This window comes from Choloepus didactylus, chromosome 9 (assembly GCF_015220235.1).
Source record: "Choloepus didactylus isolate mChoDid1 chromosome 9, mChoDid1.pri, whole genome shotgun sequence".
NCBI classification, from domain to species: Eukaryota; Metazoa; Chordata; class Mammalia; order Pilosa; family Megalonychidae; genus Choloepus; species Choloepus didactylus.
In genome coordinates this window covers 96364935-96437023 of record NC_051315.1, presented here as the reverse complement: position 1 = coordinate 96437023, position 72089 = coordinate 96364935, and the positions used below count along the sequence as shown (strand labels likewise).

General features: G+C 38.7%; 1 protein-coding gene across 1 annotated transcript; it reads right to left on the bottom strand.

Annotated features, from left to right (window-relative positions):
• Positions 1-32134: 32134 nt before the first annotated feature.
• Positions 32135-62707, bottom strand: CD28 (CD28 molecule). The gene is given in 7 exon segments (XM_037848666.1): positions 32135-35828; positions 41905-42029; positions 43654-43879; positions 43881-43910; positions 43912-44013; positions 61814-61836; positions 62551-62707. Coding segments are annotated over 7 exon segments (792 nt in total). The 3' UTR covers positions 32135-35699.
• Between the last annotated feature and the right edge of the window lie 9382 nt (positions 62708-72089).

Below are 72089 nucleotides of genomic sequence, written 5' to 3'. Positions count from 1 at the left end.
TCTCTCTCTCTCTCACTCTCTCTCTCTCTCTCTCTGTCTCATATAAATGAAATATGTAGATAAGAGGTCTTAGGTGGGTATGACTCCTCTATGTAGAGTCTATGTGGATCCTTCTATCTCTTTGCTCTCCTTCCCTTGACATCAGTGCTTGTCTGCCTTTTCCAAGACAGCGTGATTATGTCCACCTTCTAGCCAGCAGGGAAGAGGAAATGGAGAATGGCACGTCCTTTCTCTCTGAGAACATTTTCACAACTTTACAAATTACTTCCGCTCACAACCTATTGGCCATAACTTAGTCACGTGACTAAACCTCACTGCTTTTATTCTAGGCAGTTTTGCACCCAGTTAAAAATTCTGTTGCTATGGAAGAAATGGAGAATAAATTTTGGTACAGCAGTAGTCTCTTCACAGTTGGTGAGTAAAATCAACTTCCTATGGAAAACATTATTTTTACTTTAACAATTTTCCTCAACAAGTATTCTACAAATATAATATTTTATAACAAACATTCAAATCCTCAAGATTATAGGCCAATAGTCTTTGAAACTATTAAAACAAATCTTACAATATTTTAGGAAAATTCTCTGCTTTTTTATTAAAAGGTAATAGAAACTCAACATAATGCTAAGAAACAGAATAAGGATTAATTTAACCAAAATTTTATGGTAACTGGTATGCAAATATTTTCTAACCTACTTTCTTATCTTTCAAAACAAGATGTTAAAAAGTCAACTCAGTGTTTTGAATTCCCAAAGCATATGAATCAACAGTTTCTCATTATTTCAAGTTTTTAGTAGCAGGAAACTTTCTGATTTCAGCTTAATTTTATTCAAGGCTGGATTAATGAATTTGGGGTTTATGATTTTTGTAGACCTACATGCATCCATCTTTCTGCATACTGGAGTCACCCTCATGTTTTATAAGAACATCTAGAAGCTTTCTCTGCCACAACACATGATTTAGATATGGATCCTCATGGGTTCTTGGGTCCCTACCTCCCTGCTTTAATGGCAAGTGGCCAGCATAACATACCTTCACTTATTCAAATGTATATAATAAAATTCACTGCCATTCAAGAAATAATACTTATGAAGGGTTTTTTCACTGCACTGGTGACTCTAAAAATTTATCCTTAAATTAAATTGAACCATCAGAAACCTGTACACTGTGTTTTGCCCCTGAGTAGACTTACTTTTACTGATGTGAGCTTTGGCATTGTGCCATAGCCAGATATTAAAGTATACTGTAAATAATAACCCTATGGAACTTGTTATTATTCTTACAGTAAAGATGTTAAGGTTGCTGTCAAGGCACTATTCACTGACTTACCCTATGATTCATAAAAAATTTATTATCATTTCCTAACAAAGGTGGAATCCAGGGTGGGTTAGCGTCAGCTGCCCTTACACCTGAGAAGCATAATTAATTTTAGGATTACTTAGAAAGCAGCTGAGCTAGCCAGCCCAGCTCATCTTTTAATATATGCAGAACAGCTGGAGATCATAATATTTGCCCCTAAGATAAAACCCAAAACATGGCTCCCTAAACAAACTTTTGAAATCACCTCTGTGTAAAGCGCTCCAAGTGTGCTTTGGAGACAGAAGGGAGAAGCAGATCAGGACCTGAATTAAACACACACACACACCAGTGAAGGAGAAGTGATAGAAAATCAGCTCAGCCCAGGAGTGAATGCATCAAAGAAATCTATTACTACCATAAACCCTTCTTGCTTTGGCAACCATGGCGGGGGTTGGGGGAGGTGGGTGCAGCCTGCAGTCGAAGGGTAAAGCTGCTTTTTACAATAATTGTGGGCCTGAAGAAGTTTCCCCCAAGCCTTGTTGGCAGCATGGGGGCAGAAGTAGAGGCTAGATTGATTTTCACTTTTTAGCAACTGCTAAAGTACAGGCCGAAAGTCAAACATTATGTGGGAAAGGTGATAAGGCAAGGAGGGCACATGATATTTTTAAAAGAGATTTGCAATTCTATTTCTGATTATAGCAGGCTAGGTTTTTAAACTAATCATCCCACTGAAAATAACTAAAAATATGTACTTATCATTTTTATGGACTTTTTAAATGGGCTTTTATTTTGGCACTAGGGACACAAAATGAATAAACTATAGCCCTCACATTCAAAGGGTTCATAAGGAACATACAAAGAGGAACATAACAGCATACATAAGTAGAGATGTGACACAGAAAAATCAAGGTGGAGTGAGTTTCACCTGTAAGGGCTTCTGGACCAAATCAAATTTTGAGCTGTTCTTGAGGATGTGAATTGCCAAAGTGAAGAGGAGAAGGCATTCCACTAGGAAAGCGTGAGCAGCAAAGACACAGAGGGAGCACAGCAAGGGAATTGGCTTGGCTCGGCTCGAGCAGAAGGACCCTAATGAAGAATGTAAAAATCTGGGTTCCTTATTGCAGGGAAATATAGCTTGCAGTTCCTTATGATCCCCACAATACCTTGCATAGGATATTTTATGAGTGGGTAATAAACAAATACTTGTTGATTGGGTGATTCAACCTGACTCCAATACAACATGCAACAAAGTGCAGCATTTGTCCTGCACTTACTCTACTAAGAAATGAAGCTAAAGAAATAACAAGGGGGGTGGAGAGGTGAATCATCATGTTGGGGGAAGAACTGTAGACTGTCAATTCTTAGAAACTAGGGAAGTGAAAAATCTGAATAAACTCTTCCTGGTATTCCTGTTTATTTTGTTCTGTCAAGTAAAGGCCAGTAGATACACAGAGAAATTCCCCAAGATTCTGAATCAGAAAAATACAGATGACTGCAATGAAGACAAACTTCTCTGTTTTTTCAGTTCTCCGGCCTGCTTAAGCAATTTGCATGTCTCTCCTTTCCACAAGCTTCTTTTTTAAGTGGCAGAGGGGAGCAATTGGACCACACACGTGGTTTTAACTGGGCTCCTGAAGAAGCTTCTCTTTTCCTTTATTAAATCTAGAGATTATCTCTTGAACAATTAATTCATAAAATAACCAGCAATATGAGTATCACTAATACTTAAACATGAAATCTTTAGATGTTTGTCATCTGCCTCTATCGCTATGGAAGTCATAAAGAAATGACAAACTTGCTTTGATTTTGAAAGCCCATCTTGATCCTTGGTTTCCTGAAAAATTCACATTTATCAAGAGTATCAGTTTGAAAACTCAGATTACAGTGTTCAAGACCGATTTAAATACACAGCATGATGTGTTTCATGGTCCAAAGAAAGTCTTTATCTAGGTCTTCCTTTTGGCATAAATGCAGAACCTCTCTGTTGTAACAATAAAATGGAAACATCCCAGAAAAATCAGCTTCCAAGTTTACCCAAATTGCTAGTTTAGCTATAAGAGTCAACTATTTTCTCTCAAATTTACTCCAGTGTGCAATGAATTGTCATGGGGTTTTCCATATTAGGGAAAATTTCAAAGTTGCAGATTGAAAACCTCCATTGAAACAAATGCATTATTTCACTTTAAATAAGAGCATCTGTAAATACTTTACAAAATAATTTTCTTTGTTCAGCAGAAGAAGGCCAGATGATGCAATATCTAGCTTCCAGCTGTGCTTTCCTCCACTGGTAATTCAGCCTCTCTTAGTGCCATTTTAAGACTCAACCACTTACTGTGCAATTTTGATGATGTGCTCAAACTCAGCTCTTCATCTCATCACTTATGAGGAAGAAGGAGAAGAAATTGTTTGAGAAAGCATGTGTGTCCACAAAGCAGCAGAAAGCTAGCTATCTTTCTCTTGGGTCTTATTTTTTAAACACAAACAGTACAAAAGGAAGAGGGAAATCAACTGGTGACCTTCAGAGATGCAGGATAAAGGAAATCCTTCCACAGGATGGAGCTACACATTCTATAGAAAGTACATAAACAGCCCTTATGAGCTGGATGTTATTGTGATTTCTCTAAGTTTGGCATTTCCCAAGCTTCTTAAACTGTTAATCATTTTATTCTGCCAAAATAAATGAGCTAATAAGCTGGCTGCCTGCTTTTAGGAGGTTAAAAGACAAGCAGAGAAAGGTCTGCTAAATAAAGCACAACCAAAATATTTTAGTTGATTTAAACATATCTTAAGCAATTGAAATTGATAATGTTATCAGTGTCAAATGTGAAACAATGAATAATCAAAATAATAGTGTTGGGCTGAAACAGCCATTTAATGAAGGAAAAATGGTCCAGTTAACTGTTTCATGTTGTGAAGACAAAAAAAATGCCTGACAAGATTTTTAACTTTTTAACTGGTACCAGAGTAGTACTGAGGAGAAATTGACATTGTCCAGTGTTTGGTCTGCATCCAGAGGACTGGGCTTTTCCTTGCTTTCTATAACCTTGCCTCAAGATTAATGCCCTGTGCTCTTGTATGATGAGAGGAAAAAGTAAGATTCACAGCTTGGAGATCTCTTACGTGGACCTTCAAAATTTCATGTTATACCACCATTGATGAGACATGTCTCTGAATAAGACTCTCAAAAGTAGTCAGGGAGGGCATTTTCTGGAGTACATAACAGCTTCGAACCAGCACAGAGGGGTAGAAAAAAAGAGCCAATGTACCCAGAGTACAGTGAACAAACAAGAGACTGGCAGGAAATGAGTTTCCAGTGAGCAAGTTGTCCCCTTTCACCAATATTGGAGCTTCTAAGCATGAAGGCATCCACAGAGAAGAAGGGAAGAAGTTATCACAGCCCAGCCTGCCAGCCAGAGATGGATGTTGCAGCCAGCTCACCTCACATCCAGATTTTGAGCAATAATGATCTCCAGAATCAGAAACAGTAAAGCAGTACATCTCGGAAAGGATTTAAAACATAATAAACATAATACTCAACGCTGATCAGGACCTAGTGTTAATAGGTATGAAAGCTGATACATCATTTCTGGAAGGCAGTTTGGCAGAAATCATCGAGAACCTTAGAAATTCACTTCCTTTAACTCAGTAATACTCTCTCTAAGAATCCATTCCCAGGAAATATCAGATAAACTGACAAAGACCTGATGTTTACTGCAGCACCATTAATGATACAGAAAAATAGAAAACATCCTATATTACTAATGATAGGGAGATGGTTAAATAAATAATGTTTCATCCCAATGATGGACTATTAAGGAGCCAATAAAATCATAGTTTGGAAGAATCTTCAATGGCATAGGAAAATGCTCTTATGATAATGTTAAGTGAAAAACAAAAGCCAGATTAAAGAAAAAAATCTATAAAAATAGAAAAAAAAAAAAAAAAAGTAGGAAGGTTCCCTCTCCCACCTGTGCCCTCTGACCTTTACCCATCATTAATGGAGATGTGCATCAACACAAAGTCCAAAGAGTTAACCACTATTGGACCCAAATAGCCAGGTGGGGTTTTGTTCCTTTTGTTTCTTTTTTCAAAACCTGGACACAACCTGTGATAGCAATGAGAAAAGCCGAAGTTGTTCTCTGATCTTGCCCCCAACTTCCCTGCCCATCACCCATGTACCCCCTCCAGGCCTACAGGTTAGTTCATGATGACCAGTAGCATGTTTAGAAGACTTTTCAGGTATAGAAAGAACTTCAAAGCCTGAATTCTTTTCATGGGGAAAGAATCCAACTGTGATCTTCTAACTGTTTCATAACTGTGAGCAATAGAAAAAAATGAAACCATGTAAGGATAGCACTTAACATTCTTGGGCTTCTGGACATACCACTAAGCTAACATAATTCTGGAACTACAATGATACAATAGCCATTTTGCTCTAGCGATTTATGGCAGATAATTTAAACAGATATCTAATCTAATGTGTTGTGAAGAGAAATACTGCCTGTGGCTTCTTGGGGTTTTAAAGGAATCAGTATACACAAAGCATCTAGCATAGTTTTTGTTCACATTAGACCCTGAGAACTTCATCTGCCAGGTGAGCTCCCACTCCAGATCTGCTGGGAAATGCCTCCAGTTAATTTCCCACCCACTATAAAAAGACCTTGATCCAGACTGCCCACTTATATTACCCCACCTGTGTTTCTCAAAATCAGATCAACAGACTATCTCCATCTCAAACACTCAGGGGAGGGGGTAAAAAATGAAGATTCATGGGCCTTACCCCAAACCTCTAGGAAAAGGGCCTAAGAAACCACATTTTGATCAAGCTCCCAAGGTGATTCACTAAAGCTTGAGAATCCTTGATATAGAGCACCACAGTTCTTTTCTGCCATTAACTTAGGCCCTGGAAAAATAAATTTTGCACCATGTCAATTCAATCTGTTGCAAAAAAAAAAAAAAAAAGCGACTTCATTGCCCTTCTTAAGGTTATGCCCTCTGTCTTTATGGATGGCTGATTCAAGATCTAAATAAGAGTTTATTTCAGTATCCTTTAGACTACTGAAGTTGAGGATTCTGTTTACTCCATCAATCTTTATGTTTTATAGAAAGAGCCATGCCATTCATTTGTGATTTCGTTTAGTTGCAGAAAATGAAAAATTGTCAGAAAGCAAAAAATAAAAAATATATAACTGAGTTTCTCTTGAAGCTTTAGTAACTGGAAATCTTACTGCAGTTTTCATGCCCAAGTGTAACAATCTGTTGAACTCCATGGTCTAAAAATATTTACTTCTTCTCCTCTTTTAGGTAAACTATGTTTTGTTTTGCATTTAAATGATGTAATGTTTTGTCTGTGTTGACCTCTGAACCATTTTAGACAGGGTATACATTTTTTACAAAATAAAGGGTGTATGTCTTCCTGCAATGTTTAATTCTTGGCATGCGGCAATTCCTGAATGGCCACTTGAATCAAGATTAAGAACTTGTTATTATAGGATGCAGGACTTGTAGTACTGTATTTTGTCTGACTGAGTCTCTTAATTGGATTGGATACTTGGGTCCAGTTGTATTTGTTTTATACATCTACTTTTACGAATGCAAGCCAGAGACAGGGAATTATGATGCACTGCCAGTGTCTTCAGAATTCATTCCCCTTTTGTAAGCTATGAATTTATGAAGCAGCACAGTGTCTCCATGGCTACCTGACAAAATTACTAAGGCTGCCAGAACCTGCTTCTATGTGACTTAAGTGTATACTAAGCAAATTGCTTACAGCCAACATAAGATAGAGGATTTGCATCTCCAGGCCCTGGAGGAGGGAGCAGTTGAGCACACATGTAAAACCCAGCAATATTCCTGATGGTGGCTGTATCAAGATTTCTCTCATAGTGGCCAAACCCTCATACAAAGGAAATAATACCATGGGTTATTTTTCAACCCCCACCCCCCACCCTTGCAACTTCATCACTTTTGGCAACTATGAACTTAGGGCAAATCTCGGATTGGATTTTGCTTAACTGTTCATCCATGTATGATTCCTCTGGCTTCCTCAGCCCCTCCAACACAAAGGCACTGGTTATTCAACAGGGTCTCTGAATATTCTCAGAAGTTTCTTTCCACAGTTGTATCTCGAAACAGCTTCTATCTCTGTCCAGTTCAGACACAATGAAGAAATGCTCTTTGAAATATACCTGCTGAACCATTAGCCACACTACCTGATATTACATTTTCTGTGGGCAATACAGCATAGAGTTTACGTGCATGCACAGGCTTTGGATTCAGAAAGAGCCCAGATTCAAATCCTGGCTTTGCCCTTTACCATCTGTGTGTCACTGGGCAAGCTATTTAACCTCTCTGAGACTTGGTTTCCTTATCTGCAAAGGGGGGATATTAACAGTACTACTTCAAGAAGAGTTGTTAGGATTAAATTATTTAAGAATTTAGCACACAATAAGCATTTAATAAATTATTATTTATTAGCACTTGCAACATGATCTGTTCTGGGTTGAAGAGCTCTATGGGTAGCAAGCTCTTTCATATACTAAACAGATTAAAATGGCCTCACAATAGCATCACTCTTTGTTCCTAGTTCTGCCCTAAGGAGCTATTCAGAATAAATATATTACTTCTTCCACACAGCAGCACTTCAAATATTTGAGAAAGCTATCGTATGCCTCCTTTCACATATTTGAGGACAGGATCATTTTTCCAGTCCTTATCTCTAGTTCTTTCAGCTGTTCCCCACACAACTTTGAATCCATTACCATCTATGGCAGTACTAAGTGCTCACCAATCCCATTTCCTCTTCTTGGACACACAAGAGTACCTCATTTCCCAGCCTCCCTAGCAGTTAGTTGGAGCGGTGTACCTCTGTCCTAGCCAATGGATGCGTGCCACTTGGATGCCCGGCCATATGTCCCATGAAATCCTCCTTGTTCTTTGTCAGTCTTTTTCACTCTGCTTAATGCAGAGGATCTAGTGGAGGACTCGAAGGAAACCCTAGGAGACGTGGAAGCCGTAAGATACAAGAAACTTGAATCTTTGAGTCACCACATAGAAGGCTACCTTCAAATACCTGTTCATATTTTGGCATGAGCAAAAAATAAAACTTTATTGTATTTTGTTCCCTATTTGTTTACTGCTGGTACATAAAAATACAGCTGATTTTTTTATATACCTTGTATCCAGAGACCTTGCTAAAATCATCTATTAATATAGTTTGTAGATTCTTTTGGTCTTTTTACATATTCAGTCATGTCATCTGTGAATAATGACATTTTATTTCGTCCTTTCCAATCCTTATGCCTTTCTCTATTGCATTTTATCTTTCAGCTTTAAGCCTCCAATTCCAGCTGGTTGAGGTAAATTTCAAATTACAATTTTATAACCCAGATTATTATCTGCTTCCCCAGCAATTTATCAGATTTGTGGATGATAAACATGCATTCTTTGTGCTCTTCAAATAGGACTCTTTATAGGGATATGGGCAGAATTAAAGGAAATAAACAGGGAGTAGTGAAGCACCCAGAGAAGATGAGGAGCTGTTTGCACACAGAATCAGTCAGGGTCCCAGCAAGAAATAGTTGGCATTCCTAAACTGGATAATTGAGGAAGAGACCAGTTACAAAGGTGTGGGCAGTGTTCAGGATAAACAAGAAGGGATAGTGCAGTATCTTGGGGCTAGTAAGAGCAGGGGAGGTAAATATACCCTGAGCCCAGAGAAGTAAGAAGAAAAAACTGTTGCTAGAATCCTCAGAAAAGGCTGTGTGGGATCGCCCTGACAGCAGCTGTGTGTGGCCTTTGATAGAAACCCATAGCCCACAGCCAGCCCAGTATGGAGGGGATGGACAGCAGTAAATACCCTAGTCTCACTTTCCCCCATCCTCTGAAATCTTGCTAATGCCTCTCATTGCCTGAACCCAACTAGAAGCCAGAAGAAAAGGGGGCTCTTTAGTCCATACAGGACAGTTTCCTGGGCACAGAGCAAGACGGAGGATGGGGGAGATGGATCCAGAAAGGCAAAGAATAGCCAGCACAGCATCTTACGCTCAAAGGGACGAGGAGGAAATGGTGTTACCAGCGGCCTCTGTGAACCAGAACTGGGTATCTGTAGAAGCGAAGGAATGAGGCACCAAAGCAGGGAAGGCACAGGGAAGAAACACCCCAATCTCTCTCTCACTCAGCTCTCAACCACCCACTTGCGCCTTCCATTGCCCAAACCCAACCAGATGCCAACTATTGAAGTCAGCCTCCCAAGACATACAACAGGGCAAAGAGGGCAGAGAATGGAGACTCACCACACATTTACCATGGGAAATTCTTTTAACCATGTTTAATCTTCATATCTCAATTTAAAGGTAATTTTCCATTCTAGAAAACAGGAAAACAAAATAAGAATTTAGTAATTCTGTCTTCTTAGGATCATCTGATGTAACACCCAACTAAAGACTGGGCTCTCCCTTCCTTTTTCTTCTATTAGAAAGCTCTTCAAAAGTTCCTTTTGTTTTCCTTAGAATTCCTCACAAGTCATTGCAGTCTACAATTTAGACTCCAGTACACTTCACAAATATTTGTGAGCCATCATTAGAGCCAAACACTGTGCTAGGCTCTTGGGAAATGGCCATGGATAAACACCCAGCGAACAGTATACAGATCACCTCTACTTAAGACATCCACAGACCACTCTTCCTCCTAAGAGCAATCTCTTTCTAAACTGAGGAGAGCCTCACCCTCCCCACTCTGCTCCTACCAAAGAAAGCCCCCCTCCCTTTTGCTCAAGGACTCTAAATTCTCTTAATGGCTTAAATTCTCAGAAATAAAGATTCTTTCACCAAAATTTTTTTCTGAGACAATGAAATTTAGAGCATTTTCTTACTTGAATAGAGAAGGAAGGAGGGAAGAAAAAGAAAAATCAGAGAAAGAAAAAACATAAGAAATGAGGAACCCATGCCCATCAAGATGGCAGAATGAGGTACCTTAGGGCTCTGTCCCCCCATGGAAGCTTTGAACAACCAGCAAGAACTGGCAGAAACATCTTTCTCAATGCTCCAGCAAACAGCTAAAGGACCAAAGTAAGAGGGCGAGTGCTGAATCTAAAAAAAGGTTAAATAAAAGTGATAGGGTTTCATGGCATCCTGGCTGGCCCTTCCTCCACCCTTCACTGGCTCACTCAAAGCCAAGACAAGAGGCATGTACAGAAAGTATCAGGGCAGCCCCTGTGCTTTGGACTGTTTGGACTAGAGCTGTTCTCTAAACTCATTGCATGGATAAGCTCTGAAGGAATGCATTTGACCTGCACAGGAAGGTGTTTTCTTCTTCTTCTTCTTTTTTTTTGGGGGGGGGGAGTGGTTAGCTGCTGGTATTCAAGGAAAGTCCTGTCAAAACACTAATTGGATACAACCGTAAGGAATGATGCCTCAGAGTCTAAATTCCAGCAATAACATATTAAAATATCAAAAGGTCTATGTTTCAACAAAAGATTACAAAGCATACAAAGAACATCAAAGCCTTAGAAACCTTCAAGAGGAGGACTAGTCCTGGGACATATTAGACAAAGACTTTTCAAAAATGATCCTAAATGTGTTCAGAGAGCTAAAGAAAAACATGGACAAAGAACTAAAGGAAATCTGGAAAATGATAGGTGAACACAAGGAGAATATCAATAGACAGACGGAAATTATAAAAAGGAAATAAACAGAGCTAAAGACCATGGTAATAGAAATTTAAAATTCCCTAGAGGGATTCAACAGCAGATTGGAGTTGGCAGAAGAAAAAAATCAGTGAACCTGAAGAAAAGACAGCTGAGATCATCCAATCTGAGGAGCAGAAAGAAGAATGAAGAAAAGTGAACAGAGCCTGTCCCCAGAAACATGCGGGACACTATCAAGCATACCATATACATTGTGGAAGTCCCAATAGGAGAAGAAAGAGAGAATGGAAGAGAAATTTCCTAAATACTAATTGGATCCTATGTAGATTTGGTCTATAATTCATATAATCCATGTAGCCCAAGAACTGAAGCTGAGAATTTAATTTAAAGTGGTCCCAGCATACCACATGCCAAAAGCAAATGCAGCTTTTCTCTGGAGAAATATGCCTTAAGCCAAGACTCCAAAGAATTCCCACAGACCAATTTCCATGGAACATGAGCTCACGTCAAAAATTAAATGAAAGTCTAAAAGACAGAGTATTAACGAAACTCTTAGGATTCTAGTTCCAACCAGTCTTCTGTCTTGATCCTCTGATCACTTTCACATCAATTGATATTTGACCCATACCCCATTCTTGTATCAATCCTGATAGCAACAGAACAACTGCAAAGCATTTCCAATTACTCTGCTGTACCAGTTTGTATATGTTATGTCCCCCAGAAAAAGCCATGTTCTTTGATGCAATCTTGTGGCCACAGACCTATTAGTGTTGATTAAGTTGGAAAGTTTGGATTAGGTTGTTTCCATGGAGATGTGCCCCACCCAACTGTGGGTGATAACTCTGGTTGGATAATTTCCATGGAGGTGTGGCCCCACCCATTCAGCATGGGCAATGATTAGTTTACTAGAGCACTATATAAGCTCAGACAGAAGGAGCGAGCTTGCTATAGCCAAGAAGGACACTTTGAAGAATGCACAGGAGCTGAGAGAGGAGCTGAAGCTTACAGAGACATTTTGGAGATGGCCTTTGAAAGCAGACTTTTGCTCCAGAGAAGCTAAGAGAGGACAAATGCCCCAAGAGCAATTAAGAGGGACATTTTTGAGGAGCTGCAGCCTAGAGAGGAATGCCCTGAGAGAAAGCCATTTTGAAACCAGAACTCTAGAGCAGATGCCAGCCACATGCCTTTCCAGCTAACAGAGGTTTTCTGGACACCAATGGCCATCCTTTAGTGAAGGTACCAGATTGTTGATGCATTACCTTGGACACTTTATGGCCTTAAGACTGTAACTGTGTAACCAAATAAACCCCCTTTTATAAAAGCCAATCCATTTCTGGTATTTTGCATAATGGCAGCATTGGCAAACTAGAACATCTGCCTTCTGGAAGTTCCATTTTAAGCCACACTTTCTAAATCAACTATAGCTCTATTGGTATAGTTTGTTATGTCCCATACATTACTACATAGATTCATGCAAATGCTGAAAACTGGGGAAATGAAAAGTTCCTACAGGGATATATGATCTCTAATGTCATCTGCAAATTGTCTCCTACAAAAGATCTAGATAAAATGGTTTCTATATCTATAAAGAATATATTTTTAGAGACCTCCTTACTTGAAGCAGGAAAAAAAAAATATGTTTCTGGGCATACTGTGACCTGAATTTCTCCCTTACATTATTCATAAGTCTTCCTTTTCATGATTGTCTTTTTATTCACACTATGAAAAGCCCTCTCACCCCTGAATGCAATAGCTTGACCTAGAAATTATATTTTTTGATTCATCAAGGTCTTATAGTCTAACTATATTGTACTTCATGCGGCTGCCCAGACACACACACACACACACACACACACACACACACACACTCAAAGGCACATATATGTAGACTGGAGATTAAACCTTTATTCTTGAGAACTGTGTTAAGAAATTTTAAATTTCACATGCCAGAACCACTATGGATTCTTATTTAAAACTTTTGGCTGTGATTATCAGAAATCCTTCTGAGATCTAACAAATTGCATTAACTTTGGTTTATCCAAGGTCCAATTAGCAAACACAAGGATAAAATATCCTGCACTTCAATAGTGGTGCTTTTTGTGTCCTTTCTTACCTTTGATGGAAGCGTTTAGATAAGAATTTTTAAAAGGAATCATTAAATCATGATAAATAGGGAGTCATTATGGAATCCATACTAATAAATGAAATGAACTCTTTTTTCCAATGTCCACTGGAGATGTTGAAGACAGGTTCCATACCCTGATCGTCCAGAGTAGCCCAAGTTGCCCTCCTATCCTTAACAACTTTAATCTGCTTTAGGATAAATTACTGGAGCTGGATACAGGCCTAAGGAGAGCAGGAAAACCCTTCACAGCACCACATCTTCTCTAGCAAGGAGTGCTGGATGTCCAGAGCAAGACGAGGAACATAGGAACTTCACTGTTACTTGTACAATTGCACACTTCTTTTTCCTTCTCCCTTTTCCAACCCCCTCTCTTTCTCTCACTACTTACCCTCCTCCACTCCCACCCTTCTCACTACACTCAATCAAGTACCTAGATTCACACAAAAACACCTTCAGTTGTGGAGACACGGAAGGTTTCCTGTCTCAACAGATTATACAGTGGGCCCATTTCCCAAACTCTGGAAGCCTGAAGGTGGGCACCAGGCTGGCAAAAGGCCAAAAGCTTTGCATGTCTGAAGGCAGGCTGCAATTTAGATAAGGGCTCTTGCTGGGCTCCTTCCGTGCTCCTGTCTCCTGCTCCTGCTGTCTCCCATCTAGCCCCAAAGAAATTGTCCCTTGAGACTAAAGATATGTGAATACACCTTATGTCTTTAGAAAAAATGTACCCTCCCTGAAATACCTGGAAACAGTCACGTAGGAAACTACCTTGTATGCTATAAAAACCTGTAGAAATGAGTAGAATAAAACTTGCTTTTGCATGAACACAGAGGATGGAGTGGGCTCCCTTCTTTCACATTCAGTCACACAATCAATGTGGGCTCATCATGTAGATGGAGAAGACTAAGGTTCAACTCCTTTCTCTTCAATATGTGTTACCATAACAAGCACTGAAACGCTCTCTAATTCAATTTCCTCATCTGTGAAATGGGAATAATAATGTCTATCTCAGAGTGTTGCCATGAAGGTCAACAGAGAAAGTATATGGGATGGCCTTTCATAAACTGAAAAGTGCTATACAATTTAAAGTTCTTATTATCATTTAATTCCTAGTTTCAAGTTGCAGTCTGAGACAAGTATTAGCACAGGATTTGCAACATTTTCATGTGAACTTTTGGAACATTTTGCAAAATTAAACGATTTAAATGACCATTAAGTCTAGACATAACATGCATAATGATTGACACAAATTCTTTACTATAGTAGGTTATATTCAGTATGAAATAGACTGTGACACTGAAATTTATTAGAGAGGGTTTTCATAAAAAGCCCTTAGAGAAGATGTAGAAACTAAGATGGCAGCTAGGTGAGACAGGGCAAAAAAATCACCTCCATGAAAAATACTAGATAAAAGCCAGAAAGTTACCCAAAACACCAGTTTCAGCAATGCACCAGGCGGACAAGGTCTGCTAAATCCACAGGGACCATGCATTTGGTCAAACCGGGAGTCTGCGTTCTGAAACGAGTGAGTGAGCCAGCTGAAAGTCTGGTGGCCGTGCTGCGGTGTGAGTAAACTGTGGATTGGTGTTTGGAGACAGACTAGTTCTTTTTTAAAAAAAAAAAAAAGACCCGGGAGTGGCTGTGGATACAGAGATGAGAACCGTGCAGTGAAGCGTGGCAGGAACGGTCTGTGCCAATGCCTCAATATCTGGCGTGAAAGATAGCCCTTCCCACACCCGCTGCTAATGCTCTCGGAGCCAGGAGGGCACAGGGAAGCCAAAAGGAGAAAGAAACTGCACCCCTTGCAGCCATCTTCCTGATGGGCTGGGGACGCTCCTGCCTGGGGCTGGGGCCGCAGCCCAGAGCAGCGCCAAAGGTCCCAGTGTGACAGGGAGTGTTTCCTGCAGCACTGCGCACACGCCACAATATTGGCTGTGGACAGTGGCCTTTAGTGCACCCACAGCTAACTGTCCCAGAGCTGGGAAGGCGGAGCTGTGCAAAAAGGGGGAAATTAACACGCCCCATTCAGCCACCTTTACAGCAGGCTGGGAATACCCCTGCACAGGCCGGTGGCCCAGGGCTTCCCTGGAGGGCCAGCGCGCACTTGTGACGTGGCACAGCCTTCCCTCAGCAGAGGTCCTGGAAGAGCACAGCTGAGAAGGGGGACCCACTCAGAAATCCCAGGGACCCTATGCCAATACCAAGGACTTGTGGGTCAGCAGCAGAGACAATCTGTGGCAAGACTGAAATGAAGGCTTAGACTCTTGCAACAGCCTTAAATCTCCAGGAACTCCTGGGAGGTTTGATTATTAAAGCTGCCCTGCCTCTCTAACCACTCAGACACATACTCAACATTCAGGGCAGACAGCATCAACAACACACCCAAACTTAGTGCACCAATTGAACCCCACAAGAATCAGACCCCCACACACCACAAAGACAAAGTTGGGGAGAACTGACTTGAGGGGAATAGGTGACTCGCAGATGCCATCTGCTGGTTAGTGAGAGAAAGTGTACGCCACCAAGCTGTAGATTTGACAAATTAGAGATTGGTATTTTTCATATCCTGAAAGAACCCTATCAAGTAAAGCAAATGCCAAGAGACCAAAAACAACAGAAAATTTTAAAGCATATGATAAAACCAGATGATATGGAGAACCCAAACCCAAACACCCAAATCAAAAGATCAGAAGAGACACAGTACTTGGAGCAATTAATCAAAGAACTAAAGGCAAACAATAAGAGCGTGGCACAGGATATAAAGGACATAAAGAAGACCCTAGAAGAGCATAAAGAAGAAATTTGCAAGAGTAAATAAAAAAGATGATCTTATGGAAATAAAACAAACTGTTGGCCAAATTAAAAAGATTCTGGATACTCATAGTACAAGACTAGAGGAAGCTGAACAACAACTCAGTGTCCTTGAGGACCACAGAATGGAAAATGAAAGAACAAAAGAAGGAATGGGGAAAAAAATCGAAAAAATCAAAATGGATCTCAGGGATACGATAGATAAAATAAAACATCCAAATATAAGACTCATTGGTGTCCCAGAAGGAGAAGAGAAGGGTAAAGGTCTAGAAAGAGTATTCAAAGAAATTGTTTGGGAAAACTTCCCAAACCTTCTACACAATATAAATATGCAAAGCATAAATGCCCAGCAAACTCCAAATAGAATAAATCCAAATAAACCCACACCAAGACATATTCTGATCAGACTCTCAAGTACTGAAGAGAAGAAGCAAGTTGTGAAAGCAGCAAGAGAAAAAGCAATTCACCACATACAAAGGAAACAACATAAGACTAAGTAGTGACTACTCAGCAGCCACCATGGAGGTGAGAAGGCATATTTAAAATTCTGAGATAGAAAAATTTCCAACCAAGAATACTTTATCCAGCAAAACTCTCCTTCAAATTTGAGGGAGAGCTTAAATTTTTCACAGACAAACAAATGCTGAGAGATTTTTCTAATAAAAGACCTGCCCTACTTCCAATACTAAAGGGAGCCCTACTGACAGAGAAACAAAGAAAGGAGAGAGAGAGATAGAGAAATTTAACAGACATATATAGAACATTACATCCCAAATCACCAGGATACACATTCTTCTCTAGTGATCACAGATCTTTATTCAGAATAGACCATAAGCTGGGACATAAAACAAGCCTCAATAAATTTAAAAATACTGAATTTATTCAAAGCACATTCTCTGACCACAATGGAATACAGATAGAAGTCAAAAACCATCAGAGACTCAGAAAATTCACTAACACCTGGAGGTTAAAAATGAGGGGGAGGTGAAAACATTCCCAGATAATCAAAAGCTGGGGGACTTTATCACCAGTAGATCAATCCTGTAAGAAATGCTAAAGGGAATTGTGCAGACTGAAAGGAAGGGGCACCAAACAATTGACTGAAACCACATGAAGAAATAAAGATTTCCAGTAAAGATCACATGGTAAATATAAATACCAATACTACTGTATTTTTGATTTGTAACTCCACTATTTGCTTCCTACAGGATCTAAAATACATAAACTGTAATGATAGATCAGTGGTTTTGGACTCAGTGTAAAATATGTAATTTTTGACAAGAACTACATAAAGTTGGGGGAATGGAGGAGTATAGGAACATAGTTTATGTGTCCTATAGAAGTTAAGTTGGTATCAAAGAAAAACAAGATTGTTATAGATTTAAGATGTTAAATTTAAGCCCCATGGAAAACACAAAGAAAGTATCAGGGAATATGACCATAGTGATGAAAAGTAGAGTATAGGTTACGAGAAGTGGGGGAAGGGGCAATGGGGAGTTAAGAAATGAGCGTAGGGTTTCTGTTTGGGGTGAAGGGAAATTTCTAGTAATGGATGGTGGGAAGGTGATGGCATTGCAACATTCTAAATGTGATTAATCCCACTAATGGAATGCTAGGGAGGGGTTGGAATGGGAAGATTTAGGCTGTATATATGTTTCCACAATTGAAAAAAAAAAAGACAGTCTAAATAGATAATGACAATTAAATGCCAAGGATGACCCTGGATGGGATCTGAGGATGGAGGAGAGGAGGCTCAAAGGGACACAGTTGGGACATAAGAAGAAAAAAAAAAGGAAATATAGAATGTAAGTTTTGTATCAATGTTGAATTTCTTGAACTTCTTAGCTGTGCTTAATGGGATTGCATAAAAGAATGTTCTTATTCATGGGAAATGTATATGTGAATTATACTGTTTGTTCAAGGATGTGTGCAGCTTGCTCTCATATGTTCAGAAGACAAAGCAATAGATGATGGATGATAGGGAGGGAAAGAAAGAAATGGTGGTGTGACAGGATGTTAAAGTTGGTGGATCGGGGAGTCGGGGGAGGGGGGTTGGGGTATGCTGGAGTTCTGTGTATAGGATTTGTATTGTTTTTGCAACTGTTCTTGTAAGTTTGAATTTATTTCAAAATAAAATTAAAAAAAAAATAAAAGCCCTTAGGGAGGGGCAGCGGAGAAAGCAGACTGGGCAGAGGGAAAAACTGAACTGCAATGCAGTTGCAACAGAGGACTCAGCCAATCCTACTGGAAGCTCTGAATCAGGGAAGGCTGACCCCTCAGAATTGTCCCAATGGAGACAAGTGGGCTGGGCTTTTGCACCCATAAATTAACCAGCCTTTGGATAAAGGCTGTTTCCAAGGAAAGGACATAACCTTGTGAGGCAGCTACCTCTGACAAAGGACAAACCCTAGAGAAAGACTCAGCTATGAACACTCAGGAGCCAACATTTCAGCTGCTAAAGAAACAAGTACCCTAGTCCATCAATTCACAATGGCAACCACATGGACATTGGTGGAATTGCAAACAGTTCTGTTTTGAAAAATTCTAACATGAAATATTTAAATCTTCAAAAATTAAATAAAACAATTTTAGTTCATTTTAATAATTTTTTCAAATTACCAAAAGAAAACCTATGAAAACAACACTGATATGGTTGGAAAGAAAATGTATACAAGCAGTATTTTGGCCAAAAATGCAGAAGCCACATATGACTCATTGTTTCTACTTGGCAGTAGGAGATATGACTTTAAACATGCTGATAGTGACGACATTCTTTGCAAAAATTCAAAGATTATATATGATATCTTATACATCTACCAAAAGATAGAAATCTTAATGAAACATATCAAATTTGACATCACACCTACTTTTGAACATGATGAGGATGCCAAGTAAATGCTATTAAAAAATTAATTGGATTTAATTTAGACAAGATATGGAATATGTTAGAAAAGCCAAGTGAAATGTCAGAAGAGCTTCAAATAAAGAACAAATTGAAGTCTTTATTGGAAAATGAAATTAATTCTGCATTTGTTCTAGCCACAGTGATTAGTATGAACTGTTACTTGCTATTTATTACATAGAGAATCAGATCCAAATGTTGATGTTTTACTTTTAAAAAGAATTTAAACTATTTTTTATTGTTATTTTAAAGTAAATCGTTTTTCTAAATGAAAAGAAACTACATGTGAAAAATGCAACAAACGTGGCATTTCAATAAAATAAAAGAAATTTAGAAAACCATTTGCATGGATATGAAGTTCACCTATCTTTACTGCTATCTAATAATCCTAAAACTGATTTCTCTATAGACAATTTTTCTGGTCATTTGAGATCAAGGCATAAGCTCAAATGTGATTAAGAGCTACAATAAATAAAGATAAATTGTCTAATTTAACATTACAGTCAATAATACGCAAATTATGTGAAAAATCTTGAATATAACATGATTTGTACTGAAATAGAGGCAAGAGAAATAAATTTTATGGCATAAGTATATGATAATATTTTTGAATTTTTTGTTGAAGTATAATGTAATACAGAAAAGTACACAAATAGTGGAGCGTTCAATGAATTTTCACAAAGTGAACACACCCATTGACCAACACCCAGTTCAAGAAATAAGACATCATATCTATTGTAATTGTATTGGTCATTCGATCATCTCCAGCTCACTAACAGAATATCCCGATGTGTGCAATAATAACTAAATTCACCTGTCATTGCTACTTTGTTAACATTTGATCTAACTTTAGATATATACATTCTCATGGCACTTTCACAGACATGCACATGGACAGAGAGGTGAAAAATTCCCAGGTGAGATGAAACAAAGTTGGTTCGGTATTTGCTACTTCAGTGTTTGCATAAACTTCATAAAACATGAATGCAAATAACAAGAATTGACTGTATTTTTCTGTTTTGTCATTATAAAGGTATAGTTATCAGGATAGGGAAATAGAACATGTTTTATTAAGCTTTGTTAGCCTGATTTATAACATTTAGATATTCAATGGGAACCTGTCAGTACTTTATCCTAAGTTCCACAAAGATTAGGGCTGAGCCTGCCCAGGACTTCAACTTCAAAATGTCCTCTGCTAGTATGACTCCCGGGGATGAATGTGGACCCGGCATCATGGGACTGAGAGTATCTTCTTGACCAAAAGGGGGATGCAAAATGAGACGAAATAGTTTCAGTGGCTGAGAGATTCCAAATGGAGTCAAGAGGTCACTCTGGTGGACATTCTTATGCACTATATAGATAACACCTCTTAGGCTTTAATGTATTGGAATAGCTAGAAGTAAATACCTGAAACTACCAAACTCCAACCCAGCAGTCTGGACTCCTGAAGACAATTATATAATAATGTAGATTACAAGGGGTGACAGTGTGATTGTGAAGACCTTGTGGATCACACCCTCTTTATCTAGTGTATGGATGAGTGGAGGAATGGGGATAAAAACTAAAGGACAAATGGGGTGGGATGGGGGGATGATTTGGGTGTTCTTTTTTCACTTTTATTTTTTATTCTTGTTCTGTTTCTTTCTGATGTAAGGAAAATGTTCAGAGATAGATTGTGGTGATGAACGCATAACTATGTTGTCATGCTGTGGACGGTGGATTGTATATCATGGATGATTGTATGGTGTGTGAATGTATTTCAATAAAACTGAATTTAATAAAAAATAAATAAAAAAATTTTTTTAAAAAATGTCCTCTGCTCACCACCTGGCTAATTCCTCCACACCCTACAAGTGTGGCCATCTGCTTCCCACCCATGCCCTTATCTAAACCTGGCTGGTGCTGCTCTTCTGTCTTATAATCCTTTATTCTTTTTTCATAGCATCTATCACAATCTGTAATTACATATGTATTTGTGATTATGTATTAATATCTATCATCCCCCCCCAACAACTGAATACTCCACGAGGTCAGGAAGCTTGTCTGTTTTCTCACCATTTGTATCAAGCATGTAACTCACAGAAGGCATTTAATAAATATCCGTTGCATGAATGAATGAATGAATGAATGAACAATAGAGTGATAGCTTACTCACAAACTTTTCTCCCTACACTGATCTCACTCCTGAGTGCCACAACTGTATCCAGCAGCCTCGTAGGGCAACTGTTTCAGATTGCTAAAGCTGCCAGAATGCAATATACCAGAAATAGGTTGGCTTTTACAAAGGGGGTTTATTAGCTTGCAATTTTACATTTCTAAGGCTATGAAAATGTCACAATTAAGGCATCAAGAGGAAGATACCTTCTCTGAAGAAAGGCTACTGACAGTCGGGGTTCCTCCGTCAGATAATAAGGCACATGGCTGGCGTCTGCTCATCCTTCACCCCCAGGTCTTGTTGCTTTCAGCTTCTGGTTCCAACGGCCTCCTCTCTGAGCTTCTGTGGGTCCTCTCTTAGCACCTCAGGGTCTTTCTCTCCAAGCTCTCTGGGTGTTTCTCTCTCTGTATTTCTCTCTCTTTTATCCTCTTTAAGGACTGCAGTAAAGGATTGAGACCCATCCTTGGCTGAATTGGCTGACTCACATTTCAATTGAAACAACCGAATCGAAAGGTCCTACCTGCAATAGGTCTGTGCCCACAGGGATGGATTAAAAGATCATGGCCTTTTCTAGGTACATAACAGCTTGAAACCAGCACAGATTCCCATAAGCATGTCAAACTCAACATATCCAATGTGAAACTCCTGCTAAAATCATTTTTCCTTCCTGCATCCCTTTCTCAGGGAGTGCAAGTACCACATTTCATAGCACCAGTCACAACCCTCTCCTCCCTCTAAATTCTACTCAGCCTCCAATCCTCACCTTTCTACCCACTAAGTACCTTCCAGTAACCCCTCCTCTTCATCCCACATTCTTGCTTGACTTACTAGAGCTGCTATCAAACCACCTGTGCTAGTTTGGATGTATTGTGTCCCCCAAAACTCCATGTTCTTTGATGCAATCTTGTGGGGGCAAATGTATTAGTGTTGATTAAGTTGGAACCTTTGGATTAGGTTGTTTCCATGGAGATGTGCCCCACCCAACTGTAGGTGACAACTCTGATTAATTTCCATGGAGGTGTGGCCCCACCCATTCAGGGTGGGTCTGAATTAAATCACTGGAGCCATATAAATGAGCTGACAAACAGAAGGAGCACGGCAACTGAGAGTGACATTTTGAAGAACAGCTGCAGCCTAGAGAGGAATGTCCTGGGAGAAAGGCATTTTGAAACCAGAACTTTGGAGCAGATGCCAGCCACGTGCCTTCCCAGCTAACAGAGGTTTTCTGGACGCCATTGACCATCCTCCAGTGAAGGTACCTGATTGTTGATGACTTACCTTGGACACTTTATGGCCTTAAGACCGTAACTTTATAACCAAATAAACCCTCTTTATAAAAGCCAATCCATTTCTGGTGTTTTGCAAAACAGCAGAATTACCAAACCACAATAGCACCCTTCACATGGTAGCAAAATAATCTTTCCAAGATGTAAGTCTAATCAGGTCACTCTATTGCTTAAAATCCTTTCACAAAATTGGGAGAGTGGTTGTTAGTGGAAGTGAGCTAAATTCTTTATCTTTCACAGTTAGTTTGGGTTCAGCAGTCCCCCCAAAAAGACATGTTCAAGTCCTAAGCCCCAGTCCTGTGAATGTGAATGTATATGGAAATATGATCTTTGAAGATGTAATTAGTTAGAATGAGCCCAAACTGGATTAGGGTAGGTCCTAATCCCATATGACTGGTGTCTTTAAAAGAGGGAGAGAATTAGACACAGACAGAACACAGAAGAACATCATGCGACAACTGAGGCAGAGAATGCCATGGATTGCTGGCTGTGACCAGAAGCCAGGAGGGAAGCATGGAGCAGATTCTTCTCTACAGATATCAGAAGACTCATGGCCTTGCCAACATTTTGATTTCAGAACTTCCAGCCTCCAGAACAGTGAGACAATACACTTCTGTTGTTTTAAGCCACCCAGTTTGTGGTACTTTGTTATGTCCGCCCTAGGAAGCTAAGACAATAGTGGAGAGTCCATAAATGCTGCTAAGTTTGATAAATCAAGAAATAGAGATATAAATATAGTACTTAGAATTATGGAAATAAAATAGAATCTGTAAAGAATGCCTCTGAGGAATAGAACTGTAGGAGAGAGAACAAGGAGGAGGAAGATGTTTAGTTTTCATTTTACAGTTTTATGTAATGTAAGGTTATTAATTATAAACAGCAATTTAAAATACAGATTTAAAATATACATATATATTTTTATTAACTTGCCAGCACCCTTGGGATAAAGTCCAAATTCCTTGGCATAAACAATTTATCTTAATATGGTATCAGCATGTACTATTAGTGTTATCTCCTACACTCTCCCAGAATTAGCCCTGCCCTCCCATCACCCTGAATTCACATCTTGAGCTCCTTAAAGGCACCATACATATGTTTTTGCACAAGTTGATTTCTCTACCTGAAATGTCATCCCCCTTCATCATCTCACTGACTCTCCCTTGTCCTTTAAGATTCAGCTGGTGTTACCTACTCCACAAATATTTTCCTGAACCTCTTCCGCCACAGCTCCCACAAATTAGGTACTGCTCCATCTTTGAACTCCAATAACTCCCTATGCGTGGCTCTATAATAAACCAGGAAACCGTGGAAAAGTACTGTATCTTCCATTAGCCAGGGAGATCCCTGAGGACAGGGGCTACATCTCACTCCTGGGCCATTGCAGCACCTGGAGTAGAATGGGGACTTAATAAATGCTGGTGAATCAGGCATAGGCTAACATCTAATCATATTTAAAATGAACTAGTCACAAGCAAAAGGCTAGTTTACTTAAAGAAGTTCTATATTAAAAAGCAAACAATACAACTGAACAAATGTGTAAAGAATATGGGTAGTTTACAGGAAAGAGTTCCCAGAAAAAGAAATAAAAATGGCTTTTAACTATGTGAAAACATGATAAACCCAAGTCATAAAAAAATGAAGTACAAATTAACTCAAATGATGAGATGCTGTTTTAAACTATCAGATTGGCAAAGATCAACAGTTACTGAGAATAAATAGGATAACGGGTTCTCTTGTACATGACTGATGGGAGTATATATTAGTATAATTTCTGGCAATATTTCTGAAAATTAAAATGCAAGTACTTCTCCAAGCAATTTCACTTCATATGAGTTTGAAAATATATATGTATATATACATTAATGCTGATTCCAGTATAGAACCATATTTGAGATTTCAGTACACAATAATCTTTCACCTCTGAAGTCCTATAGGACTTGAATTGCATATCACTTCATTGGAGCTTAGTATATGCCATCTTAATGGCCAGTTATTTCCCCAACAAGAGAGCCCATTTTTGAGGCCGAGAATATGTCTTAAACTTTTTCCTGTCCTTCTCAGTGCCCATCACTATGCTGAACACACAATGTGTGCTCCTTTTCACAGGAGACAAGGCTTCCACTGTGGGATCCCAAAGCCACTCTAGAAGTTAATGTATCATCCCAGGACCCCCGAGGCCCTCCTTAGTGGTACCTGAGGAGCCACTGCCACAGGTAAAGAGAGACTGAAATGATGAGGGTCCAGGCCCACCACACCCACTTTGACCTTCTGCTAAGATTCTGTTAAAAGAAAAAGTGGAGAGGCTTCTGCCATTTTAAAAAAATGTTTAGGTCACTGATCTAAATTAACAATGTAATTTTTTTTCATTCATATAGTTAAAAATAATATATTAAAATTTTAATATATTAAAAAATATTTTTTTGGATTACAACTAATAGGACCCACCTCTTCTATAGGACCCTGGAGTTTAAGGTGTATCAAGGAACATAGGCAAATAAAGAAATCACTTGACTAGAGGAATCTTGATTTTGTGTGTGTGTGGTGTCCTATACTGCAAGGAAGTAAGCCAATCTCCCCACTTTTTTTTTGCATATGTATTTTAAGTCAAAATAGGACTATAAATTCTCTAGGCTCCTTCCAGGAGGTGCTCCTTCTTATCAATTCCTATAACAAAGGAAGAGAAGGAGAGAGCCTTAATGATCTCTTGTGTGGGCCTTATATCTTCTGCTATTCTATGATTTGTAACACTCACAATAGGCAATATGCTTAAAGCAGCAAGTTGCACAAATTTCATGCATCAGTGAATATGGGTATGTCCCAAACATGAGAATAACATTTAATTATTCAGAATTATCAGAGACTGATAATTAAGCATGCCAATAGGACAAGATACTATTGAGGCAAGTTCTTTGTATACCCAAATAATATAAGCTATGATTATATCAATAAACACAAAGAAGGAGTTATCAGTCAGAACACTTAAAACTTCACACAGTAGAAAATCCAACTCAAAATAACTTAAATAACCAAGCTATTTGTGTCTCACATGAGAAGAAGTTGAAGGAAGGACCATTTCAGGGTTCTTTCCCTCTTCCTGCTCTGCCTACCATAGCAAGTTCTCCTCTGGCAAGCTCCCTTCACAGTCCCAAGATGGCTGCTCTAGAGGCCATTGGCAGACACAACATTGCAACAGAAACGAGACTGTTTATTTCCAAAGATCTCATTTAAGAGCAAGGAGAAACTTTCCCAGAGCCCCCTCACAACTCAACCTCACAGCTATTGGTCAGAATTTTGTCACTTGCCCACGCCTAAACCAATCAATCAAAGATAAGAAGAAGAGGACCACCATAACTGGCTTAAAACAGTCATTATCCCATTGTAGCTGAGGATGGGACCTGCCTCCCCTGAAGCAATGGAGGGTAGAACCTGAACACAGAGTTCTGCTGCCAAAGAAGAGTAAACAGTTTTTGCTTCTGAATGTCAGAATAATGTCTTAAAAATGCATATAAATAGAACAAGTTTCAACAATTTAAGAAATGGTAAATGTTTATCAATAGTTCTCAGTTTTCCATTTCTTTTCATAATATCTAGTTCATCCAATCTATAAAAGGACAAACAGCTTGCAGATATTTACCAGATGAAAAGATATCAGGTCCTAATCCCTGGACTCTATAAATCTTACTCTATGTGGAAAAATGGTCTCTACTGGTGTGATTAAGTAAAAGATCTTCTCCCGGATTATCTGGAGGTACTCTACATGCTATCACAGGTATCCCCATAAGAGAGAGGCAGGGGTAGATATGACACACACACTCACACACACACACACACACACACACACACACAGAAGGTGATGGGAAGACAGAACAAAGATTGGAGTGATCCACCCACAAGCCAAGGACTGCTGGCAGCCACCAGAAGCCAGAAGAGGCAAGGAATGGATTCTTCCCTAAAGTCTCTGAGGGAACATAGCCCCTTAGACACCTTGATTTGGGCTCAGGGAAACTAATTTCAGATTCTGGCCCCCAGAACTATAAGAAAATAAATTTTTGCTGTTTTATACTACCAAGCCTGCAGCCACAAGAAACTAATACAGTATTCATTCACCCATGTATTTATTCAGTTAAGATGTTTGGAGCACCTATCATATTTGAGATATAGCTCACTATGAAAAATTAAATAATGTGTAAGTTTATATCATCTAGAAGTTTATTATCTGGAAAATGTCAAACTTTTAAAAGTACGTAATATCTTCTCATGCTATAATGTAAAGGTGCCTTTCAAATTAAATATCCACGCAAAGAAAACTCCACAAATCACACAAAATTTTCAAGGTATCTAACCCAAGCTTACAAATAAAATTCATTATTTTCTTAAGAGAAAGTGAGTGAAACAATTTTGTTAAATTTGTAAACTTAAGGGTTATAGGAAATTACAATTATTCAAACAATCCTGAATGACAAATCTCAAACATAATGTATTTATTGGTAAAAATTAGAAATGTGATGATGAGGAACCCAAAATGATAGCATTTATTTTGGGGAGATAATTCTGGAAGACTTATATGTGAAAGAAGGGGAGCACACTCCATCCTCAGTGTTCATGCAAAAGAAAGTTTTATTCTACTCATTTCTACAGGTCTTCATAGCATACAAGGTAGTTTCCTACGTGACTGTTTTCAGGTATCTCAGGTACATTTTTTCTAAAGCCATGAGGTGTATTTACTTATCTTTAGTCTCAAGGGACAATTTCTTTGGGGGCTAGATGGGAAACAGCAAGGGCCAGAGACAGGAGCACAGAAGGAGCACAGAAGGAGCTCAGAGACTATTCCCTCATCTAAATTGCAGTCTGCTTTCAGACATGCAAAGCTTTTGGCCTTTTCCTAGCCCAGAGCCCGCCTTCAGGCTTCCAGATTTTAGGAAATGGGCCCTACGTATAATCTATCGAGCCAGGGGACCTTCCGTGTCTCCACAGTTATATAGTATGAAAACTAGTATGGGAGTCAGACTTGAGGTTATTCAGTCTAGTCCCTTCATTTACTCTTAACCAAGAAATAAGAGTAGATTCTGCCATTAACTGAAAGTTTCCAGGGACATCCAAGGTCTAACCCCAAGATTCTCCAGGTCACAAAAACTTACTTGTTTTTCCTCGGAGATAAGAACCAGGAAGTTTCTTCTCACATTATTCCTAAAAGACAACCCCCCAAGATGTATGTCAGCAAGAACCAATCTACTGAATACAAATGTGCAGAGAAGAGAAAGAAAGACTCTAGAAGAGACCCAGGAGAGCCATTTTTGTGTTATTAAGAGCTATTCCTTTTTCATTTGGTTTTTTGTTTTGTTTTGTTTTGATTTCTCATTTTTATTTTGTTTTATCTGTTCACCTTAGATAATGGCTGTTTGGAGAATGGAGGTATAACTTGCACTATAAACAGCTCAGTAACCAAGAGGCAGAAAGGCAAGTATTCCGGCAGAGCCTCAACGGCACACATGTGGACATTACAGAAGGGTGCCCTCCCCAGGTGGACATGGCTTTTGCAGGTGCACAGCTTGATAAAGGGAGACTGACTGGATTCCAGCCCATCGACCACCTTGGCTAAGGGCCTTGCAGAGGGCACACAATGAATAAATGTGCACAGTGGTCCTGCATGCTGGAGAAGAAAAATCTTCGGGTTCCTGAGACTGTTCACTTGGACTCAGAATGCCATAAGAAAAGCAGGATAAATCCATTCTGTCAAAGCTTTTTCCATTACTGATATCCTAGAGTCTTGGCATAATAATCTCAATCATCTGATCTTTTAGAGGCAATTTCCTGATCTTGGCTGGACTGACCACGCTAAATGCTACATTTAGCTTTATTTTTAAATTGCCCAGATGATGTGAATGGGTGTGTGTTTCAGGGTACCCCCATAGGCTGGGCTGCTTCCAGGAAACTATTTGTACCTTAGCTGTAGCCAGCAATGTAGAGGGAAGTGGAGAATGGGGGTGGGCGTGGTAAGGATTTGGTGGGTGCCCGTCTGACAGAGTGAAACTGACTTCACCAGTCACCTGTGAAATGCTGAGCCTTAGATTAAATTCAACGGGGCAAAGGTATCTCTCTTGGTCACCCATGAAATGGCAGCCAAGTACAGATTAAAAGAGAGGGATGGATAGAAAGTTGGAGACCAATTCTGAGACAATCGCTTCTGATCTCTGCCCCATCCACCTCAGGTTGGATACTGGGTGTGCTGGGTTTGGAAGAATTAGCAAGGGAAATGGTACGGTTCATGATACAGGACACAGGCCATTTACGGTCTCCTGCCTACTGTGACTAGAAATTTACTTTGTATCCTTGTTGATTACAAAGATTTGATGCCTGATAAAGAGGAGAAACAGCAAGGAGGTCTTCAGAGAAGATTAACCACAATTCCCAATGTTTGAGGGCTTGTAACAATAATATACAAGCTCTATTATCCTGAAACAGCTTCTCATCCCCTTTGATTACAATTTCCCATTTCATCTACCTAAAGCCTTCCTTCAGATAAAGTTTCTTTTTCCTTCTTCTTCATTGTCCATGTCCTTTTTTCAAAACAGATACTTGACACTTGCCTTTTCCAAGAAGCCGTTACACACATCCAATCTAATTCCTTCTGGCCCTAAAGATGTACATAGTGGCTAGAACCCAAAGACAAGCATTTAATCCTAAAATTGTGGCTTAGGTCTAAGACAAGGGTCAGCAAACCACAGCCTGCAGAACAAATCCAACCCATCACCTGTTTTTGTATAGTCCATGAGCTAAAAATGGATTTTGCATTTTTAAATGGTTGAAAAAAGAATATTAATATTGCATGACAAGTGAAAAAGATATTTAACTCAAACATCAGTATCCGTAAATAGAGGTTCACTAGAACACAGATACGCTCATTTGCTTACATGTTGTCTATGGCTGCTTTTGCAGAGTCGCGTAGCTGCAACAGAGATTGCATGGCCTGCAAGGCCTAAAAATCTACTAACTGGCCCTTTCTAGGGAACATTTTGGCATGTCAGAGATGTTAATAAGAACATCGCAATGAAATAAATTTCAGACAAACCAACATGGAAATGACTATCAAATGGCCCCATTAAGGTCTGGTTCCCACAGTGAAGACTAAGTGATTACCCTGAGGAGCAAGGTAAAATGAGCAGGGGGTAAAAAAAGAAAGGATATACAAAGCATGCACTCTACAGTTGGTGAGTATGGAAATATTAAGGTCTGGGTTGCTCACTGCCACATCCCCAATGCCTCTCCTGCTTCCTAGAGCTGGGTGGGTGCTCAGTATCTAGTTACTGAATGAATGAAGAGGAAAGAAGAAGGAAAAGATATAAGACAAGGGAAACAAAAGATGCACAGAAGCAGGAATGAAAGAGAGCTCTAACAACAACTTCAAGTTTATCTACCATGTAGTAGTATGTCCCTGGTTCCCAAAAGTTAGCAAAAAACCCACACTTTGGAATGCTAAGCATATGCCTGGGAGACTGCAGGAATGACTAAAAAACGAAGTAGCTGTGATGGTGCACACGCAGCCCACCTTTTCCACCCCCTTCCTTAGTCACAAGATGCTTATATATACAGAGACTAAATTCAGGCTTGGGGATTAGAGAAGGGAAGGAAATCAAATATAAAGCTCATGAAATAAACAGCACCACTTGTCACTGTTGATCTTTGATTAACTGGCTTTTCTTTCCGAAACAGGGCCTCTTTTTCTTTGTCTCTCTCTCTCTGTTTCTCTCTCTCTTTGCTTGCAGGTGACACCCACACATATCCTTCAGTGTTGGCAGAGATGCTCACTCAGATAGCAACTGGAGTTCATGCTGCACATTTTCATCTTCGTGTGTCATCATCACCATGTGAAAACCACAACTATAGGAAAACAAAGCTGTTTGCTGCTCTTCTGTCTCAACTGACATTTCCACCCAGTTCTTGCAATTTGTGCTTTGGAGCCAAAAGAGTGAGTGTTTAAATCTGTCCATTGACGTGTAACTAGAATCCCAATGAAGTGTAAGTAGAATCCAATTCATCCCTGAAATAAGTTCACCCCTCTGTGACACTTTGTCCCCTGCAATTTCTTGGCACCCCCAACTATTTCACATTGAACAGGTGAGTAGGCCAGGGAAATGAGAATGGGCACATTTTGGCCCTTAGAGTTGCACGAAAAATGAGGTCAGCTCTTGGAAAAGCTGATATATTTTTGGGTCATCCAAATTTCATCCCAGGTGTTTTTCAAGTGGGAGACCCAGTGTCCAGACCCTGACGTGACAATAGACCCATTGAGAAAGTATGTCACATTCTGCTCTGGACGGTGGCCCGGGTTTCTAAGTGTTGGGAGCCTGGGATACTTCAAAGAGAAAGTACATATTTCTTCTGGGAAACCAAATCAGAGAAAGTTGAGAAGTTCATCCACTCAAATGCTTTCCTGAAGGACAAAATTACTTCGAGCCCCACTGCTAAAAAGTTAAGATTTAGGCAGTGCCTAGATTTAGGAGACACAAGCAGATATTAGGAAAAGCAAAGTTTCCAAACAGGATTCTGCTATGGCTCCCAGGGCATCCCATTTGCTGCTGCCGAGTGTGGCAGTCTAGCCTCCATTATGGATCCAGAAGTTTCTGATTGTTCTGCCCCATCCATTATTTCTATTCCAGATGAGATGAGAGGAAAGAAAAGGTACTGTTTTAAAAGGAATCATAGTCTATTTTATCAGACTTGAGAAAAGAAATGACGACAGGACTGGAGAGGTTCAATTACACTATTTGCATAATTACGCAGCTAGAACATTCTAGAACATCTGTTAGGTAAAGTCCTGAAGTTTGAAGCTTATTTCATTTTGACTTTACTTTCAGAGCACTAGAATCTTTTCACAGAACTAAATTACACTCTTTTGTCAGCCCAGAAAAGAATGCTTATTGAGCAGATTCATTTAACAGCTGATTTTTACCAACTTTGTCCATTTCCATTAGATCTGACTTGTTCTTGGGGCAGGAAAAGCCATGTAAGGCCATCTTTTTTTCAAGTTTTACCTTTGTTAAACTTAATGAGCTCCATTTCAAAAAAAAACAAAATCAGTTTGGAGATGAAGTCATTGCACACTATTTGAATTCAAGCTACCCACAAAGTACAATTAACAGAGAAGAAAACAGGAGGTGCTAAGTGAATTATCAGACCTGCCGGTGGGTCTATGGTTCAAAGGTCTTCCCCTCCCCACAGACTGATAGCAGTGTATGTGTTTCTGTGTGTGTGCATATGTACAACGGTCAATGGAAGCCTGGTTTGAGTTTTCAAGTTGCTCTACATGCCATAAGCTTTGTTAGCTGGTTTATTGTTGATGTTGCTGTTATTTTTAAAGAATTGGAAGCTATGTGTTCAGTTATGGATAAGCATAACAGGTAAAAAAGCAGAAATTGTGTCCCGCATCCCCATCTTTGAGCTGTTTTTGAATCAGAACCAAGGCATTTATAAAATTTGTTGGAGTAAAAGTACCCCCATAGAAAAGAGCAGCAGTTCAGTAATGGGAAGGGATTATAACTACAGAAGCAACATTTTCAGAAGTCTTAGGCTAAAGACATGTTTAAAACTTAGTCAATATTTCATTAAAAGTGAATTTGGGGTCTTTAATGGGAACTCAACTTACTCCTGACTGTGGCTTATTTAGCATGACTTTTTAAGATGATCCTTCTAACAGTACTGGTTTCCCTGACTGCATGCAAATTTCTGAAATGTAAGTAAGCATATATATTCATCCCCAAATTTGACTGCATATGTTTTACCACCTGTTTCTCTAATAAAATGAATGTTGGAGCATATTAATAGGAAAGTGGAAAACAGAACTGGCTTTCTCCTTCTCAGAGTGTGACAAGAACATTTAAACTAACCATTAATTCATAAGGCCATGTGAAATTCATTCAGTCAATAAATATTTATTGCATGCAAGGCATTGGTCTAGGCACTGGAGATACAGCAATAAACAAAACAGAAAAAATTCCTTCCCTCATGAAGCTCACAATCTAGCTGGGAGATAAACAATAAGCAAATAAAGAAGTAAAATGTCTAGTTAACAGATGGTGAAAATGCTATGAAGAAAAACAATCAAGGAAAGCAGATAGGGAGTGAGCAGCTTTAACTAGGGTAGAAGCAACATTTCAGCAGGGAACTGAAGGAGTTTTAGCCATGCAGACATCTGGGGAAGACCATTCCAGACATAGTAAATAATACCTGTTAAGACCTGAGGTGGGAACATGCCTGTCCTGTTTGAGGAGGAACATGTCAGAGAAGCCATGAAATAGATATCCTGAGCCTTGAATGCCCTTGTAGATGCTAAGGACCCATCCTGCCCAAGGTCTTTAGAGAGGCCCTGCTACTGTCCTTGACCTGGGTTGATAATAGGACTATGGCAGGGATGACCCTATTTCTAGATCCTTCATCAGCACCATCTCCAAACTCCAACATGTAGTTTAGCACTCGGGGATCAGTCCCCAGGCCTGCTGTGGTTCCCATCTGGCATGTGAAATCCTGGGATATGGGATTAGACATCTATTTGCCCATCAACAAACCCATGAAAACAGCCACAGAGCTGGTGGCTCAGTTAGTTAACCCAAGAGACTGATAGAGTCAAGGCTGAAGTGTGATCCCTCTCATACAGCATTCATGCTACACAGAAAGCATTGATGAGCCCAACATCTTAAAGAGGTAAACCATTGGTCTGAGGAGAAATTGTAACTGGAGCCAAACAAATTGTCATCTGAAGAATGCCTTGCTTGAGATGAAACTAATGTTTGAAAGTCTGGATTTTTATAAAAAGACCAACCTGGAAAAAAGTTTCCTTCAGATTCACTGCCAAAATGAAGCATACCTACTATGAAAAACAATATTAAAATGCAAACTTTAAAACACATCCATGGCATTCAATAATTTTATCATTGACTACACAAAACATAATGTACACATGGTCTCTTTAAATTGGCATATTCAGCCCAAAGCATATGGTCTCATAATAAAAAATTATGGAGATAGCATTAGTTATAAGACTCTTACAATAATAGCAGCAAATGACATTGTTTTCTTCATAATTACCATGTCTGAAACTGTAAATGCATTGCTCCAACCACAGTTTTTAGACCATTTCTTGGTTCATACTAATAATGAAAACAGACTTCCTTACATAACATTTCTACTTTGGTTCTGTTCAGAGTGAGTAAGAAAAATCTCAAGTGTGATTCATCTTTAGTAAACCTCCTTTTCCAGTCATAAAACAAAATCATGTAGTACCAAAGATCAAATCTTTCCATTTATTTTATTTTTTTGCCACTGCCCTTTTTAAAATTCTCTGTCTCTGTCATACTCAAATAGTCTGATAACTTGGGTTGAAGAACTCTGTGTGCCAAGAAGCTGGCAATGTAGTACATGTGCAGGTGTAAATTCAAAAGTCCTTCATTGTCCAAGTGTTGCTATGCTTGACCATCTTTTGATTAATTAAATTGATGGAATGGAAGCCCATTTAAAAATCAACCAGAGTACAATATTTTTTGTCTGGAATCATAAGATTCCTACCTCTTCTCTCCTCACCACATTAAAAAAACAATTAAAGAAGTTCTTTTATATACATAAAAGTGAAACAAAAAAAATGCCCTACATTTTATTACATGCTAAAATATTCCAAGAAACAGGAACATGGTGGAAGTTTAAGAGGCCCTCACATTTTACAGCACCTCTTTCATGGGTAGTGAGTTAAATTCTGGTTACAAAATTCTCTCTTTCTTAGGTCATTGTCCAGTTCATTTTTAAGACAAAATTTATCCATATGGAAATTATAATAATAGCTAATGTTTCTATGCCAGGCACAGTGCTAAGTGCCAAGAAGAAGCAGAGAAAAAGACAGCTTTTGGTCATGCCTTTGTAGAGTTTATAGTGTAGGAACAACCATTTATGATTCTTAACTCCATTTTATAGTTGACGATCCATGTCAGTGAAATGTCTAAGGCCATTCAATTAGTACAGGGCATAAGTGGGACTCGAACCAGGTCTCTGCCTCAAACCCTAGGCTCTTCTACACCTAAATAAATCAAATCACTGAACAACTTGTGAGGGCAGCAGTAGAGTCCATTCTTAAAAGTCCATGGACATACTTCAGTTGCCTCCAAACTGAAGGCGGAAAAATATCCATGGCCATTCCAAGATCAGGCCTTGCAGGTTCTTTTGAGAACTTCGATGCTGTCTCGTTAGAAGCGACACATATCCAAGATACTTTTCCATGTCCACAGACCTCCAGGGTAAGCAGGAAGCTGAGTCCACAGAGTTCTGGTGCTGAACCGCATAAAGTTCCTCTAAAGGAGCTCTTACCAGGGCTCCTTCCATCTGTTGCCTTCCCCAGAGCTTCCACCCAATGCCAGTCACTCCCTTAGGACATGGAAAGAATCTCATTCTCTCTTCTTCAGAAGAAGCTTGTTGGGGACTCATCCCATATGCTCATGAATGCTAACATCCCTTTCTCACAGCATCATCAATGCCCCTGTAGATGCTTTTTTCAGCATCCTACTTCAAATCTCCATGCAGACAACTGTCCAAACCCGAAATATATAGAAAAGAAAATCCTGTATATGATTTGACTGGAATAAACTGCTAAACAAATAACCCTTCATATTGTTCAAATGATTTCAATATAAAATGATCTTATTTCCCGACACACGTTCTTCCTTGATTTGGGAAGACTACCTTATTCTTTTGAAATCCTACTGTGAACATTAAACTGAATACCCATCACAAGGAGGCAGGAAAGCAAGTAAGTTTGCCTAGCATTGCTTAGCAGTGATCCCATTGGTCAAAATGACTAAATATGGTCAGAATTCATCAAAGACAGTGTGCACATCTTTCTAAACTAAAAGTAACACAACATTCAATCGGTATGGCTTAATTGCTCATTTCATCAGAGAGAGACAGTGTTTTAATGGTTAAAAAAAAAACTAAGTCTCACAGTCTCCTTACCCTTCCTCACTCTAACCTATTCCCACCCTGCATACCCACCTAACCAAAAGGAATGATTTTCTAGCCTTTTTTCCCTAAAAATTCCTTGGCTATCCCACTTTGCTGGATTGAGATGTGCGGGTGAGTGAGAAAGGAACCAGGCTTAACCAGCAGCTTTAGAAGCAGATTTCAAGGCTAACAGAAACCACTCGCTATTTGTTCTCTACCTTAACATCTCAGTCAAGTCAATAAATTAAAAACATACTCAGTTTGAACTTGGGTCATGGCACTGTAAGGTTTAACCTGCCACAGTAATTTTCTTTAACTCCATTTCAGAATACCAAAATGATCTTGATATTTGGTCCAGTCGCTCAAGAAACTTGGCAACGGTGGCCTCCCAGGGCCCCGCGGTGGCCGGCTGAAGGCGGGGGTGGTCCTTTCCTATCCAGAGCGGTGGTGTTGGGCACCCGGGGGGCGCCAGCCGGCTCGCCTCTGGATAGGCGTCCGTGTCAGGAGCGGTAGGCGGCGAAGTCCCGGGCCGGCGCGTACGGCTGGTAGTGCTTGCGCGTGGGCCCGGGCCTCCGGGGGGTCATGTTCATGTAGTCGCTCTGAAGGATCCTGCTCCTTCTATTCTTCTTCTGCCAAAAAAAAAAAAAGAGAAGGGTCAATGTCGGGGGACGCCGGGGCGAGGAGGGAGATGGAGTGGGAGGAGTCGTATGACGACGTAAAGTAGCAGTTCAAAACCTACTTTGGGGCAACTATGCAGAGCATCAACTGTCAAATGAAGCTGAACACGATCATTCATGAACACCTTGGACTTGGATAATCACTAATTAAGCAAAATGGATTTGGACTCTTCTAACTTAGCTTAAAAAATATGAATCGAAGAAAACATCTTAGAGAAATAGATCCATGTAACTCTCAATTCAGTAATGGGACCAGAAGCATATCTAACTAACATATCCAGTGTTGACATGTAAATACACTTGAAGACCTTTGGTCCCTTGACTAGGGCAAGCATCCCCATGACAATCTTACATTAGTCATTTGCTTAACAAATCGTTTTTTCACAATTAACCAAAGAGAAGCTTCAACTCATCCAGGGTCTGGAATAATCATAAATCCATAACACTGGAGTCCAAATTAATGGGGATTTATGATTCTGAGCAACTGGTTACATTCCTATTTCCTTATATGCATGTACTATCGGAAAGACAATGTGTCACTCGTCTCTATTCTTCAGGCTTAGCTCCCTCGGGATGAATTTCTACCATGGGTGAGAGAAGTGAAGGGCAATACCGAACCTGGAGCATGAGTTATGCTCACTGTGAGTCTCAGCATAGTTTTTGACTGAAGGTTAGGAGCTTTCTTTTTCAACCAATGTGATGGTAAATGTTACACTTTTGACAAAAGACCCAGAAAAAGTCCAAAAATAGAAAGTCATCCTGATTTCTGGATTCAGAATTCTCTATTATGAAAATGTGCTTATTTCCTAGTACAGGGATGTGGCACATAAGTAGCTATCCTGTATATGAATGACATGAAGACCTGAATGAATAAATAAATGAATGACTTCACTACTGGCCTTATTTCCATGCACTCCTAACCAAGCCCCTCACACCTTCCTTGGCAAAAGGGCATGAGGAACTGCTAAAGAAAGGTTGAAAAACACCATCCTCCATAAACCCAACTGACACGTTTTCATCTTCTTGAGTTCTTGGCAGCATTCTATACTATTGATTAGCCTTTTCTTTTTGAAATACTCCTCCCCTTTACATGGTGTCATCCCGTTTTTCATCCTACTTCTCTGGCCACTCCTCTTTGCCTTCTTTGCAAGCTCATCCTTCTCTAACTAGCCAATGTTAGAGTTCCTCATGACTTGGTCCTAGACCTCCACAGCTACTTACTCTATCTTCCCTCCCTAATCAATATCATCCACATTCACAGCTTCAATTACCACCTATTCACCCAAATTTGTATCTCTAAACTAATCCCCAAAGACGCTTGAAACTCAGCATGTCCAAAATTAAATGCAAGATCTTCTCCCAAAATCTGCTCTTCGTTCAGTGTTTCCCATCTCAATGAATGACACTATATCCATATAGTTGCTCAAGCCAGGAACCTAAGCCTCATCCATGACACCTCCAGCTCTGTTACAAAGTCCTACTGGATTTCCCTAAATGTCCCTGAAATCCATCTACCTCTGTCCCTCTCTACCACAACCATCCTATTTCTAAGCTTCCACCATTCCTCACCTGAGATACTTCAGTAGCCTCTTAACTGGGTCCCTGATTCTACTCTTGCCTCTTTCTACCCTTTCCATGGTGTAACTTGATGCTTTGGAGCTAGACTTTGAGGGATGGATAGGATTGCAGTAGGCATAAAGAGCAAAATTTCTAGTTGAAGAAAACAGCATTAACAAAGTTGGAAGGCAGAAAATATCTAACTTTAGAAGACTTATTCAGAGAAAAATATCATGGCAAATGATCTAAATAATTGGAAGTGAGGCCAGCTCTTGAGAATGTAAGTAGTGTTAGATGGAGGGGACCTTAAAAACTGTTTTGAAGAAAAAGGTTTAGAAGTAACTTCAAGGGAAATAAGCACCAACTAGAATTCCAAGGTGCTCTGTGCTCTTGAACACCATGGAAAGAGGTGCTATTAATAATAATAATAGTATTATTATTAGCATCAATATTATTATTATTAAATTCAAGGGAAGACAACACCATTACTATAGGCATAATCTTGGATCCAAATTAATTTGTATTTTTTAAAGAGTCATTCCAAAACTTTTGCACTTAATTATTAGTAATAAGTAATAAATAAAGTTGAGCCACATTCTATAACCAATCAAACAAACTGGTGGCAATGAGGATGACATGATAAGATGATCAATTTAGGAAGACTAATCTAGCAGTGATATGTGAGATATATTGGAAGCAAGAGAGACTGAAGGTGGAAAAAAACAATGGGTCCACAGCAGTTATCAATCAAGGGTAATTTTGCCATCCAACCACTCTTCCCCAGAGGATAGTTGGCAATGTTTGAAGACACTTTTGGTTGTCACAACTGGAAGAGATGCTGCTGGAATCTGACGGGTAGAGGCCAGAGATGCTGCTAAACATTATAAAATGCTTGGGACGGCCCTCCACAACTAAGATTATCCAACCCAAAAGGTCAATAGTGCCAAGATTGGGAAATCCTGATCTTCAGAGTCCCATCATGAAAAAGAAGCAATGGATTCCAAACACATTACTAAATTAGAATAACTATTGTTAGACTGCTTGGCTACTACTTCTTGCTCAAGTCTAATACACAAAGATGACTGATGATTTGAACTCAGGTGACTGGAAGGTATAAGACAACACAGCAGGCAAAGTAGGTTTGAAAGAGAATGTGATAACTTCAGCTTTGGTCATTTGGGATTTGAAATGGTGGCTGCATTATTCACCTGGTACTAAGAAGACAGCATTAAACACATAAATGAAGGATTCAGTCACATGAAGGTAGTCATGGAAACCAAGTGGGTAAGTGAAGTTGCTCTTCAAGCCTCTTGGTTCCACATCCTTTCAATAAATGAAAGACTAGAGCTCTCTTGGGCAGAGGGTTACAGGGATAAAGGCAGGGATAAAGGCAAAGAAATGTCTTCCCCCAAATAAAGTGTGGAAGGATGATGAAGATACCCTGGGAAGCACTTTGAGTACTTACTCCAACCCAGATGACTGCCTTACCAGAATCATGAGTGACAGTCTTTGGCTCCAGATACCCAAACCAAACTATAACTGGTAGATATAATGAAGATGTCTTCATAAACACAAACTGTGGGTGGATATGAAACATGCATGGCTGGGAACATTACTGAGAATCCACAGTGTCCAGGTGCAGCTAGCATATGGGTGCAGGAAGTACCCAGTTTTTGTGTCAGTGTGACTGGGTCATCTATGCCACCCCCTTGACCCTTTAATGTCTGCTAAACATGTATAGCTTCAGGATCACTCCCCCTTTGTCCTGCCTACCCCACTCCTTACCACTTGTCCCATGGACAAGGACACAGGGCATACAGAAGACAATCCACTTAGAGACACAGCCTTCAAGAACCTACTGGATCTAAAGGCAGATATTACCTGTACAGACACTATCTACATTCCCCACATTGTGATCTACAATGGGGAAGACAATGTTTCTTAAAAGGCTCCTTTAGACTAGGAAAGAGAGCAAGCTTACCAGCTCAGCTGAGGGAATGGAGGATTGAGTGAGAGGAACAGGTGCTGGTCTGTGGTCGCCTACAGAAGGGAGTGCTTTATTTACTCAAATGTCAGCAACTGTTCAAGAACTGAGAAAGAATCTGCAGCTGCTCCCAGAAACCCACTCAGCCTAGAACTGCCTATGGCAGCATATTACCGGCCCTCAGGAAGTTCCAGAAAAAGGCAACTTACACTAAGGCACCCTGTAGACTAGCTAAAAATAAGATCCCAGAAAAGTACCCAGGCAATGGCTAACCTCTAGGGATCCCTATTGGCATGGCTGCCTCACTCAGCAAGGAGCTTGTTGCTTAAACAGCAGCTGCAGCAGTGGGAAAAGATGAGCCCAGGGTAAAAATGCTGTTATTATATGAAATATAAATGTATTTTGATTTCACACACTTTTGCCCAGAGAGTACAAAGATCCTAATTATGTAACCAAATTGACCATAAAAGGCCACCAATGACAACACATGCCAAGCACTGGGACTTCTCTAATCATATGGAGCCTGGGAGACAGAATCAAAATAAAATAAGTTTTCTCAAGGCAGGGCAAAATTAACCTCACTAGGCATAAGCATTGCTTCCAAAGAAAAATCCACAGCGTCCATCCCTTTGGGCGATTTTGGTCATTTAGCAACTTAATGCCTCAAAATAGTAATTGATATTCTAATGCATATTTAAAATATTTTTATGATGAACAGTACGCATTTGGCAATGAAAGTTAAAGCAGTTCCCAAAACTACTCCCAGAGAAGCTAGTAACTCACTTTGACCTAGGTCAGCAAAATTTCCTAGAAAGGTACCCAAAGAGCCACTGCACCTGGCCTTTAAGTTAGGAAGTTAAGATTCCCAATGAAAGAATTGGAAAGCCATAGAGCAGGCATAAAAGCCAATGGCTGAAGATTAGGAAAAACTAAGAGATAATACTAGATTCTAAAATCATTGGTAACACCACAAAGATCAAAGCTGGCCTTTGAAAACAACAAGATCCACAAAGATAAAGGGACTCAACTAACATCAGAAGCAGAACTTAAACATTTTACCACACCAAGACCCCCATCAGGGTTGGGCAAACTTGCAGAAGGCAAGCCAGGTGAATTCCCAAAGTGATATCTAATACAAAGAATTTCCAGGGACAAGCAGCCACTTTGTCCCCTACCCTGCATAAGATACAGATTAGGCAACAGGCAGCCTGACAAATGTCCGACTGCCCTCTTCTCTTCTGCTCTGGGAGGCGCATGTGTGAAACAATTGAAAGGAGAATTTTGGCAATAGGATAACAGCAGTTAAAAAGAATCCAAGACTGGATAACAGAACAGTATGGCTATAAACCCAGGGCTGCCCTCCTGGCACCCAGGCTTTAGTAAATACAATGATGTCACATGGCATGGCTTCCAGAAATCATAAATCATAGATTAGTTAAATTTATGGATTACATCTTAAAAGAAGCACATTATACTTCAGGCATGTTTATTTAAATCCTTAGTTTGGCCTCTATGGGGATCATTAAATTCATCAATCCAATAAGCATTCATTGAGCATTCAAGGTACTGAATACCAGATGACAGAGAATATCAAGTCCTTTATCATTGAGGAACATACAATCTAGTTGAAGAAACGATTAATACATACGTCTAATTTCTAGAAAAAATTTCTAAGATAGCATAGAAGCAAAGCATGAGGTGATCTGTACTATACTGTGTACACAAGAACAGGAAGTCGATGAGAAAAGGAAAGATCCTTGCTCAGGAGGTCCCTTCTTGAAACTAAATATGTTAACTGAGACATGTTCAAACCTATGCCAAAAATTCAACATTGAAGAGGGCAAAGAAAAATACACCACGTTTATTGCATGGACATTTGCAAAAGTTGATATGTGCCAATTCAGTGGTGAGAACTCAGAAAAGACCAACTGCCATAATAGTTTCATAATGACAGCACCACACTTGGCCTCACACGATTCAACTGCCTTATGACTCGGATAGACAGATCTAGTTTCTTTGCTAGGTTTGAATGTACAATTTCAGTAGTAAAATTTCTCATGAATTTAGACCCTGAACCAAAGTTGCTCATTGGCTCCCAACTGTCTAGATTCCCAAGCTGTGTGTGTATGTATACGCACATACATATTCATACATTTTTACTATTTTATATGTCGTAATCAGATAGCAATATGGGGAAAAAGAAAGGTAACTGCCTGAATACTCCAGCCTAATTTGTCCATTTAGCTTCTCATCCTGCCTGGCCACCTATTCAGTGCCTTTTGGAAAATAAAATACCCATCAGATTTTTGTCTCAAATAAAAAGTTGGAAAGGGTAAAGAGAGAACCTACTTAAACCTAGCAGGAAAGAAAAAAGTAATAATATTCACATCTTTAACAGAAAATAAGCCACCTAAGCAAAAGTCTTGACTGTGTTCAGATTGTGTATGCAGTGGGAAAGTTACATAAAAGAAGTGCTACATCTCTTACCCAACAAATACAAAGGCACACCGTTGTTACGAAGCTGTAGACAGCCCCGCCTCCAAAAAGCGCCACCAGTACCCAAAAGGGGACAGAAGATTCAGAAGACTGGTGAGTTGGACAAAGATGTTTCTCTGAAAAAGAGAATAGAGTGGGTTAAATGTACAGGAATGACACTTTGGTACATTTCTTTCCTTCTAAACATCATAGAAGAATGTTGAGAGAAATAAAAAGAAGCAAAATATAACCAATTTAAAATATGTTGATGTCCTCTTTGTTAATTCACCTGACTGTTGAATCCACTGTGTGATTCAAAACAGGAGCTTCCAATGAGCTACGCCCCTTCTGACAAGTAAATTCAACTAGACCCTAAGCTATATCTGTGGATTAAGTTAAATGGTGTACACATTTTTAGGCCATAAGAAAATCATCAGCTTAATATAGCAATCAGAGCACTGGACTGGTAATCTGAAGATAAAGTTCTAGCTCCAACTCCATCTAATAGATTATGTGATAATGGACAAGTCACTTTACATCTTTAGGTGGGAGTTGGGGGAATCTCTAGAATTCTTTTCAAGAATCATAGACATTTAGAACTAGAAAGAATATCCCAAATTCTCTAGTCCAGTGATTTTCAATCCTGGTTGCACATTAGAATTACCTGAGTAAGTGTCAAAACTTGACAATGGCCCTCCCCTAACCCAGATCAGTAACATCAGAATCTCTGGGGTAAGGGTCCTGCCTGGTGTTGGTATTTTTTAGAACCGACCCATATTTATAACATGCAGTCAAGATTGAAAATTCCTAGACTAAAGGATCATTGATTTCCTTTCCAGTACTAATATTCTATGATTCTTGAATGGAACTATATAATCTAAAAGTTAATACAATTTTCAAAGTAATTTATCACAACACAAAGAAAAAGTTGTAGAGTATCCACAAAATGTAACCAAAAAATCTATCTGACCTCTCTGAATTTTCTTTGTTCTTGCCAATAAACTGTATTTTTCTGAGTTTAGGAGTCTAATGTTTTTCTTCCCAACATTTAGAAAGAGCACAATCTCAACATAAACTCAGTAGACTTATTTCCACTAATTCCTGAATACTGACTCATAGTATTGAGTTTTAGGCCATGAAGAAGTTGGGTGACTTATCCAAGATGACAGAGCTGGTTAATAGCAAACTTTATGCCCCCTGCTTCTGGTCCAGCAGCGTCTTTTGTATTATCTGGAAAACGGGAAGGTACTTTTACAGAGGAAGACCATGGAGCACAAAAATTCTAAGAGCCCAAGTTTGCAAATTAACTAGAAATAGACGCCATTCTTCTGAGTCTGGATCCATTAGGCCTAGCTGCTTCTTGAGAGTACCTGGCCACTTTCCACCCTTTTCTTGCTATCACCCACACAATGGAGAATAATCCTATGAGTGATCCATTCGCAAGGGCTGTGTGGACTTCTTTTCTTATTCTCCCAGTGAATGTCACTTAGGGAAAGTAAAGATATTTCAAACATAACCTTCAATTTCCTTTAAAATAAGAGAGAAGAAGAGGAAGAGGGAGAGGGAGAGGGAGAGGAAGAAAGAAAGATGGAAGGAAGGAAGGAAGGAAGGAAGGAAGGAAGGAAGGAAAAAACATTACTTAAGTTTATTAGTATCAGAACACTTGGGACTGACCCAGCCCCACTGCTGACCGTGACCAGTGTCCAAGGCTCCAGTTGAAAACCACTACGTTAGATTTAAACTGTTAAAGTTGCGTGTTACCTTTGACATGGATAATGGTTCCATTGCTCTTCTCATTGCCTATGTATGGAGGAGGATATATGATCTCAATTTTGCAGAAGTAAATATCCGTTTGGTTAACGTCCAAATTCCAGAGGTAGAATGTCACCGTTTCATTGTCCAATTTCCCATCACAGTTAGAATACTGTACTGAATGAAACTGAAGCTGATGGGCGTAATTCCCATTCACAACACAGACTTCCACGGCCACTATCCACTCCTTTGTAAAGGGATGCTCGGGAACTCCTTCGAGAAGAAGTGTTGGTTGTACTTGCAGCTAATGTTTACCGCATTGTTGTATGCCACCAGCCTGGGCGACTGCTTCACCAAAATTCTTGTTTTCTGGTGAGGGGGGAAGGAAATCATTAGCTTAGAACAAGAGTATAAGGATAATTTTTTTTTTTCTGAAATCAAGAGGTATTAATTAGCCAAATGAATTAACCAGCAAGCCTTTCTCTTGGCAGATGAAGATGCAGGAGCTCTTTAGGAGATTAATTTGTACCTAGAGTTTAAAAGTTTACACTTTGAATGGAAAATGTAGCATGTTTTCACTTTTGAAGGCATATGATGTGGCCTTCTGTTGGCACTGAGCACCACAGCTATGCACTCTGAATTTTTGAATCAGTACTGAGATTCCTAGGATGTTAATCATTCATCAGGCTGATTTCCTGATTGAGTGGTATACTTGGAAATGGCTTTTAAAGCCTGACACAGATGCACAAGTAAATTCATTTTTCAGTTGAGATACATACTCTTGGGAAGGAATAATATGTTTAGAACAGTTTCACTTTTTCATTGGTCATCCAAGAGTCTAGAATAAAGAGGTAAGAGAAAAGGTTAGCCCCAAAGAGTTTGCTTTAATTTCTCTTCCACAATAAATTCAGACACATGACAATATAGTCAAAAGGTTTTGTGTTTTTTAATGACTATGTGAGACCTAGAGACATTAGATGGTTTGTCTAAAGTCACTGAGTAAATGGTAAGCAAATCCAGGACCAAATAATATTCCATGTATGGATTATACCACATTTTATTTTTCCATTCATTAGCTGTTTCCACTTTTCAGCTATCAGGAATAATGCTGCTGGGACTGTTTGTGTGTGATATTTTGTGTGCACATATGGTTTCAATTCTCTTGAGTATATACCAAAAATGGAATTGCAGGGTCACATGGTAACTCTATGTTTAACTTTTTGAGGCACTGCCAAACTGTTTTCCAAAGCAATAACGCCATTTTACATTCCCACTAACAATGTACAAGGGTTCCTATTTCTCCACATCCTTGCCAATGCTTGTAATTGTCCACCTATTTTATTATAATCATCCTATGGATATAAAGTGTTATCATTGTGGTTTTGATTTGCATTTCCCTGATGACAAATGATGTTGAGAACCTTTTCATGTGTGCTTACCAGCCATTTGTGTGTCCTTTTTGAGAAATGTCTATTTAGATCTTTTGCCCATTTTTATCACGTTATTTGTGCTTTTATTGTTGAAATGTAAGAGTTCTTTGAATATTCTGACACTAGACTCTTATTAGAGATATAGTTGCAAATATTTTCTCCCATTCTGTGGATTGTCTTTGTATTGGCTTAAAAGTTCCCCCAGTTGACTCTAATATTCAAAGGGGGTTGAAAACCACCATGGCCCAATAGACTTCTCAAATTTACTGCATATTCGAATCACCTGGGGAATTTAGAAAGTCCTTGATTCCCAAGCAGCTCCCCAGACCAATTAAATGACACTCTCTGGGTGTGGGATCCAGGCATCAATATTTTTAAAGATTCTCAGGTGATTCTAATCTGTAGCCAATTTTGGCAACTGGTAGATTAACAGATGAAACCTCACTTCTTATCCCCAAATCCATAAGACTTTACAGGTTTTTCCAACCCTGTTTCCTCAAACCAAAACCTCTTAATTAGCCAGACTACTGAGGTCAACATCCCCAGAACACACTGTAAGCACTCCTATCTTCATGCTTCGTCCACCAACTCCATGGCCCAGAATGCCCCCCTTCTCTGATCTCAAAACAGTTACTGTCTATAGCACTCATTTGCCACTTTGTCCGATTCTACCTTTGGGGCCTCTTTTTTCATATGATTCAATTTGTTTAGCTTTTCATTCATGGGTGTTTTCTCTAGACACCGACTTTCCAAGTATCTTAAGAGCAGAGACCACATACTATACTTTTTTTTGTATAATACTGTGCAAAGAATAGGATCTCAAAATAATAAGTGAGTGAAAGATAGCAGTCTGTATAATTCTTAAAAGCAGCTAGATACGACTACTATCTCATTAAATCCTTCTTCAAAACCTGTATCTTAACAACTTAGCTTCATTTATTATTCTTTCAACAAATACTCAATTTCAATTTTGCTGGATGTGAATTGTAAAAACAAGACTAGAAAGGCAGGCATGGTTCACTTCAGCAGAGAGCATGGGCTCTCTCCTGAAGGTAACAGGAAAACCACTGAAGGATTTTAAGCCCAAAAGTTATGTATACAGTTTTTCATTTTCTATAGATCACTTTAGCAAAACTGTGGAGGATAAATTTGAAGGAAACGTGGAGACCAATTAAGAGACTGTTGTAGTTGTCTAGGCAAGAGGTGATGAGGAAGAATTGAATAATAAAAAAAAATATTTACAGGCTAAAATTGGCAAACCTCTGCATTGACTTAGATGTGGTGATTGAGGGAGAAGGAGGAGTTTAAAATGACTGTCCTTAGGCCACGCTAACCAGACACTAAATAACATGGTTTTACTTTTGCCTACATCTCTTCTTCATTCATTACATTACCAGAATAGACAGCCCAGAAACGGAGATGAAAGTTAGACACCTGAGTAATGAAGGAGATATTCTTCCAGCCTGAGGGATCATTGCAAAGAAAATACAAATTACTTCAAAATTTACTGGGCCCACAATTGACTACCTGGAACTTAAACCAATGTTTGCTATTTTCCAGAAGGGAAACCTCCTTCTCTCCTGAAACTATTTTTCCTTCATAAAGCAGAATATGGTGAGATAATTGAAAGAAAAATTTTCCTTATGTCCCATTATAGGGCCTGCAAAATTCAAACCTCAGAATTGCTGAAATAGATCAACTTCCTTCTTAGTCCATTCTACCTCAGCACTACAAATTGAAAAAATTTTCAGGTGGGATCTACTCAAGATCCCAGTATCTAGGCTGGATGATACTTATTCATTGTTCTCTTGATAGATGGCATCTCCAGCAATTGAGCAAGGAAAGAAAGAAGAATCCCTTATGCTAAGATTTTGCTGGCAAAGAGATTGAAAACTATTGGTTATATGACCATTTGATGGACAGGAGACGTTCAATTTATCTGTCGATGTTTACTTTCTCACTCTCCCATATCAACACATAATTTTAAAATTTTCTAACCCTTAAACATAGGTACTATGCTAGAGGCACTTTTCTTAATATGTGCTAGTCTGTGGCCAACGGTCTCCTAATTTAGAGTTCAGGGTTGGCTAATAGAACGAACCTCTTGTTTTTCAAGTTATACCCTGCTTCTTATAGCACTTGGTCCCACATTGGTTTGTGTCAATCATTCAGAGCACCACTCAGAACCTAAGTGGAAAACTATCTCACAGGACCTCAGAATCTACGTCTGCCTTACAGAGGTACTAAATGAAGGAAATTCACTTTTGGTGGTAGAAAAAGATAAAGAGTTGCTCCAAGTGATCCTGAATAGATGTGATGATTATGACTTGTAGTAGATGCAATAATTCTGATTCCCCTCTGCTTCTCTTAAAATTGAGCATTGTGAAATGACACAACACTTGCTCTGCTGGAGTGGAGTAATGGCATGGATAAGTCAAACCAGAAGATAACCAGAACATCAGATGATATTTGGCTTGCACATGCAGTTTTGTTCTCTGAGTTTCTGGAAATTCACAGTACCTCAAATAATTTAAGGCCATATTTTAAAAACTAGACTCAGAAGAAACAAGAGAAATATTTTGCTTTCCCATACTAACTTCTGTTCAATTCCTTTGTTCTTTCTGGTTCATGTTAGAAATGGAAAGCATCCATTTCAAGCTAAATTTGATCTTAGCAGACATAACCTTTAAATATTTGATTTTCTCTTTTGTGAGTGGTTAGACAAGGTCAACCTAGACGAGACTGCTAAGTTAAAAGATAAACACTGTCAACCTATCAATCGTATTTGCCTCTGCTATCAAAAGATTGACTTGACTGACATTTCTCTAACAGAATTGACTAGTTGTTTTGATGATGAATTTAGTGCTTTGCTTTTCGAAGCCTTTCCTAAGTAGCTAAACCAACTAAAGGTGTGGAGACAGGAAGCAGTAACCTCAAACCTCTTTCCCTCACAACTCCTGCTTGACAACAGGCAACATGAAGCGTAAGCTCGGAGGTGAGAAGGTACTTATCTGCTGCTTATGAGCGAGGCAGTGAGAGCAAAAGATTTCCCACAGATAATCTGTGAATCTCATGATATAGTTGTCTTCTGGAAAACTGAAAATTTCTTGTTTCCATGAGAAAAAGAGGGGACAAAATCTTTGTACAAAAAAATCTTCCCCTCTACCCCTATTGTAAATGGGTCAATTACTATATTTAGTAATCAGGTCAGCCCTCTGCACAGGTGGAATTGATAACCATCTCTAACGTGTGGCTCCAAGGCACCAGAGAAAGGACCCTAACCCTAAAAGCATCCTCCCCGTCAGCTCAATTAATGCTTGAATACTCAAAGAAGATGAAACATATTGACTTAAATTAGTGACTATAGCCTGCATTCTCAGGGCTACAAAACACTTTCTTTTATATTTATCTCCTCTGAACTCCATATTATAGTATATGTGAAGTATATAGACAGGAGAGTCATTTTTATCCCCATTTTGCAGATGAGGAAACTAAGATCAAAGAGGTCAAGTGGCTTGCCCAAGGCCACAGGGCATGTTACCCTTGGGTCTTGAGTTTATGCTCAAGACCTCTAATCTATTGTTCTCTTCCCTGTGCCAGGTTGCATCAAAATTTCAATACAATTTCAGTGATTGATTCTAGGTCCTCTCAAAGTTGGATTCAGTTGAGAGGATAGTACCAGGTGGCTGAAGTGAGAGTTGGGGAGGAGAATACCATTGACTAGAGGAGTAAACAGGATGAGAAAAGGAAAGCACTAAGATCAATTCCATTTTCTCTACCATTTTGCTGGAGTATCATCCTACAAAAAAAAAATGTTCAGCTCACAGGAAATTTTGAGATGATCAAAACCAACTCCTCAGAAAAGACAACCGAAAATAAAAGAAGTAAATGACTTTTTAAACTAAGTCACAAAAATAGTGGAAGAGCTAAGATAGTAATTTATTTATTTATGCATTCTAGGAGCAATGTTTTAAATCATGAATGAATAGAAAACAACTTTTTCATCCAGCAAAAGTTAATTGATTTCACAGTCATATCTGGAAAAAGTATGTTTTCAAACTTTTTTTTTTTGCACCTAATGCATATACACAAAACATTTTGCTCACAGTTTCAGAAATCTTCTGAAACCCACAGGTGGATCCCATATAAGGCCTACGAACAATGTGATTACAGAAAGCATCTCTTATAACTTATTTCAGATCCACAAGGAATAATGATACCATGTGATTCTTTCAACTTGCCCAAGTGTACAAAAGGGATCAAACATGGATATTAGTCAGCACGTAAAGTCACTTTCCAATCTAAGGCTCACTGGAAAAATTCTTAACTTCAGGACTTTGTGAATTACATTTGTTTTTCATTTTAGAATTTACAATATTCTTCTTTCCTTTTCCTTATCATAACACCATGGAGACATCAAATGGCACATGGAGGCTGATGAACCAGAGAGTAGAGAAAGCAGCACTCAAGGCTGAAGTGTGCTTTGGAATGCTAAGGAAACAATAAGAAGGCTATAATACACTTTTTTTTTTTTTAAAGCAGAGTATCCTTTTTATTATATATAGATAGAATTTTTTTTTTTTACATAACCTTTTCAACCTAGATTCAGTAACTCCCTATCTCTCCCATCAAAGTAGAAAGGTCCTGCACATTACAATGGGCAAAAAAGGCTTTTAGGAAATAAAATATTTTAAATTGATCCATTATAACATAACACACTTTTAATTAGCAAAGTGATTTTCCTTCAGACCCTCAAAAGAGCTTTATTGGGTTCCATCTGTGCCCATCACAGTCAGTTCCTTTTGCAGTTTAAAAAATCAGGATGCAATAATCTAATCATGTTGTTTCCTTCTTTAAATTCTGACTGGACAGAATTTAACACATTAGGGAGGAGCCAACATGAATGGAAGCTTTCCATTTTCAACCATCTTGGCCTCTGATGTTTGTGAGCATATTCTCGAGGTGACACTGGTTTCCCTGGTACAGATCACCTCCCTCCTGACCACAGAGCTGGTTAAGTTACTGTAACTTTCTTCTAAGTGGGTTTCCTGTACCCTTCCACATGGGGCCATCTGACCACCTGCTCCCTCTCAGACTCCTTAAGAAGCAGGCTGCCCCACAGATCCATTGGGTATTTGCTCAGAACCTGTGAGACAAACTGTGCTTTCTGGGAGGGAAGGGAGACTCAATAGTCTGTGGTTCTAGGGACTCTAGCTGGTGGCTTGACCTCAAACAGATGTGAGAAAGAGGAGAACAAAACATTCACCAGGCTACAGCTTCTTTTGCCACCCTCCTTGAGTTACTAGGAGGATAAAAACAAAGCTACTAATAATCTATCACACTTTGAATGGTCCCAGACTCCTGAAATGTATATTAATATGAAAAAATAGCAGATTACACTTTCAAAGGAACTTTGTGAACATTTTGTCTAGTTTTCTGTTGATTGTCGTCTTGAAACTTTCCCATTTTCACAAAGAATGGAAATTAAAGGAAAGCCTCTCAAAAAATAAAAACAGAAATAGTTTTTGAGTAAGCATGATAGGCACCTATGTATGTTGTCTCATTCAAGATCCCAACAGAAAAAAAAAATTGGACAATAGAGGAGGGTCTGTTCATAAAAGGACTGCTGGCACAGGTATAGAGATAGCAGAACCACAAGGCACAGTGCTAGAACCAGTGATTTGCAGCAGTGGAGTTTCTATCACCCTTAGATTTAAAGGGGCGATGGAAGGGAGACGTTACCAGAACCAGAAGGAAAGAGAGTTGTGTAGATGAGGCTACCATGACAGAAGCAATGATTTCTGTCAAAAGATATAGTCAGGCCAAGCAGCCAGCCCTGTCTAAGATTTTGTACATCACAACAATCAGTTATATCAAGCACATGAATTCTTATAGATGAAAAGCATAATTTTTAAACAAACTCAAGAGATCTCAGTTCAAAGAAAGACAAATGATTACACATAACAACACAAATAGAAATAGAAGCCTATTCGATAACATTTACTAAACTAGCTGTTGTTAGCCAGCATTAAGGTTAACCCACTAACTGGGTTTGTACTATGCACACAGACGCTATAATGGAGAGGATGCCAGTCCCTGTCCTTTTAAAAAAAATTATTGTGCTACATGCAATTGTCAGAAAGTAACTCAGAGGTCAGATAGTTCAGTAGCAAAAAGTCCCATCTAAGCACCTAGACCTAAGGCATTAATTATTGAGAGAGAAAAATTATCAAAAAGATCGAGTACTTCCTGAAAAGAGATTTTGATGTGTCAGAGAATTGTTCTTTGGTATTCTGAATTCTGGCATGACAAGTTCATTCATTTAACAAATAAATATTGGGACCTACTATACTAAGTTCTTTGGGAGATGGGAAGATGTAAGAGATGCAGCTTCCTCCCTCTAGGAGAAATCCTAAGGCAGGAACACAACTCCTCTTCAAAACCGTGTACGGTACATGAGTCCTATAGAGAGTCCTTAGAATTCATATGAGAGAGACCTTGTTTTCAGGCAGGATAATTCTGGAGGCTTTGTGCAGGCCAGCCTTCAGCTGGGCCATGAAGTCTGGGGCAGATTAGAAAGATGAAGGAAATGGTCTTAGCATAAGGGCAAAAGTGGGAAGGCACAGCGTCTATTGGGGACCAGCAGAGCATCCAATTTATGTAGGGGTAAGCAGGAGAAGATGACTGATACGGATCCTGCAGGCCTTATACGCAAGAAAGTCACATGGCATTTTCTAAGAAGGCAATGGGAGACACTGACTAAGAGGGCAATGGGAGACGCCTCAATTTGAATACAGCTGCGTTGAGAATGGTGTGGTAAGTGCTGCTTTGGGAGGTTAGCAGGGTATGGGGTGTGGATTCACTTGGAGAAAGGGCAGAACTGAGGCAGAGACCAATCAGGAGGCTGCTTAAATAGCATCAACATGCACGCATAAGGCCTGAGCTGTGGAGGTGGCAGCCTGGATGGAAAGGATGGACAGCCCCTTGGTACTCGGTTGTGCAGACTGATAGTGAAACAAGAACCAAAAGTGACACAGAATCCCTGGGCTGGATGAGGGAGAGAATGGAGCATCATTGACACATTCAGGAACGTGAAGACAGGGAATGTGGGGAAAACTGTTGAGTTCAGTTTTAGCAAAGTAGGGTTTGAGGAGCAGTTAAAGCTTCCAGGAGGAAAGATCCAGAAGGAGTTAGAAATGTAAGACTAGAACTCAAGGAAGCTAGTCAGGGAGTTAGAAGGCCACCTGCATTAGGGTGACGGTTAATATTAAAACTGCTAGCCTGCACTACAATCCAGTCCTATCACTCAAATACAGGGGTGTGAGCACTCTAGGATTGAAAATTCCTAAACAAAGAGCAATGTAAACTTAGGTGCAATGTGACCCAATCCCTACAATTCAACAATTTTCCTCACATCTCCTGAATGCTGGACAGACAATCTAAGAGAATAATGTGGCAGAGCATGGTAACTTATTACACAAATGAGGTATCCATACCACACGCCATAGCACCACTCTCCAAAATCAAATTTATTATCCTAAAAGGTCACCTATATTCCAAATGGTAGGTCTCTGGGACTTAATAGCTTTTTATATAAATCTTATGACAATCATTCAATTAACAGATCAAAAGAAATCCCCAGGTGTCAAAAGACCTCCTATATTAATATGTTTTTTCCTAAATATGCATTTTAATCTCATAACCAAATTTGGGAACCTACTTCCCTCCTAAGTAACCCTCATTCTGAGCATGGAATCAAAGCAACTCTGTAAAGATGATGACAATACATTTCTCCTGTCTGCTTCATTCTTCCTAAATCTTACACATCTGAAGACCCTGTTCAGGGCCACCTTGACACATATAGAATCAGCTAGATAAGAGGTGTGGCCTGGAAGCTGGGAAATAAGTACCATATTGGACCTTAATGTTACACAGGAAGATAGGAAAGAGCAAAGACAATATAACCCTCAAATCCTGCAGTCATTTCTAAGCACACTAGCATCTAACATCCTGGTTAGCAATCCTTCCAAGTAACTTCAGAGTTGGCTATTTTGCAATTCTTTGTATTTTCTCTATCAGATCATAAAAGCATCCCCAAAGAGGTCTGGCAGGTTGAGTTGCCTCATTAGAGCTGATAAAAGCTGGGGGGGGGGGGGGGGGGTTAATTCCACTTTAGAAGAATTTTTAAGCCAGAAATGGACCTGAGATGTCTTCTAGGCCAACTCCTTCATATTACAGTTGAGGAGACTGAGGCCTAGAAAAGTTATGTCACAATGAGACAGACCAAAACTCCTAATCACACCTCCTTACTTGAGAAATCAGTCTCTAGTTTTTGAGTTTGAAAAAAAGACAGGACAAAAGAATAGCAGACTTGGCCTCCCCAAAGCCAAGGTCAAGCAGCCACATCCTTGCTCTGAAAAACACAGGGGAGATACTGAAATTAACTTCCCTGGCTGGAAGCTGGATCCTTGCCCACAATGCTGGGCAGGGTTAGTCTGGACTTCATGACTGTATTATCCCAGCCTTGAGCTAAGGCCAAACCCAGCCATATTGTTTATTTTCAAAGGTCCAAGCAAGAATTTAAAGCATACTTGGGCTAACTCTGCAAAGCCAAGGTATGTATTATCTGATTTGATCTTGTTCATATAAGTTTAGCACAATATTCTATCCTGAGAGAATTAAATATAAGTATTTAACAAAACAGTTCTTAACCTCAGGCTTAATGCATGGGATCGCTCATCTACCCTAGCTTCTTCCTAATGTGTCACTGCTCTTCCTATAAATCTCTTCTTTCCCTCCTCACTCTTAGAGATTTGTCCTCTTCTCTCTGATTACAAAATACCATGGTAGACATTATGGGTGACATACATATACTTTCCTAATTACCTTCACTCTAGCTATCAATTTCCTCTGCTTTTCGAGGGCAAACACTACTGCCTCCATTTTGTCTCCTCCCACTTTTTCTTAAACTTTTGAAGTCTTAGCTTTCTTCCCCACCACTCTACCTAAACTTAGAAGTCTCAAATGACCTTTTAGCCAGATCCCAAGGGACTTCCCAAGCCATTATTCCCCTCTCCTTCACTTCTACATGTAATGCTACTGACCACGTCTCTTTTTGAAACCCTTCCTTCTCTTAATTCTAATGACATTCCCTTAGCCTCTTTCCCCTCTTATCTCTCCAACACATTTTCTGTCACCTTCAGAGAGGAGACATCATCATCATCTGCTTCAGCTGACCACTAAGCCATAGATATTTTCCAAATTCAGTTCAACTCTCTGCTTCTCTGCAGTTATAGCCTCTCTTTTTGGGTAGCCATCCATTCTCATGGTTTCAGCTTTATACCAAAGATGAGGAATCCTAAATATTTTCTTCTGACCCAGTTTCCATATCTGCAGCTATCTACTGGACAATTTTCTGACATCTCAAGCTATTACTTCAAGCTTAACGTGTCTAAAATCAAACTTACTAGTTTACTTCAAAACTCAGTCACACATAAGTGCTCTAATAATTTTTTTTATTCAGTTGCACAACAGACTTCCACTAACAGTTTATTTTCAGATGGTTTACCATAAGTCCCCCATCAAGCCAAAAATCTTGGAATCATTCTTGATTCTTCCCTCTCTCACCTTTACCCTTGAACCAGGCACTAAGTACCAGCATTTTTACTTTCAAAACATCTCTCATAATAGTCACTTTTTTCTATTTCACATTTGCCACCCAAATCCTAGTCTATTACCCACTTCCTGGCAAAGTGGCAGGTCTCCTTGTCATTAGTCTTCATAGACCATCCTGAACTCTGCTTCCAAAAACTTTCAGTTGCTTCACAATGCATTGAAAATAAAGTTTGAATTTCTATAATCAGTATTCAGTCTTTTGATTAATCTGTTCTACCTTACCTCTCCAGCACTCTACATATCCAGACTGGCCATCTGTTCAAGAACATGTCACTGTCTTTCTGGTTTGGTTTCTTTATTTGTATTGCTTCTCCTTCCCAGCAAAATAGCATTATTGAGAACATGAAACATGGAGCAAGACCAACTGGATTCACACATTAACTAGCTGTGTGACAATGGGCAAGTTTTTCTACTTGCTCTGTGCATCAGTTTCCCCATCTATAAGACTGGGATAATCATAGTACCTACTTCATAGGATGTAGGGGAAGATTAAATAATTTAATACAGAGAAAGCCAGGTAGGACAGTGGCTGGCAGATTATAAGTACAAAATAAATGTTAACTAGAAATTATTATTGATACCATTTATCCAAATCCAATGTATCTATAAAGTCCAGCTTAGTTCCAAATTATCCATAAAAACTACCATCCTCTGTTAATTTTCCAAGGGTATTAATTTTATGCTTCCTTATTTTGAAGCTAATTCATTCATTTCTTCCTTCAACAAATATTTATTGAACACCTACAATACTTTCAGCACTGTGCATGTTACTGAAGTTTTAAGGATGAGTAAGATATGATCCTCCCCTCGAGAAGTTCACAGTCTAGTGGAAAAAACAGAGGAGCCAACACACGATGATGATACACTTACAGTAAGCATTAAAATAGAAGAAAACACAGGATTCTTTAGGAATCCTTGAAGGAAATCCCTAACTTTGCCATTTAGGGTCTCAGAGAAAGATTCTTCAGGTGGGAGGTGTAGGGGACATTCCGGATTATGGGAATAATATATGCAAAGTCAATAAGCCATTAAATAGCAGGGTTAGGTAGAAGACTGCCATCTGTTATCATTTATCTGTTTCCAGGTCTTGTATGCTGTTATATGTGATTGCAACTAGATCATAAAGTCCATGAAGGCAGAGAAAACTTGATGAATTACACAAGCTGTTCTTGTGGGATATCTTTATATTTCTTTCCCTCTTTTTATATCCTCCCATACTCTAACAGATTGAAATATAACTAAAGTTTAATAAATATTTGTCAGATTGAGTTATACTCTCATTGGAATGCCTCTTACAAATCCATAATAAAGGCTGAAGTATCCAGGGAAAGTTTCCTCAAGGAGGTAGGTCTTGCGCTAAAGAGAGGGAATGAAAGACAGTAGGATTTAAATGGGCAGAAAGGGGGAGAGAGGGAAACAGCATCAGTAAAGTTATAAAGGCAAAATACGGGTGTGTGGGACAGTAAATAAACCTGCAAAATTGGGGTTGATGGTCTTATATTAGGGTATGAGAGGAGATAGTTTAGATAAGTAAGATTTAGGGTATGAGAGGAGATAGGTTAGATAAGTAAGATGGGTCTTGCCAAAGGACACCCAAAAATACCAGGAAGCATTTCAGTGTCATCTTTCTATTAACATCATCTAGGAACCATCAGAACAACTTCCTCTTCTATAAATTGAGAGACCTCTAAGTTCCTTCCCATCTCTAAATGTCTGTGATTGAATTCAACAATTCTATGTATGTTTCTGCTTATAAATATTTTCCGTGAAGTAAATTAGTATAAATTTAGAATCAGTCTCAATGGTTCTAAACTAGAAAAAACTTTCTAGTAAGATTTCATAATTCTTACTTCCTTAAAGACAAAAGTGGGTTTTTGTATCTGTCACAGCACCTAGAATAACATCTTACATGTAGCAGGTGTTCAAGAAACGCCTGTGGAGTGAGCACACGAATGAGACCCATCTTACCAAAAGAACAGGGCTTTAGAGAACAAGAACCTACTAACATTTTGTCTTAGCTCAGGTTGGTCCTGCAAATTTGCCCTTATTAATAGCAGTGCTTCTAAATAATTTAACAGTTTACTCAAACACCATAATTTGAATAGGAACTTTGAATAGGAAGTGAGATCTGGTAGGTTTGTACAGGTTAGTGTGAAATCCAAAAATATCCCAAAATAATTTGGATAGAGAATAAGAATGTATTTCCAGGGCCCCCCTGAGGAACTGAGGGAAAAGGCGGAAATGCTGGACTTCCCCACCTGGGTTATTACTGATAGTCTCACAAACACTGAGAACTACCAATTTAGTAGGCCATGCCCTCGATCTTGGGGCCTTGCGTTTATGAAGCTTGTTACTGCAAAAGAGAGGTTAAGCCTACTTATAATTGTGCCTAAGAGTCTCCCCTTGAGTACCTCTTTCGTTGCTTAGATGTGGCCTCTCTCTCTCTCTCTTGAAGCCCACTCAGCATGTGAACTCACTGCCCTCCCACCTACATGGGACATGACTCCCGTGGGTGTAAATCTCCCTGGCAACACAGGACATGACTCCCAGGGATGAGCCTGGATCCGGCATCGTGTGACTGAGAAAATCTTCTTGACCAAAAGAGGGAAGCAAAATGAAACAAAATAAAGTTTCAGTGGCTGAGAGATTTCAAATGGAGTCGAGGGTCACTCTGGAGGGCATTCTTATGTGTTATATAGGTATCCCTTTTTAGTTTTTAGTGTATTGGAATAGCTAGAAGGAAATACCTGAAACTGTCAAACTGCAACCCAGTAGCTTGATTCTTGAAGATGATTGTAAACTATGTAGCTTACATGGTGTGACCGTGTGATTGTGAAAACCTTGTGGTTCACACTCCCTTTATCCAGTGTGTGGACAGATGAGTAGAAAAATGGGGACAAAAATTAAATGAAAAATAGGGTGGGATGGGGGCTTCAGGTGTTCTTTTTTACTTTTATTTTTATTTTTACTTTTTGGAGTAAGGAAAATGTTCAAAAATTTATTGTGATGATGAATGCACAACTATATGATGGTATTGTGAGCAACTGATTGTACACCATGGAGGATTGTACGGTATGTGAATATATCTCAAAACTGAATTTAAAAAAAAATGGCAGTGCTCAATATCAAAGAAAGCCATCAGATCTCATGGAAGCTGCAAATACAGCCACAGTAATGTTCTGATGCTTCATTACATGTCAAGAAGCCCCATGCAATGGAAAGGACAGCCTTCTACCTTCTCAGCAAGAAAACAAACAAACACCCAGCATTGATCTAAATTCTCAAAAAAGGAATCTATATCATTGTTAAAACGTGAGGCACAGATTCACTAATTCAGAGTCAATAATTTCAGAGTCAAAAATTCAGATTCCTTTGTGAATTAGTGGTTGAGTTACTGTTATAATCAACATATTACGTGGTGGATTGTGAACCAACAAGTGACTCAGGTAATGCAGGAAAAGGCGTCATGATTAGATCAGAGGTTAAAGTGAACTGTGAGTGGGTGATTCTTGATGACACAACAGGAACCATTAATCCAGTTACCTTGTCAGTCAAAGTACCCAAGATAATGAAGACGATGAAAAAGATAAAGGTGATGGTAATGATGATACAGATGAAGGAGAAGCTCAAAATTAAGAAAGAAATTTTCCACCACCTTACACGTTCTCTTTCAACAAAGAAAACAAACACACAAACCTACATGGTGATACACAGACTAAATTAAGAATCCTATGAAATTAGTATTGAAATACGAAGGCCAAAGTAGTCTAAATTCTCTTTTTCATGTCCTCTACCAAGTGACTGGATGATTCTTGATCTCTGACCCCATCCAATACATCTCTCTTCTCATGCTAAAAGCCACCAAAATGAAAGTAAAAAGCAAATAAAACCCTACTTTCCAATCACTTTCCCATGCGGCTTCAATTTCCTTTCCTCCAGCTTCAGGGACTGGTTCTCCTGCAATGATTCCCCATTGAAAGCTCTGCATGCATTTTTTCGGAGCCAACACAATGTCATTGATCAAAAAGAGTCAAAGAAACCACCAGAAAAGAGATGCAGATGCCTTAACACCACTTAGACAAACTTAGAGATCCCTCGGCCAGTCAAAAAGCCACCAAGATGTTGGTTTTTTCCTAATGTTCAGCTAGACCACCTACTGAGAAAAAAGTTCCAGTTTCCGTGAAGTTCCACAAATAAATTTCTTGAGAAAAAAGGCTAACAAAATTTGATAGAGATGAAAAAAGAGAAAAGAAAGATGTTGTCCCTTACAATGACCTGCTGTGAGATTGCTTTGACAGAGTGCCTGCCCTCAGAGCTTTAGACAAGAGAGTCTGAAATGAATTGTATATCCTTATCAATGCCTATACTAATTAATAAATAGCTCTTATTTGAGAGATGATATTGTTTAGAGATGCCACAATTAAAATTTTCCTCTGGGATGTTGGTGGCATAAAAATTTTCATTTTGTAAATGTTAGTACACTGAATGCAAGAAATACTTGGAGGAAGATATCCACATATGATAAAAAGAGAACAGCAATCATATGACATTCCTCCACCCATGAAACAAAAATGAAGACACTAAAAAGAAGGGGAGTCTATGTCTAAAGAAGAGGTCTTCTCCCCACCCATAGTAAAGGTTTGAATGCAAGAATTTCAGAGTTAAGATCACAGATTGATTGCTATTTCTCATCTATCGGTGGAAATGACTCACTCCATTTCCTGGTATAGATATATTGATATTAATTTCACAGTCCTTGCAGTAAAAGTCCTTGCTGGATGGTTGCCTTAAGAAAAATTCATAGTATATTATCTTAATGCATGGTAGTGGGGTAAAACAAATCCTTAAGCAAGGTCTATGCTTTTGAAATAGCCATCAAATCTACTTTAAATGGCAAAACAGTCCACTTAACAGTCAGAAGAACTGGCTACAGTGTATCTGTAGCTACAGCAATCTGCTGATTGCATTGCATTTTTCAACATTCATCTTCTTACCTTGCTTTCCCCAGTCCAACCTTGAAGCAACAGTGTCCTGTAAGTTGTTCTGTGTACAACTACCTCAGAGGAGTCATTTGCTGAAGACTGAATTAAAAATGAAGTGTTTAATTACCTTGCTTTGCTGATGATTTTTTATTAGTTACCTATCATTGTCCTGCTTTTTGTGCCTCTCTCAGGAAAAGGAAGTGCTGAGGGGAAGACTGCAGCATTGGGAAAATCAACTGTGGCCCAAGTGGTCATTTTGACAGCTTATTTGCTAAGGTTTAAGGAGAAAGGAAAAGTTCTCTCAGGGAAAAATAAGTGGTGGTGTCCTGATTTGAGCTTCATGTTGGATGATTAGCTAGCTAAAAAATAACAATTGTTGGCTGACAAATATGTGGACTGAGCCATGCATTAGGTGCTTACTCCTATCACCAATCATAAATCATCTCCCTTTCAAGGACCTGCTGTTCCAAGTTGGTCTGTGTTCCAAAGTCCAACAAAATTCTCTCTTGTGGCTCTCAATTGCACAATTATCCAAGTCTGGTAGAAAACATGTAACTTTAGTAATGGAATTTCCTAAGTTACGATATCCTCACTCTTCTTAAGTCATACTTCTTTAGTTTAGCCATAAAGATCTTTCCACAGCCTCATCAAAATCATGAAGAATCAGGTTAAGCTCAACTTTATAGAATAGAGTATTTTAAGCTTTGCCATGAACCAATGAATTAGAATTATGAAATTAATGGGGGAAAAAACCTGTTCTTTATACAGATATAATCAACTTAGACATAAGAATAGTTTTTCACAATCCTGGGGAGGACAGTTACACTTTGACCAGAGAATTTCCTTATCTCTAACCTCTTCACAGGGGTGAATAAAGAGGAAGAGACAAAAAGCACATGGAAGGCTTTACACCATTCAGTTAGACTGAATCATACATATTTGTATGTTGTAATTATTTTCTTTCTCTTAGATTTTCTTACCGGAAGAGGCATTTCAGAAGTGCCCCCTCTACCCCTCCCTTTCCAACTTCATTAGATGACCACTCAGCACGAAACCATCATAAGAGTAAGCTGGCATTTGAAAATTCAAAACATCTCAAAGTAGAAAATGAAGGCTCCAACTGCTGTTTTCAACTATCCTCTTTTAGTAAAGTTCCAAAGGAAAAATATAAAGCTTTGAGTCTTACCAAAAAAACTTCAAAAGAGAATGAATTAATTGATGACAGATGGTTGTACACAAAGCACTTCAGAAAAGTAATTTATGTACAATTATCAATTTTAAATAGTTTTCCATCAGAGTGGGGCTTCCCTTTCCTTTCTCACCATCCTTTACTGTCTAATAAGTTAAGAAAATTTAAAGATTCTTTAAAAATAAATTGTAAAGATCCTTAAAAATAAATTTTAAAGATTCTTTTAAAATGTGTTTGGTAACTGTGAGTGATTGATGCCAGATATTGGGGCATAATTTATCTCATTACCAACTCCTGTCATTCGTTATATCAAGACCTTTTTTGAAATACACAATTTACAAATGTGTTCACTGGCACATTGGCAATGAAATAACTACATATATATATGTAACTATTGTACTTCTGCTCATGCACATGATGTTTAAGAACAACAACAAAACTGCAGGCTCTGCACCACCAAAATAAAGGCAAAAGATAATTTAAGATACTGGCCTTTCAATATTTCTTTTAAGTGGAAAATAGTTATCTTTATTTAAACATGCCAGTTGACCACCATCAGCCTATTTTTGAGCCAAGTGGGATCCTTTTCTAACTCTTGAGAACATGTTGAACAAACACCTTAGCCCAGCTCACCAAAGTGGCAAGCTCTTTCTGCTTGGAATTGTGTCTTCAGATGTTGATGTAACCCTGAATTCATCTGCATCTATAAAATTCAAAACCACACCATGTTAGATAAAATTGCCTAATATTCAAGAGCACAGGCTCTGGAGGCAGACTAAGGTGGTTCAGGCCCTGGTTCCAACACCTAGTACCTGTGTCTCCTTGAGCAAATTACTTAACCTCTGTGGGCCTTGGTTTCTTCATCTGTAAATGGGGTTAATTATAGTACCTACCTGGTAGTCATGAGAATTAACTGCTGCACAGAGTAAGTGCTCTACAAGTGTTAGACGTATCATACTCATCCTCCTTATCATTGGGAACTAAAAGGACTTTAGCCTAAGAAAACAGATTTCAGCCAATTATAAAAGAAAATGAACTGTTTGTATTGTACCAACTTCTGTGGCAACTCCAGGACTCATTTAATTGGGTACTCATTATAATTATAGCAAACATCTCGCTAGCAAGACTCTGACTGTGTTAAGCATTTTACAGGGATTATTTCATTTTAACCTCATAATGACTATGAGATGGGGTCTATTATCATCTTCATTTTACTGATATGGAAGCTGAGGCTTAGAGAGTTTAAATACCAACCTAAATTCTGCTAGTAAGATATGGAGCTGTGATATGAACCCAGGTGGTATGAAGTAAATTCAGTTTTCAGAACCAACCAGCTTATAACAGTTTTCTTAAATTAAAAAGAAAGATACATATGAGCTAAAAATTCCTGGGACATTATCAACCTAATAACTAAAGAAAATCTTCCTTTATTCCAAAGGACATTCGTTTGAAATGCCATACAGTAGTCTAACAATCCATGAGCTTCTAAACAGCAGGCTGCCATGATAAAGCAAAACTACACTTCAAAGGTCCAAATTTAACAAGTTGTTTGAAATTTAGAATAAACCAAGCCAGACGGCAAGACCGCAAAAGAAAAATTTAGAGGAGGAAAGAAACAAAAAGTGTTTACCTGATGCTTCAATGGATGGGAAGAAGTGGAGAGCCAGGAGCAGCCGGAAGATCATTGTCCTACAGGTGGGCCAGGGCCCCAGCCCCTCCTCCCCAAGGAGCCCAAAGAGCAAGGGGAGCTGCAGACGCACCCGCGGAGGTCTGAGAGACTCAATCATCCACGAATGCCACCAACTTACTTCTCTCCGAGCACATGATCAAGGGACTCAAACCACAGGCACCGTGACTGCAACATTTCACACAGGATATTACCATGTTTTGATGACTTTAGACTTTTACTTCTTATTTGAAAGGCATGCCTTTTCTTTTCATTGAAAAAAAAATGTCAAGTGTCGGTCACTACATGGTAGGCTAGTGAGAATTATTCTCTATTGAAGGGTATCAGAGTTGTGAGAAACAGTGCTTGAAATGCAGCAGGAATTTAAGGGTAGGCAAACAAAGGCATTCGAAAAGGAGGACTAAAGCCCCTTGTGGAAGAATCTTTCATAGCAATGCAGTAGACTATGTCAAAAAGACAACAACAGGAATTATATTGAGGGGTGGGGAAACACTTGTATCAGAGTTTAAAGGAGTTATAAATATTAGGAATTTAATGTTTGTGTTGGTGGCAAGGTAGCCTTATGGAAGATTGAGCACGTCTGTTCATTTTATGCCAAGCCCTCTACCAACTCAGTTCTACGAGGGAACTATGTCAAATACACCCCACTTACAAGCACCCAGCCAGCTGAGTTATCTGGAGGAGGTTCCCTAAGCAAAGAGAAAGTCAAAACACATCATACGTTCTTAGGGGACAGCCACGTAACCAAAAAGCTCTTCTGTATCTCATGCTCTCTTTGACCCTCAAGGAATTATTCAAGGTTAAGTAAAATAGGCCATGGAAGGAGGATCCCCAAGGCCTATAACCACACCTCTGCACTCCTCAACCACCTGCCCTGACCAAGCCTTCTGCACTTTGGGTCATTCCAGTGGCATGGCAAACTCCACTATTCTCCTCTGAAGCCTGGATCTTGTACATGATGGCCTTCTCAAAACTCATCCAATATTTTTTTCTCCTTTCCTGACCATCTAGGATTTTTATCATTATTGTAGCTTTGGGTTTTGGTGTGTGTGTGTGTGTGTGTGTGTGTGTGTGTGTGTGTATGTGTGTGTGTGTGTTTAAAGATAACGTGTATTGCTATTTATTCTAACTATAAAAGTAAGACATATTTCATATAATATAGTTAGAAAAAGATAAATATAAACATTAAAACAAAATTTCACCCTTAATCTTATCATCTTGATATAAATATTATCAATATTCTGGTCCATTGCATTCCATCTGTTTTTCTATTAGGATTTTTACATATTTAATACCATATTTTATTTATATTTTTGAACAGATATATACTATTATCTGATACATTATATCTTGAATATTTTCCCACATCATGTAAGAAATTTGGTAAACAATATTTGTAATTGATGCATAGCATTCCATCCTATAATCACATCATAAATTGTTTAACAATCCCTGGTGTTATTACCGCTTTTTTTTTTTTTTTTTTTTTTTTTAAAATGCTACAGTCATGCCCAATATCATTAGTCATTAGGGAAATGCAAATAAAAGCCTCAAAGAAATATCACTTCACAGTCACCAGGATGGCTATTATCCCAAAAAAATGGAAAATAAGTATTGGAGATGATGTGAAAAACCGGAATGCTCATGCATTGCTAGTGGGAATGTAAAATGATGCAGCCACTGTGAAGAACAGTTCAGAAATTCCTCAATAAATTAAACAGAGAATAACCCTATGACCCAGGAATTCCACTCCTGGATATATACCCAAAAGAAATTAAAACAGGTATCCAAACAAAAACTGTACATGAATATTCATAGCAGCACTAGATACAATAGCCAAAAGGTAAAAACAACTCAAAAGTCCATCAACTGATGAACATTAAACAAAAAATGGTATAATCATAAAATGGAATATTATTCAGCCATAAAAAGGAATGAAGTGCTGATACATGCTGCAACATGGATAAACCTTGAAAACATTATTCTAAGTGAAAAAAGAAAGGCACAAAAGGTGATGATTCCATTTACATGAAATGCCCAGCATAGGTAAATCCATAGAGACATAAAGCAGATCAGTAGTTGCCAGGGACTGGAAAGAGGGGGAAATAGGAAGTGACTGCTTAACAGATATGAGGTTTCCTTTTGGGGTGATGAAAATGTTCTGAATCCAGGTAGTGGCGAAGCTTACACAATATTATGAATGTGCTAAATGTTGTTAATGGTAAATTGTATCTTATGTGTATCTTACCACGATTTTTTTTAAATGCTACCATGAACATCTTTGATGGCCTAGGTATTAGTGGGAAGACTTTTGTCTCTACCTCCTGATCTGCTCAGTGACAGATCAAAAACTAGTTCCTCTCCTTTTAGATTCCCTTTGTCAACATTTCAATTTTCTCACAAACAGAATTTATGGCTCTCTTGTACTTGTGTAGATTTAATATTTACCCCAAAAAAAGAAATGTTCTTAATCTTAATCCACATTCCTGTGGATGTGCACCCATTTGTAAATAGGATGTGAACCCATTTGTAAATAGAGAAACAATGAAGGACAAATTTTGAGAATCTTAGTAAAGAGAGAGAAATTTTTAAAAGGAGCCAAACAGAACTACTGGAGAAGAACACAATAACTCTCTACAGGTGCTAAAGTAACAATATACTGATGGTTTTGGACATGCAATGTCAAAGATATAATTTGTAACAAGTAGAAAATAAGAGATGGAGGGATAAATGGGAGACGGAGGGATAAAGGAATACTGTATGTGTATGTTATTGATGTCAAGTTAGTATCAAACTGAATATGATTGCTATACATTTAGGATGTTAAATTTTAACCCCATGGTAACCACAAGGGAAATATATGAAAAATATATCCAGATAGAAATATGAAGGGTCTCAATATTCTATGATACAAGAAAAAATCAAATAAATATGAAAGTAGGCATTAAGGAAAGAATTGAGGGACAAAAAATGTACAAGATGCACAAAAACTAAATAGTAAAATGTAAGAAGTCATCCTACATTATCAGCAGTGACTTTAAATGTAAATGGATTAAACTCTCCAGTCAAAAGGCAGAGATTGGCAGAATGGATTAAAAAGCATGACCCAACTATATATGTCTGCAAAAGACTCACTTTAAATTCAAAGATACAAGTGGGTTGAAAGTGAAATGATGGAAAAATATATACCATGCAAGTAGTAACCAAAAGCAAGCTGGGTTACCTATCCTAATATCAGACAAAATAGACTTTAAGTCAAAAACAGTTACAAGGCACAAAGACAGTCATTATATACTGATATGGGGACAATTCAACAAGAAGATATAAGAATTATAAATACATATGCAGCTAACAGCAGAACTCAAAAATATATGAGGCAAATACTGATAGATTTGAAAGGAGAAATTGATGGTTCCACATTAATAGTGGGAGACTTTAATTCACAACTTTCAAAAATGGACAGAACATCAAGTCAGAAGATCAATAAGGAAATACAAGACTTGAGTGATACTCTAAACCAAGCAGACCTTACAGACATACATAAACACTTCACTGAACAAAAACAAATACACATTCTTCTTGAGTGCACATGGATCATTTCTCTAGGATAGATGATATGTTAAGTCACAAAACAAGTGTTAATAAATTCAAAAATATTAAAATTAAACAAGGTATAGTCTCCAACCACAATGGAAGGAAGCTAGAAATCAATAACAGAAGGAGAAATGGAAAATTCACAAATAAGTGGAAATTAAACAATGTACTCTTAAACAACCAATTGGTTAAGCAGGAAGTCACTAGTGAAATTGAGAAATATCTTGAATAAAAAGTGTTTGCAAAGTCCCCTTGAGGGGTAAAGGTTGAAACTGACTGTGTTTTAAAACTTCAACTTCCATATGACCCCAAGGGAAGAGAGATCTATTTGGTACAGGATCTAAATTTTCTAAACGGTACAACTCTACAGTCGATTTGTTCAAACACCACAATTGCATGGAACTTTGAATAGGAAGTGAGATACGGTAGGTTAGTATAGGCTGGAGTGAAATAGTGACACATTCCAGAGTAATTTGGACAGATAATAAGAAATATATTTACAGCCTCCCCCTCCCCAGCCCCGAGGATCTGGGGGAAGGTGAGGATGTGTTGGACTTCCTCACCTGGACTGGTGTTGATGTTGTCACAAACATTGGGACTGGCGGTTTGATGTGCTGAGCCCTCAATCATGGGACATGCCCTTATGAAGCTCGCTACTGCAAAGGAGAGTCTAAACTTGCATATAATTGTGCCTAAGAGTCTCCCCCTGAGTACCTCTTTGTTGCTCAGATGTGGCCCAATCTCTCTCTAACTGACCCATCTCGACAGATGAACTCGCTGCCCTCCCCGCTACGTGGGACCCGACTCCCAGGGGTGTAAATCTCCCTGGCAATGCAGAATATGACTCCCAGGGATGAATGTGGACCTGGCATCATGGGACTGAGAGTATCTTCTTGACCAAAAGGGGGGTGCAAAATGAGATGAAATAGTTTCAGTGGCTGAGAGATTTCAAACGGAGTCGAGAGGTCACTCTGGTGGACATTCTTATGCACTATATAGATAACACCTCTTAGGTTTTAATGTATTGGAATAGCTAGAAGTAAATACCTGAAACTACCAAACTCCAACCCAGCAGTCTGGACTCTTGAAGACAATTATATAATAACGTAGATTACAAGGGGTGACAGTGTGATTCTGAAGACCTTGTGGATCACACCCCCTTTATCTAGTGTATGGATGAGTAGAAAAATGGGGATAAAAACTAAAGGACAAATAGGATGGGATGGGGGGAATGATTTGGGTGTTCTTTTTTCACTTTTATTTTTTATTCTTGTTCTGGTTCTTTCTGATGTAAGGAAAATGTTCAGAGATAGATTGTGGTGATGAACGCATAAATATGTTATCATACTGTGGACAGTGGATTGTATACCATGGATGATTGTATGGTGTGTGAGTATATTTCAATAAAACTGAATTTAATAAAATAAAAAAAAAAAGTCCCCTTGAGGGACTGAGGAAAAATGTGGAAATATTAAACTTCCCCACATGGGGAATTCCTGATATTCTCACAAGCATCAGGGACTACCAATTTAATAGGTCAAGCCTTCAGTCTTGGGGCTTGCCCTATGAAACTTATTCTTGCAAAGGAAAATCTAAGCCTACTTATAATTTTGCCTAAGAGTCACCCCCCAGAGAACCTCGTGTGTTGCTCAGCTGTGGCCTTTCCCTCCCAGCCAACTCTGCAGGTAAACTCACTGCCCTCCCCTCTACATGGAACATGATTACCAGGGGTGTAAATTTCCCTGGCAATGCAGGATATGACTTCTGAGGATGAGCCTGGCCCTGCCATCATGAAATTGAGAAAGCCTTCTTAGACCAAAAGGGGGAAGAGAAATGAAACAAAATAGAGTTTCAGTGGCAAAGATATTTCAAAAAGAGTTGAGAGATCATTCTGGAGGTTATTCTTATGCATTATATAAATATCCCTTTTTAGATTTTATTGTATTGGAGAAGCTAGAAGAAAATACCTGAAACTATTGAACTGTAATCCAGTAGCCATGATTCCTGAAGATGATTTTGTTTACTATATAGCTTTTATGGTGTGACTATGTAATTGTGAAAATCTTGTGACTGACACTGCATTTACCCAGTGTATGGACAGATGACTAAGAAAACAAAGAAAAGAAATAAATTTAAAAATAGGGGTGTAAGGGATATGGGATGTTTCGCTGTTCTTTTTTATTTCTGTTTTTATTTTTATTCTTTTTTTTGGGGGGAGTAATGAAAATGTTCAAAAATTGATTGTGGTGATGAATGCACAACTATATGATGATACCAGGAACCAGTGATTGTACACCTTGAATGATTATCTGGTATGTGAATAAATCTCAAAAAAGTTGCATTTAAAAAAAGACAAAAAAAATAATAAATATCTTGAGGTAAATGAAATGAAAATACAATATACCAAAACTTATGGGTGCAGTGAAGGCAGTGCTGAGAGAGAAATTTATAGCTCTAAATGTGTACATTAAAAAAGAAGAAAGACTTCAAATCAGAGACCTAACCTCAAAACTAGAAGAACTAGAAAAGGAAGAATAAACTAAACCCAAAGCAAGCAGAAGGAAAGAAATAACAAAGATTGGAGTGGAGATAAAACAATAGGAAACAAACAAAAAAACAATTAAGGAAAGTCAACAAAACCAAAAGTTGGTTCTTTGAAAAGATCAATAAAATTGACAAACCTTTTAGCTAGACTAAGAAAGAAAAAAAAGAGAGAGGATACAAATAATGAAAATCATAAATGAAAAAGGGGATATTTCTACCAACCCCACTGAAACAAAAAGGATGATAAAAATATACTATAAACAACTGTACACCAATAACTTAGATAACCTAGATGAAATGGACAAATTCTTTAAAACATACAAACTACCTACATTGACTCAAGAAGAAATAAAAGATCTCAACAAATCAATTACTAGTAAAGAGATTGAATCAGTAATCAAAAACTTCCTGTGGTGGTATGAAGCTGTACATACCCCAGAAAAACATGTTCTTAAATCTAATCCATTCCTGTAGGTGTAAACCCATTGTAAGTAGGAAGTTTTGATGAGGCTGCTTCAGTTGAGGTGTGACCCACCTCATTCAGGATGAATCTTAATCCTATTTCTGAAGTTCTTTATAAAGCAAATGAAATTCAGATAGAGAGAAGAAGCCACAGAAGCAAGAAGCTGAAATCAGCAAAACCCAGAAGAGAAAGGAGAGACCAGCATGCACCGCTATGTGCCTGGCCATGCAGCAGAGGAGCTAATGATCATCAGCAGTTGGTCTTTGGAAAGAAAGCATTGCTTTAATGATGCCTTGATTTTGACATTTTCCCAGCCTCAAAACTATAAGCTAATAAATTCCCATTGTTTAAGCCAACCCATGTCGTGGTATTTGCTTTGAGTAGCCAAGGAAATTAAAATACCTCCCAACAAAGAAAAGCCCCAGACCAGATGGCTTCACAGGGGAATTTTACAAAGCATTCCATGAAAACTTAACTCCTGTTCTGCTCACACTCTTCCAAAAAAATTGAGAGGACAAACCACTCTTTAATTAATTCTATGAGGCCAACATCCCCTCATACCAGAGCCAGATAAAAGATACCATGAGAAAATAAAACTACAAACAAATATCTTTTATGAATATAGATGCAAAAATCCTCAACAAAATACTAGCAAACCAAATCCAACAGCATATTAAAAGAATTATACACCAAGATCAAGTGGGATTTATCCCTGGTATGTAAGGCTGGTTCAACATAAGAAAATTAATTAATGTAAAACACATTAACACAATGAAGAAGAAAAAACACATGATTATCTCAATTGATGCACAAAAGAAATTTGACAGCATCCAGCCCCTCTTCTTGATAAAAACACTTAGAACACTAGGAAGAGAAGAAAACTTCCTCAACATGATAAAGGGCATATATTAAAAGCCCACAGCTAACATCCTACTTAACAGCGAAAAACTGAAAGCTTTTCCTCTAAGACCAGGAGCAAGACAAGGATGCCCTCTGTCACCACTGTTATTCAACATTGTACGGGAAGTTCTTGACAGAGCTTTTGGGCAAGAAAAAGAAATAAAAGTCATTCATATTGGAAAGAAGGAAGTAAAACTGTCTCTACTTACAGGTGACATGATCCTATATACAGAAAATCCTGAAAAATCCACACTGAAGCTCCTAGAGGTTATAAATGAATTCAACAAAGTAATGTGGTACAATCAACACCCAAAAATCAGTAGTGTTTCTATATGCAAGCTTTGAACAATCAGAAGAAATCAAGAAAAAAATTTCAATTCACAATAGCAGCTGAAATAATCAAATATCTAGAAATAAATCTAAGCAAGGATGTAAAGGACTTGTACACAGAAAACTACAAAACTTTGTTAAAAGAAATTTAAAGGAAATCAAGAAGACCTAAATAAATGGGAGGACATTCCATGTTCATTGGTTGGAAGGCTAAATATCATTAATATGTCAATCTTACCCAAAGCAATATACAGTTTCCATGCAATTCCAATCAAAATTCCAAGACCCTCTTTGCAGAAATGGAAAAGCCATTCATCAAATTCATATGGAAGGGTAAAAGGTCCTGGATAGCTAAAGCCATCTTGAAAACCAAGAATGAACTTGGAGGACTCACACTTCCAGATATTAAAACTTGTTACAAAGCCACCTTAATCAAAGCAGCATGATACTGGCACAAAGACAGATAGGCCAATGGAATCTAATTGAGAGCTCAGAAATCAACCCTCACATTTATGGCCAACTGTGTTTTCTTTAAATGCAATTTGATTGATATATATTCACACACCAGGTAATTCATCCAAAGCAATCAGTGGCTCACAGTATCAACATATAGTGTTCATTCATCGCAGTCAATTTTAGAATATTTTCATTACCCCAAAATAAAGAAAAAGATAAAAATAAAAAGGAACACCCAAAACATCCCATACCCCTTATCCCCCCCCATTATTTATATATTTTTTGTCTTTATTTTATAACTTATTTGCCCATACACTGGATAAAGGGAGTGTTAGTCACAAGGTTTTCACAATCACACAGTCACACAATAAAAGCTATATGTTATACAATCATCATCAAGAATCAAGTCTACTAGATTACAGTTCAACAGATTCAGGTATTTCCTTCTAGCTATTCTAATACACTTGAAACTAAAAATAAATGTCTATATAATACATAAGGATAACCTCCAGAATGACCTCTCGCTCTATTTGAAATCTTTTAACCACTGAAACCTTATGTTGTTTCATTTCTTTTCCCCCTTTTGGTTAAGAACGCATTCTCAATCCCATAATGCTAGGGCCAGGCTCATCCCTAGGAGTCATGTCCCACATTGGGAAGAGAGCAGTGAGTTTATTTGCAGAGTTGGCTCAGAGAGAGAGGCCACATGTGAGCAACAAAAGAAGTTTTCTGGGGGTGACTCTTAGGCATACTCATAGGTAGGCTTAGCTTCTCCTTTGCAGAAATAAGTTTCATAAGGGCAAGCCCCAAGATTGAGGACTTCACTTATTAAATTGGGAGTCCCTAATGCTTGCAAAAATATCAGGAATTCACTAGGTGGGTTTGCCAGTTTGGATATATTATGTCCCCCACAGAAGCCATGTTCTTTTAATCCAATCTTGTGGGATTTTTGTATTAAGTTGTTTCTATGGAGAGTCACTCATCCAACTGTAGGGGAGACATTTTGATTAGATATTTCCTTGGAGATGTGGCCCTGCCCATGCAGGGTGGGTCTTAATTAAGATCACTGGAGTCCTTTAAGAGGCTCAGGAAGAGAGACAAGGGCCAGAGCCAAAAGAGATGCTGAGACATGCTTGGGGATGTGAACAGAAACAGAAGGACATTTGGAGATGCTAAGCTAAGAGATGAAGCCCAG